The sequence below is a fragment of the Tenrec ecaudatus genome, chromosome 18, assembly GCF_050624435.1.
Source record: "Tenrec ecaudatus isolate mTenEca1 chromosome 18, mTenEca1.hap1, whole genome shotgun sequence".
Lineage (NCBI taxonomy): Eukaryota > Metazoa > Chordata > Mammalia > Afrosoricida > Tenrecidae > Tenrec > Tenrec ecaudatus.
Genome location: NC_134547.1, coordinates 58912361 through 58981537, shown reverse-complemented (window position 1 = coordinate 58981537; position 69177 = coordinate 58912361). Strand labels below are relative to the sequence as shown.

Sequence of the window (69177 nt, the reverse complement as noted above, 5' to 3'; positions counted from 1 at the left end):
TAAGAGTAAAGAAGGAATAACCAAAACCAAACTCACTGCCCTCGAGTTGATGCCCCTGTGAGATTCTGAGACTGAGTCTCCCCTAGAGTTTCCAGCTAGTGACCTTTGGGATCACAGCCCAATGCATAAACACTATACCACCAGGGCTCCACAAAGAATGAATACCTGTGTAAAGATGCAGCTGCCCATAGAGGTAGATGGGGGTGGGCACATACCTCAGAGAATCAAGCCCAGTTTCCTGGTCCTTAGCATCTGGCTGCAGCCTCCTTCCTGAGGCCACCATTATCTCCCATGAAACTTGACAGTGCTGCAGAGTAAGACTCAGTGAATGTAGCAGTCCAGGGAGAAGGGAAAGGAGGGCACCAGACCCCTTTCTGCTTTGTCTACCAGTGTCCTCCCGCCCCTCCAACCTTCAACACCACTTCCTGGTAGCTCTCCTGGACCTGAATACCTTCTTCTTCTGAGCCTCCATCCTGGCATGGCAGCCACCTGCTGACAGGCTGTCTAGGGCTGAATTGAGCTTCTGAAATCTCAGTTCTGCACCCCAGCACCTTACAGTGTGGCAACTGGCAGTGCTGTGAGGAGGGAGAAGACACAAAAAGTCCAGCCTGGCCCCCAACCCCATCACCCACTAATCTGATTCTTAGTCCTGGTGATCATGAACCCGACCTCCAATTAGAACAATGCTTTCCCCCAGAGCTAGTCCAGTGTTTTTTGTGCACCTGAGCCCAGCAACTGAACTGTGCCATCTTCAACATGGACAGCTGTGCTCCTAGGTGGAACAGTGTTGCAGGTGTGGACACTTGATGTCAGGGATGAAGCCCCACAGGTCATGGCTGCAGGTCGTACACACAGCTAGTCTGAAAGAACACCCCACCCGCATCCCCCTTCAATGTAACAGCGCTCTTTCCACTTCCGTCCTGGGTTTCTGGTTCCATTCGTCTCTTCCCCTGTTCCTGCCTGCCTTCTGCGTTTGGTTTTGGGGCAAACGATGCTCTTTGGGTCTTCTCTGGCTGGTACTTCTAAGGAGCCCTTCCTCTTGGGTATTATTCATTCCACTGCACTGTAAAGATCTGTCTAAAAGTACTGGTGGTTCTTGTCTGGTTCTAATCCACCCATCACTGTGGTCTAACTCACTGGCCAATTCCTGTATCTTGACAAATGTTACTTAGAGCCACCATATTGAATTAGAAGTCGAGTGTATCTGATTTACCCTGTAACACAGTTAGGGCCATTTCCTGGGATGTAGCAGAGGGCCTGATGGTCACTGAGCTGGTTCATAATTATCTCCTAAAATGGTAAAGCCCAAGCAGGTCAGAGCAACAAAGGCCTCCAGCTAACGGGGACACCTCGGCAGAGTGGGGTAGGACTTAACAAAAAGGCATGACTGCTGCTGGCACCTCCACAGAGCCCTTGCCCCTGTATATACCCCTGGTATATGGATTTCAGGGCAACCACTTCCAGAGGCACCTTGCCAATGGCAGAAAGTGGGACCCGGAGCCGCTGGCAGATTGAGAACCCTGGCTCTGTACTTAGACAGGCTTGAGTTTAAAATCCCAGCTCCTCCACTAACCAGCCCTGTGTTCTTGGGTGGAGCACTTTACTTCTGGGCCTTAGTTTCTTCCTCTGTAAATGGTACTGACATTTAAATGTAAATGGACAGATACAATGCCTGCCCTGCTGTGGTGCAGAGTGAGGAGGTGTGGGGAGAAGACTGGAGGACAATGGGGAGGAGGAGCTGGGTGCCAGGTCAAGTTAGCTGCAGCCCAGCTGGACCAGGAGCCAGAGAGCCAGGGTTTCCTGCCCCGCATGGTCATCACTGATACACCACATTCATAACAAGAGGCTCCTCTCAGGACTCAGTCACTAAAGCAGCTGTCAATGCCTGGCCATTTCCCAAGTCTTCCAATTAATAAGGACAAAGGGAGCTGGCAGTCCAGCTGACTGGGCTCCCAGTCATGCAAGTTATATGAGGATCAGTCAGATAGGGAATCTGACCACTAACTGCCCTAGTTCCCCCATCAACACCACCCACCCACACCCACCCCCAGTGCAATCAGCTGCTTCTGGGGGGTGTCTGGGCCTGGGGATTGCTTTTGTGTGGCTGTCCCCAAGATGGAATGAACTTAAGTTTTCTGGAGCCTGCAGGCCACAAGGTATCCCCTGTTTCCATCTGAGGCCTGTGGGACCAGGGACTGGCAAAGAAGCAGCAAAGTGGTGAAGTCCGGCCTGGTCTAAGTTCGATCCTGAGGTGACCCCTTGTCCCCCTTCCAGTTTGCCTCTTCCAGCACTTGAATGCCTGTCAGAGAGCCTTGAGCTGAGGGGGAGGCTCTCGGAGTCTAAAGAGCTAGCTAGAGGATTTGCTTTCTTTGTTCAGAGCCAACAACTATAAGCTCGGGTTTAAAAATGGTTGAATCAACAGAAGGACTGTTTATCAATATTTTTAAAAAGAAATGTAATTAGAGGTTGGCGAGTCCCCAGAGTTCCCAGCCGCAGCACAGTGGATGTCAAAGGCTCCCTTGACCTGGAGCTGGAAGCAGAACGGAAAGCAACCACAGCAGGCTCCACCATGCCCTGTGCTCAGCCACAAATCCCATCTGACAGGCGCGCCCCACGAAGCTCATCTGTGGCTAATGGAATGGCCGTTGCACACATGCCCACGTCTTCCCATCCCTAGGTGGCTTTCCTTTCTAAACTAGGGAATGTGGACTTCCTATTTTAAGAACATTCATTACTGCCCAATTTTTAACGCAGCTAATGCGACCCGACCCTCCCCCGCAAAAGGACTACTTTGAACTGAGGAAAGAAGACAAAAGCAATTTATGGGCTAATTCTGGTTTCACCTCCCTCAAGATTATCTGAGACCATTGGTCTAATGCATTTATTTCTGCTCAGGAGAAATTAATAACCAGCTTTCTGGTGGTTTCTGGAGAATGAGGTGAGGGCTGGTCACATCTGTCTCCGGCCCTGCACTTCCTGGAGATGCTGGCTAGGCCACCTCAGGCCAGGATCCCAACTCAGGCCTCCGAGAGGTCGTGTCAGGAAAGTAAAAATAGAGCAAAGGGCTCGGCAACAGCCTCAACACATGGTTTTCTCATCCCCGGGACTGCCACGTAGGGCCCTCCTTTTCCAGCTAAGTGAAAAAGAAGAGAGTAAGAATATCTGAGAACTAAATAAAACAGTGCGACATTTTAGCCACATTTTCTATGTTTTTCTTCTTTTTTCCCAAGTGCTCATTTTGGCTCCTCTTTCCTCAGCAAGCCAAAAATGGGACAAGTCCCATGCTTCTGTCCTTGACCCTCTTTCTTCCCTCTGCCTCCCTCCTGGAGGACAGACACTGCCACAGGGGGTCCACATGGCCACAGCCACCACAGCACAAACCCGACTCTTAGACAGGAGGCCCCAACATCCCAGAGCCAGATTCAGCATCTCCCTTTTGAAGGGGCACCTTTGGGGAACATTACTGCTCCCAGGTGTCATTCCCCATCATTTTGTCTGCATGCAGGTGGCCAGGGTTGTTGACATGTGACCTAGGGCCCAGCCCATCTAGCACCCAGTTGAGGACAGTCCTGGGAGCAACTGGTACTCACTGCTGGAGAACCTAACAGTAAATGAGGGGAGCTCTGGGAAGGCTTCCCTCAGAAAGAGACCTGAAAGGGAGGAGGTGCTAGCCAGGCAAGGTAGATGGAGGGGCCAACATTGAGAAAGGCTGGAGGGATAGAAGATGGGACGAGATTGGCAGAGCGGGATGACAGAGGTTGGTGGAGGCAGGGATTTCATCTCAGGGTCAATGGAAGTGTTTTAAGTTGGAAGGTACCCGGGTGTGCATCTGGGCCTGGAGGTTGCTTTTGTGTAGCTGTCCCTGAAATGGGAGGAACGGCATTTAAGTTTTCTGGAGCCTGCAGGCCATAAGGGGTCCCTTCCCATGGCATTCCCTTCCACCTCAGGTTACTCTGTTTCCATCTGAGGTCTATGGGACCAGGGACTGACAGAGATGAAGCAAAGTGGTATCTGAGGTGCAGTGGGACATCAGTCTGTGGGGGCACAGCCCAGACGTTCCCTTTTGGGGAAGGCAGGACCTTGCCGTGCAGCCCACCATCTCCTAGTCTGAGGTTGAGCCTGATTTTGGTGCATCTGTAGAAAGATCCCTCTGGCTCCTGCAGAGAGAATAGATGAAGGGGCCCAGATTGGAGGGACCAGGAAAGAAACACTGAGGCATGACCAGGGAGGACACCCACCCCACCCCACCCCCCACCCGTCCCCACGGCAATAGCTCTTGCCTGGACATATACCCTTCCAAGTTTCACCAGCTCTCTGGCTAGACAGCTGGCCAGGAAAACAGCTGATGGGCAGATTCACACTCAAGTATTAGGACTAATCAGGATAGCACCCAGGGCAGGAAAGAGGGTTAACAAGAGTTCCCAGGTACCTAGGGTGCTCCTCCCTTGCCTGTGGGTGCCTCCTATATATTCAGGAGCCCTGTGGGGCTGAAATCCCAACCATGGTGGATCCACAGACAATCTTACCACAAAGCTCAGGCTCTGCTACTCTCTAATGTGCGACTCTGGTCAAGTCAGTCTCCCTGAGCTTCAGTCCCCCTCCCTGAGTATGGACACAATAAGAGCTGACCTCCTAGGGCTGCTGTGGACTAAACAAAAGGTTATTGAGGCAACACTCTTCCTTAGAACAGTGCCAGGTACACAGTGGGTGCCCTAAGTGATGATGGTGATGATGATGAACCAGCACACTGCTCAGATGCTAACACCACACAATCGTCACACACAGCAGTCTTTCATCCATCAAGGCCTCAGTTGTTAACATCTTCCTTTATGAGAAAGCAGCCTGTTTGATGCACAAGTTCAAACAGTTGGGAGCAGTTTTCTAATAGCTCTTGCCACCTGGCGTGTTCTGAAAGAGCTCGAGCTCTTGGTGACTGATGCGCTGGCCTGGTCAGAAAGCATTTCAGTCATTCACTAATGTTCTCCAAGTGCCTCCTAAGGACTGGGCTCTATGCTGGGGGCTCGGGATACTAGGCTGCCAGTATGAAGCCTGGTGAGTGTGGGGCCGGGGTAGGGGGTTGAGGAGTGTTAAACTGTGCCTAGGAAGACAGGTGCCAGGCGGACTAGCTGGGGATGGTGTTCCTGGCATGGGGACAGCATGTGTGAAGGCATGGAGGCGTGAAAGAACATGCCATGTTCCAGGAAAGATGAAAACTGGGACGGGGGGCACTGCAAGAGCAAATCAGTAGAGGAAGGAAAGGCAGAAATGAGGCCAAGGGACCAGACCACCCACCAAGGCCCTTGGAGCGTTTACCTGTGGGTGGAGGAAGATCTCAGGAGGCTGGATGCACTCATAGCCACTAACTTGGGGACCACAGGCTGAGGCATGGAGGTCGATAACCAAAACCAGACCCACTGCCACCAGGTTGGTTCCAACTCATAGTATTCCTATTGGACAGAACAGAACAGTGTAGGGTTTCCGAGGCTATAAAGTTTTAGGGGAGCAGTTCATCCCTCTCCCATGGAGCAGCTCGTGGGTTTGAACTGCCAGCCTTGTGGTTAGCAGCCCAACGCTTAAAGAAGGAGCTGAATGGGGCCAAATGTTGGTGTGACAGTTGAACAGTGCCAGGAGGACACGAGGAAGCCTGAGCATGGGGCAGCACCCCTTGCCCGGGAGAACAGTGGGGAGCAGGGACTAAAAATGAATTCCTTAGTTGGGAGTGATGAGTCTTAACCGTGGATAGGACGGGGGGTGGGGGTGGGGTGTCTTTCTGGGATGTAGTTTCTGCTCTACCACCCGGGGGCCATGCCAGCAGACTGGGAACGGGGTCAGGTGGTGGGCTTCTTTGTGCATGCTCAACTACTCCAAGTAAACAATTTCACATTTTTCACATAAAAAAATTCTGCTTCCAGGGCCTGCTGGTATACATCTCTCCCCAACCTGGCAGGTCCTTCCAATAGAATCAAAGCCTTTTTTTTGGCCTTTTTTTCATATATAGACTCCCTGACAGGGATGGGGGTGTCCAATAGTCAACAGTTGCATGTGTTTTGTCACTGTATTTGATGTGGAATTCTTCACTAGGGATTTGTCAGTAAGCACAAGTTGGCCCCAGCTCACCTTCCTTGCCTGGTCCTCTGCCTCTTTGTGGAGCAGAGGTACTGGCACAGTGAGGGAGGGAGGGCTGAGAGTCACACCTAACCTGGTGCCTGCCTTGAACCATGTTCAGCCTCCCTCTCACTCTCTCCTTCACCTCCAACAATAAGGAACTAAATTCTTATCTAACATATGGCCTTGCTTTTAACCTATATACATATTTTAAAGTTCTAGAATGTTTTCTATTTCCTTTTCAGATAGAAAAGCATGGCAAAGTTACCTATTAAGTTACCTCTTGTGTGATTTATGTTTTGATTTTTCTTTTCCTTTGATATGTGACCCTCAGTTAAATCTTAATAAAATGTTCAGGCACCAGGATGAGGTTTGGAGACAGCCTCCGGTGCCGGTCTGTCCCCCAGCACCCCTCACGCCCATCCTGAGCCTCAAAACCCCTTGATCTGTGGGATCTGCAGCTCTTTCTTCAAAGCCAGAAGGCGTGTTCTAAAAACCAAGACGATGAGGTGTTGATAAAGTTTTCAGAAAAATGATTCTACTTTACAAGACAAACAGTTAATAAAATAGATTCTTTTTTGGTAACCACCCATACACCAATCAATCTGTCACTCGGAAAACTGCTCCCCGAGAAGTGTGAAATGAGGCCACTCTGGAAAGCTGTGGGAACAGAAAGCCCACGAAAAGTCTTCCTCGCACCCAGATTACATTTGCCAACCAAGGCAGAGAAAATATCTGAATTAGAGCACAGGAAAGACACAGTCAATTAGTTGCTCAATCAATACTTTGGGGAAGACAAGCAGGAGGCGACTGCTACACTGTTTACGGGCCGTCAGCCCACACGGTCACATGTGGCTATCTTGCCTCATTTTCTTTACCAACTCCATCCCAACTGGAAGCAAGCATTTCCCATCCAGTGGACAAACAGACTGAGTCACACCAGGGGTGGGCGAGCAGGGGGTGGTAGGGAGTTCTTTAGTAGGAAAGCCATTGTAATAAGAAATCAAAGCAGAGTCATGTCAACACAACCAACAAAAATCAGTAGGACCAGCCTCAATCATAAGACACATGTCCCCTTTGTCCACCTGAGGCTGCCAGCCACATAAAGAGGCTTGCCTCCTCTCTATGTTCACGCCTCCGCCTGGCTGCTGGGTATTTTTTTTTTACCTTACTTCCCCTGAACACTAGTTTCCTCATTGCTTTAAAAAAAAAAAAAAAGTCACCATTTCACTGTACCTAGAATATAGTTTAAGTCAACTTAAATCTTTTTTGGAACTCAAAGGAATAAATGAGTTTGTTAATCAGAACCTCCCCCCAAGTTAGCTCTAAGAGAAGCATTCTGTTGTACTAAACCTTTAGAAAGGACGTTGCTAGCTACAAGTCTAAATGCGGGTAGCAGGCTCTGCCCATATTAGGCACGTCATAAATAGTGATGGAATCTTCAAAACTTCAGGAACAAATAAAATGGGTGGGATAATAACTGCTCTGGATGAATTAAAAAGAAAGGGGGTGGGGAACTAGTAACAAGTAAGAAAAAAAAGGATGTTATTCTAGGGTAAAATTGATAGAAGAATTGAAAAACACCTGGAAGCAATAATTGGCTGAAACACTAGAACAGAGCAATCAGTGATGATGGTGATGATAAGGATAAGGTAAAACCAAAATATGCAGATAAAGAACACAAGTAGAGGCATAAGTAACTGATTTAGAACATGGCAAATGTGATCACAGTCCTGAAAGAGAAAGAAATGGGCGTAGGCACACAATGAGGGAAACATCAGGTCAAAAAATAATACAAGAAAAGTTTCCAGAAATGAAAGACAGAGCTCAGACTAGGGCTCAACAACACACATTGCACCTTTCAAGTTTAACTCTGAAGGAAAGAGCACTTATTAGTTAGATTTTTTTTTAATTCTAAAATATCTGGCAAGCTAAAGTGAAGGGAGATAGGTGATTCTGAAACAAGAATGGTAAGAGAACTGACCCCACAAATATTGATGGCAAGATGAGCCACAGGGGCAGATGTGCAATTCTAGTTTCACATGTGGATTCGAATCACAGATTAGTTATGCTCCTAAACAACCTTGCTGTTTACAAGTTGTAGAAAACATAGAGATTTTAAAATTTGGGGGAATTTGTGCACAACTACACTTTTTAAAAGCAAACAGGAATGTCTGACATTTTACATAAGCATGAGACAAAAGCTGATTTAACAAGAAGTTGCAATTAGAATGAACTGAGTGAAAGAGAAAGAAATAATAAAGTAACTTAGTGTAAGGTACAGCAACAACAACAACAAAATTCTTTCTGATAAAGAGAAGTTCTCACGTGTGACCAAATATATATATGTATATATATATATATATATATATATATATATATATATATATATATATATATATATATATATATATATATATATATATAATTATAAGGGTTCCTGGGGTAGGGTGGGGGAAATAGGGGATAGAGGGGAGCTGATATCAAAGAGTTCAAGAAAGAAAATGTTTTGAAACTGATGGTGGCAATTAGTTGAGCTAATTGAATTATGCATTACTATAATATCTGTAAGAGCTCCCAATTAAATGATTAACAAAAAAAATAAGAAATCTAATCTAAATATAGTAACCTCCAAGACATCATCTATTCTAAAATAATTGCCTAAGTCCAGCTTCAGCCTAGACCTCTCCCCAAGTTCAGGTCTGAATGTCCCACTGCCACCTGGACAGAGCCATATAAAAGTCCACAAATCCTGCCTTTACTCACCCCACCTGCTAACCAGTGAGCAAGGCACATAGGGTTGCCTAAACCAGCAACCTCTGAATTCACTCTGGGCCTTTGCTACCTCCTCCCCAGCCAGCCCTTGATCTCATCCATTCCAGATGTCACCCCAATATATGACCTTCCCCTCTATCACCGCTGCATTCGCCCCACCATCTACCCACTCTGGCTACTGCACTGTTTTCCCACCATCTCCTTGCTTGCCTGCTCCTTGTTCCCTTAAGAATTACTTTTCCAAAATTGACAACTGGTCACTGGGCACCAACTAGGTGCTTGTACCAATGTCCTCTCATCTCATTCTTCAACACACGCACAAAGTAGTAGGAACTTGAAGCTCAGAGAAAGAAGCCAAGTGACTCGCCCAGTGTTGCCCAGAGCTGGATTTGAGCACTGACAGGGCTCTTGAAGGTATGCTCCCTCCACGTGTGTCCCTTGCTTTACAGTCTATGCACCTCAAAGGACATCAGGTCCAGAAAATGAATGACAGTTACAGGCAAAATGAATGGACAAATTGAGTCAATGGACTGTAGATGTCATCAGAACTCCAATTCTTTCCTCAGGATTTATGGCAAAATTGATTCCCTTCTGGTTCCAACTACAGAGATCCAGGCCCCCTGTTTGGCTGAATCTCTGGCGGAAATAAGGCAATAACATTTTGTTAATCAAATTATAAAACACAGATGTTTTCTGATAAGGACGGGTCCTCACAGGTGACTTCAATTCTGAGTGATAGGAGACGTTTTTCACATGCGGATGATAAGTCAACCACTGCTTGGTCTTAATTCTCTATTAGATGATGCCCCACCTTTGTCCACAGGGGGGAGGGGCACAAATTGAACCAGGAGGGGAGACTCTCTTCCCTCTCCACAGCATTCCTCAGCCAGAGAAGTCTGGTGACAACTCCTGAGAACTTCGAGGTTTGAGGGGGTGGCTTCTCTCGCCTGCCATCCTAAAAATTACCCTGGGGTGCTTCTTCACCCCCCCAGAATATCCAAATGCACAGCCAGCCCACCCAAGCATGCCTGTCTAGCCTTGCCCCTACCCTTGTCCACTTGCCCTTTGTTCTCTTGCTTCAACTGTAGAATGAGCCAGGAGTGTCAGTATGAAGTCTGACCCAGACACTGCCAGAGGGCTGTGTGACATTGCTTACATTACCACACCACTCTGGGCTTGGGCTTCACTGAAGCTATGGCCCTGGCATCACCATGTGGATAAAGAAATCAACCTCCTGTGTGTCAGGCCCTTTGCAAACATTAGTTTTCAACCTACAAAATAGGTCTTCTTATCCCCATCTCAAGAACGTAGAAACTGAGGCTTGGAGCAGTGCCTTGGCAGAGACCCCACATGGCTCCCCACCGGGGAGCAGGTCCAACCAACCCTATTGCCTCTGCTGTGGGGCCTCAGGGGAGATAGAGGCATCCAGAAACCTGGACTGTATGCTCAGTGTGTCTCCTTGGGAGCGGCATGTCCATATGGGGTCATCCCAGGTGTTGATCTGCGGTCTGGGGCTTGTGGGCTCTGAGCCTCCTGGTAGAAAGGCCGGCAGGCGTGTGCTTGGGTTCCCAGCCTGGGTTGGGACCACTGCTGGCGCCAGGGACACCGCCTTGCTGTGCTGGGTGAATGGCCCCCTTTCCATGCCTGCTCTCCCCCCACCCCCACTGCCGTCCACCCTGCCCCACTCCACCACCTATTTAAACATGAGGCCCCAATGCAGCTCAGGCACAGCCAGCTTCCCGCAGGGCGAGAGGAGAGCAGCACTGCCAGCCCAGCCTGCTGGGGAATGAAAGGCTCCTCTGTCCAGCTGTTTCACACCGACCGGTGCGTTCATTCACAGCCACGCTGCTGAGCTGGGTTGTAGCAGCAGCCGAGGCTGTCCACCTGGGTGGGTGCGGGGGGTAGAGTAGGGGCGGTGGAGATATGGTGCCGGCAGAGGGAGAAGCTGATTGAATTGTTCCCATTTCTAATCCCTGCCTTGATGTGATTGTGGTTTCAAGGAGGGAGAGAGGCTGTAGTCTGTGGAAGGACAGGGGGCTACATATTTCTAAACACAGTCTGGCTCAGGGAATCAATGAGCTGACATGTGTTTCTTTTCCTTTTGAGAAAAGACAAGGTCCTGTCATTTCCAGGCTGTGGAAATTCCACTTCCCCCTCAGGAACCTTTCCCTAAATAGTTTCTGTCATTTCATTCTACTTTGAAAAAAAACATGCTGGGGGGTTTCACTGGGGATTGGTTTGAGGGAGAGACTAGCTGGAGGGGACAGTTTTGGGGGATGTCTGAGGCTCAGTTTGCCACATAGCCTCAGGGAGAGATGGGAGGGAGAGAGGGCAGTGGGGCTGTAGACCCCTCATGCCACTTCCAGACGCCTGCCCGTGTGCTGGGGTCAGGAGAGCGTCAGGTCAGCCCAGCAAGAGAGCGAAAGACAGAGGCAGAGACCAACAGCCATGGAGGGTGAGTCAGGTGTCCTGGATGCCGGGGACAGGGCATCCCCAGAGACCAAGGCAGCGGCAGGCCTTGCTGACCACCCCATCGGACAAGCCTCCCTAGGCTATGGTGGGAGAGGAAGTCCATTAGGTGCTTAACTCGGGGAGTATGAGCCGGAGGGACCACATGGAATCTAGGGATGTGGGGAGCCCAGGTCACCCATGGGGCCTGGGGGTCCCTAGCTCTCTTCCTTCCACACTGGTCAAGCAACACCAATACCCATACTCACCTGGTGCTTGCCACCACCTCCAGAGATACAGGGAAGGATCCCCGGGGCTCAGAGGTTAAAGGACTTTCTCAAGGCCACTCAGCTACTGGCTGGAACCTGTCTCCTTAGAGCCCCACTTTTCAGAAGGGAGCCCCCTATTGGCCTTCTGGCCTGGTGGAGAGAGGAAGCGGGAGTGGGTCGTAGCTCCCAGTCTTCTAAAACTCCCAGTTTGAGCACCAAATTGGTACACACACAAAAAAAAGGAGGGGACCTAGTGTGCAGAAGTCAGTGAAAGAGGCTTCTCTGCTGGGGTTATGGAGCGGCTAAAAGGGTTTTCTGCCTGGCAGTGGTTCAGTCAGTGCGGATGGGGGGCATACTGAGAAACAAGAGGGGTGTGGGGACCAGGAAACCTGCATGTCTGTTGGTGGAGAGGGGTGTTGAGGGCAGGCCTACAACTAGAAGGGGGGAGGGGGCAGGGTGGGGTGGTCAGATTCAAAAGCAAGGGGCTTGGGCATGGATCAGGGAGCAGGGCCATCCCCTGAATGTAGGAAGTTGACCTTGAACCCAGGCTGGGGTCTCAGTGTCAGGTGCAGAGTCTGAAGCTTGGGGTGAGCCCAGGACATAATGGTTTGATTTTCCAGCTAAGTCAACAAGGGGTGTGGGAGTTAAAGGATGCAGGGACCCAGTGGCATATGTCCAACGGCCTCCACCAACCACCACTCTGTTGGGTTCTCGTGGTATCCCTATTGAACAACCCCTCCACCAACCTGTCTTACCCTCCTCCCCTTATACTCTGCCAAACCCCACAGGTACTTCTTAAACACCTCCCCCCCCCAATCAGCAGCCACTGTCCCCCACCCCATGGCTAGACTCAGCTGCCCCACCCCAGGTATCTTGGAAGGTCCAGGGAGTGCTCCAATTGTTCTTGCTTTGCCAATCAGATCAAACCTAGGCTGCGGCTGGACTCGGAATTCTGCGCACCCCCTCTTCTCCCTTCTTCCCGCACACACTAGAGCATTGGGCCTTCCACCTAGCCCATCCCCCCTTGTCAGTCCTCTCCCCCCTGGTCTGCCCACAGAAACCGCCACCCCCACCTGCTCCAGCTGCACTTTGTCCTCAGTGACTGCCAGTCCACACCCTTGGTCTGGCGACGTGGAAGGTGTGGCAGTGCCTCAGGTACAGGCGGGGCCCCTACCTCTGCTGGGCCCTACAGCCTGCTGCTTGAGTGCAGGCCACTCAGATCCACTCATCTCCTTTCAGGGCCAAACCCGAGGTGGTGCTCCCTCTTCAGGGTAAGGAAAGAAGCAGGACTGGAGGGCATTAGCAACACCCGTTCAGGTAAATCCCAGATTTGGGGAATCAAGGAGGCTGGGAGGGCTTGGCAGCTCCTCCAGGGAAAACTGGCAATGTTCTTTATTTGTTTTTGGGTTTTTTTGCAATGTTCTTGTATAAAGGGGTGCTGTGAGAGATTGTGGGAGCTTGTTTCAGCTCTGGGGTAAGCAATCTGGGGCTACACTCTCCTCTCCTAGAGGGCCGCACTCTGAGGGGGTGTGTCCAGTACACTCAAGTCTGTGGAACAGATCCGAACTCCTCGTTCAATACCTAGAGAAAGGACTAAAGCAGCACTTCGCAAAAGTGAAGCCATGCAAGTGGCTGCTGATATCCTGGAAAATGCCACCAGATATGTGGGCCCATAGAGCCCCACACGCAGGCCCGCCCCTCTTTTCTTTCAAAGGGTGGCACTTCCAAGGCTTGCTGATGCTTCTCTCACTCTTTTGTTTCTAGCCTGGTAGAGCTGATCACGTGTAAAGGCCAGGTTGCCTTTCTGATATGCAGGCTGTAAATGTGTACAATAAATGCCTAAAAACAACCAGCTCTCAAGATATCAAAGGCCCCCTAGTTATGCTGGGGCCATAGGTCTGAGGGCTGACTGAGGTTTGGTAAAGAGACCACCACTATGACTCCCTGACCCCACCTCCAACTCTTTCTCTGCTGAGGCCACATCCCTTTGCACAGAGGAGGTGAGGGTTAGGAGGCAGCACTCCAGCAAAGTGGTGGAGAAGTGGAAGGGCATGGCATGGCAGGGCACTGTGTAAGCCAAGGGTACTGAGGTTTCAGAAATAGGAGAGGATGGAGATCTGTCAGACTGCTGTGCAGAGCCTGCCCTGCCCTGTTTGGCCCATTTCCTGGAGACAGTGGGAGCCTTGGGAACACTGAACAAGGAAGTAGTATGGAATTTAGAAAGATCCCACCAGTTGCCTTGTGGTCCAAGGAGAGGATGCCAAATTCAGGAAGATTAAGTGGATGCTGCTGGGGAGAAGGCAGGTTGAAGTGGGGCATGGCCATGGAGCTACATACAGGGTTTAGGAAAGAAGAGCCCGCAGACCTTGGTACAAGAGCAGGCTGAATTGGGGGAATGGAAAAGGGTCGAGCCCAGGGATACTCAGGAGACAGCTGGTTTGGGGAGAGTGCATGAACCCTGAGGAGAGGCTAGAGTGCTGTCAGTCAATTATATGGGATCAGCTGTCAGGACACACACCTGGATTGTATGTCTCCAGGGAACAGATTAACTATGAGCAATCAATTGAGAGAGGACAGAAGGGGCAGGGGAAGGTCCAACTCTCAGAGATGGACAAGGAAGGAGGAGACAACAAGGACTCTGAGAAAGAGTGGTGCAAAGGGCAGGAGCGGTGTAAGGGGGATGATGAGCCAGCACCCAGGGGCAGGGAGTCACGGAAGAGCTCGAGCCTCTGCCAGCCTATTTCTTGGTGCAAATCTAGTTGAACTGCAATGGACCGTTTCCTCATAAGTGTGAACCTCAGTTCTGGAAATTACCTTTTCCAAAACTTTACCAGAAAGTCTGGTGGACAGATGACATGGCAAGAGTGTCCTCTAACTTCAAGAAGGGAAGAGAGTCCCCCTGCTCATCAGTCCAAGGCGGATTCCTGGGACGGAGACATCAGGTGTGCCTCTGCCCTTCAACCTTCTAACACCAGCTATGCCTCCCACAGTCCTCTCTGCTTCCCTGCTGGGTGGCATCTTTGTGCACTACTACGTAGAACTCACAGTTATGGGGCTTATTAGGGAGGTAACAGATTACAAGTCAGAACCAGGAAAGCTTCAGAGCATAGCTCTTGAGTCTGGACAGCTTCCTTTCAATTATGCAGACAGTTCTTTTAGCCCTTGGCCCCCAGTACTTCATGCCTCTTGGGTCAGGCTGGTGACTTCTGCCCTCCCTGGGCAAGCGATATAAAGCTCTGTTTCACTGAGAAGTGTTATCTATAATACTCAATATGCATTCCAATCACACATTTAGATACAACAGTAGTTAGGAGAAACATCAACCTCTTTCATACATTCAGATAAACACATAGCCCTTTTCATTTCCTCTCCTCTGTGTACATATGGCCTGGTGCCACAGGCTGGGTAGAACCTGGAGACCCTGGCCCCCTACCTCGTTTAATAGACCTGGATTTTGTCCCAAGCATTCCAAATGGGCTCTCTAGTCCCCATTTACCTGTCTGTTGTTTCTGTGTAAGGCGTCTGTCCTTTCACCAAACAAAGTCACCATTAGAATCACATGTTTCACATCCTACTTCACCATGTTTATAGCTGGCTTCAGGAGTGGGATTTATCACCATGATTCCAGGCTCATGGAAGCATGGCACCTCATAAGAGAAAGAACTCAGGGGTATGGGAAGTAAAACTTGTGGTTCTTAGATAGCTACTTTGCCTGCTGTTATCTGTAATGATTGAAAGGAGAGCGTGTTATCCCACCTTCAGCTGATACTTGATTGGATATGCTTCAAGTGCCTCGCTATCACCCAGAAGAGATGAGAGCGGAGTGTGTCCTTTGGACCCAGGATGCAGATGACAGAATACTGTGACACCCAGAGACAGTAAAAGAAAGCTAGAAGCAGCAGCAGAGCGTTGGTGACAGTGGAGCCAGGAGACCAGCAGGAGCCAGTACGGTTGGCTCTTTAACCCACAAACTGAGAATGCTGAACACCTTCTTCAGCACATACTAGGGTTGCTAAGGAGTTCTGTAACACTTACCCAAGCAGGGCAGAGGCTGTGAGCCTGGTCCAGGGGGTCCAAGTGGATGAGGGGCCAAGGGTCACGAGAACTGCCTGAGGGCACAGCTGAGAAGGTGTCCTGACTGAAAAACTGTAACCAGTTCCTTCCCTCATGAGCCTCCTGATAGAGAATTCTCAAACCCAGCAGAGAAGGCAAGCACGCTGTCGGGTAGGAAGGTCGGAGAGAGGATGCCTCTGCCTCGTGGAGGTCAGCCTTGGGCTGATGCAGCTGATGGTGATTCTCTCGCCTCTCACAGTTAGAGACCAGACTTCCCAGCATGCCACTGTTACACCTCCCCAGTCTGCCCATGGCCTAGAGGTTGGGACAGGCTCCAGCCAGCCAGAGTCATGGACGCTCCGGGAGGGCAGGACACAAGACACTGGTAGCACAGCTGGCTTCGCACCACTCTGAGCACAAGAAAGGGTCACCACTCCCCAGGGCTGCGCAGCGTGGCTGGGATGCTCAGCATTTAAGGGAAAAGAGCCCAACCCAGGACGCTCTCTAAGTAAATGTGTCCGTCTTCCACTCTGGCCCTGCCATTGTCTGCTGGGACCCCTTCCACAGCTGCTCTCCCCCAGCCCCAGGTGTCTCCTTTCCTGCAGTCAGGAGTTTAGTGGGCCTGTGGTCATGGGGGCGTGGCTCTGGCAGGTCAGACTTCTGGAATGGTTCCACCTCTTTCTCAGCTCTCACTTCACCTGCCAGGGCTCACAGCCCCTCCCTTGCTTACTGCTTGCTCCCCCACCACTTCCCCGCTTTCATGCCCACTCACAAGAGGTCACCCCACAAAATCATACACATCTAGAAAGCAAAGTCCCTGTCTCCAGCAATGTCTGGGCCCTTGCCGTGAAGTACTCTGAGCTGTCATCCAGCCAGCAGCAGCCACTCACCCAGGCTGACCGTGGAGAAACACCCCCACCTACACACATACCTTGCTGAGCTGTGTTGGCCAGCACTACCCACAGTGTCTGGCCACACTTAGCCTCTCAGCCAGATCATCGAGCAGAGACTGTTGACTTCACCCTTGACATTGCCTCCTGCTTGTCCCTTGGGAGTACCCCTGATTTCCCTGCAACACCCCAGCAGCTGCCTCTCCCTGTACAGTTTCTACTGAAAATTCAAAGTTTAAGGCCCAGCTCTCCTCCTGTCTCTGGAAGTGACATGTGGGCCCTTAAGATCTACTTTCTGGTGCACATGTTGAGGAGGCGGGAGGAGTGAGCTTCCCACCTGGTCGAGGTTCAGGGCAGAGGAACATCACTGTTGCTATTTAAGACGCAGACTCTTCTTGGAGAGGGTTGGATCTGGGGTAGAGCTGGCTAAGTTCCTTGGGAAGCAGGGCTGTTTGCAAAAATGGGGTGTGTGTGTGTGTGTGTGTGTGTGCGTGCGTGCGTGTGTGTGTGTGTGTGTGTGAAGTAACTTGGGTAGGCACACTGAATCAGAAGGCTTCTATTTGTCAGGATGGATTGGCTACAGCTTGTCAACCTAAATATTTTAAATATTTCCTCACACTCACCCTACACATGAGTTAGCTACATGTTGCCTCACTCAGGAACCCAGGCTGATGGGGCCGCTCACCAGCTTTGATGGAGGGAGGCGACAGTGTGATCCAGGTCTTCTTTACTCCCAACTCATTGGTCAGAACTAGTCACATGATACCACCTGATAGCAAGGGGGCCAATCCCACCTTAGGCCAGGAAAGCAGGCTCCAGCAAGTATGGGGCCAGACTGAAAAACTGTAACCAGTTCCTTCCCTCATGAGCCTCCTAATGGTGAATTCTCAAACCCAGCAGAGAAGGAGAGCATGCTGTCAGGTAAGAGAGAGGATGCCTGTCTTAGGCTTGGAGGAAGATTTTTTTGTGTCACCATCTACACCATCTCTCTGGGTACACATAGCCTGCCACAGCCAAAGTCAAGCGCTCTCACCTTCTCTTTAGAAGTGTGGGTTCAACAACCCCCAGCAGACGGAGGTGGGGCTACCACCACTGAGGGGCCAGGCTTCCTTGGAATCCAAAGCCCCAGAAGACCCTTGGCACTGAGGAAGGGGCTTTCAATGGCAGCCTTAGCTGGAGTTTGGAAGGCTGTAGACCACCCCACTCCCCATGATCTCCTCACTAGTCTTTGATGTGGACAAATAACTAAGTCACAGTTTCAGGCAGAGCAATCCTTAAATCTTATTCCCACAAGCTGCCGACTCCAGCAGCCCCTCCCACTTAGCCACACAGGAGCAGGCACCCGGCAGCCTGCAGCAGGGCCTTCTTCAACAAGGTATCCTTTATCCCAGAGAGGGCTTCTCGGCGGGTCTCTGGTCTCGGAGGGTCAAAGACTCCTGGGATGCCATATACAGGGACTGGGCCTGAGTATATAGGGGCTTAGAAAAGTCCTTGAATGAAAAGATACTGGCATTCTCCCACAAACTGTGTGAAGCCCCCTCATAGCAGTAGCCTGGAATATGAGGCTCTGAAAGGACCCAGGACGGGGGCCTTAGCTCAGTCTGAAGTGAGTGAGACCCGCCTGGGCCCAGGCCAGCTGCCCAGGGCTGCAGGAAAGTTAGTGAGATGCTGACATTTGCTTGTATCCCTCCTCCGCCTTCTTTTTCGCTTGTTAATCTCTACACAAATTCTCCTCTAGGACTCAGTTTGTTAAACGATCTCCGAATTGAAGACTGTACGCTGAATGTGAAATGATTCCCTTCGGGAGAATTTTAGCAGGGTCTGTTCTGTTTCAGGAAGGCTTGCTGTCTTAAACTGTTCTCTGGTACCGTAAAGTGCCTGCAAACCATTCAGTAGGCCAGTCTCGCCAAGCCTTGTTCGTACAGCATTGAAACGCTGTTCAATGCTTCTGGGTCTGCATAAATCCTAGCTTTTGTGGGGACTTTCAGTTAAATCTCTACTCCCACAGAAAGTATGCTGTCATTTCTTCTTAAGCAAAGTGTGTTTCAAGCCTTGTTCAGCTCACGAGCCATTAACATCAGCCCTTGTGCCAAGGAAGCAGGGACTTTGCACAGACCGAGGGTGACTTGAGATCTGGAGAACCAGAGAGAAGGGGGCTCCTCCTAGCCTTTACCCCTCCATGGGAACAGTCTGTCCCAAGGGTGGAGATGGTGACGGCTGGCTGGGAACAGTGTCACTCCAGACTTCCCTTGTCACTCAGACAGGTGGACAGCTCCACTCACATTGTGGACAGCAAAAACCTCACCTGAGGCAGGTGGCCTGGCCTGCTGTAGTCCCAGGACCTCTTTGAGAGGCAGCTCAGACACAGGCCTCAGCACTAATGCAGATGGGAGAGGGAGGAGGGGTTGTCTAGATGTTCAGCTGTTGGCACCTAACCTGCTGAGTCAGTCCTGGTGTGCAGCCTCCTCTCATAGCCACAGTGCTGCCCTGGGGCTGCCCATAGAAGGTCCTGTGAATAGGGCAGAGTTCTCAGACCTCCCACAGCCCAGCCCTGCCACCACAGGATCAACCTTCTTGAAAGCAACAGAAGTTTCTGGAACCCTGTGGGGTTTTGACTCCAGGAGACTCGAGGCGGACCAATCTTGGTTGCAGGCAGACTCTTGTGGGAGTGAGGGCAGCTGCTACCCAGGACAGCTCAGGAGTGGGTTTGGGTAACACCGACCCACCAGCCTTCTCCCTGATGGTTTGTTTGAAAGTGGCAGGCAGGGCACCAAAAGACAGTTTGAGAGTGGCAGGCTGTGTTGGGCAGGGCAGCCAGCCCTTCAAATTCAGCCCCTGCTGTGCATCCCCACAGCCAGGATGTGGACGCCGGAGGTTGCTGTAAGAAGCACGAGGTTGGTGTGTGTACCCTGGCACACACACCACCCACCTGGCTGCAGATTTGCTTTCCAGTCACGAAAGACACGGCTTCATCTGCATGTTCTGAGCTCTGCCACAAAGATGCCAAGGCTGTGATTGAAGGAGTGTCACAGAGCACTGCACAGCCAGTTCCTATTCTCGGAAAACATACGCTGCATTAATAACTCCCAGGGAACATTGCATATGGAAACACTATGGCCGCTTTGCCTGCACCTGGTTGCTGGGAAGCTGCTCTGTTGTTGGACTTGCACACGTGGCCCGTGGCAGACAGCTCTGAATGAAGCCTTGGGGCCCCCGTAGCACCTTCACCCCTGATTTGGGATCACAGGACCCTTCTTTGGTCAGGTATAAACTGTCCCAACCATCCAAAGAACCACTTTCAAAGGCTCCAGTTGTATCCAGACCGACCTGGACCAACAAGAGTCAAGAGGCTTGTCTAAGAGCCAGCAGGAAGTCCTGGTGCCACAGGACTTGGGATGGGAACAGCCCCTGCAGGACACTTACCAGAGGTCATCAGGTTTCACAGAGCTCAGCAGGGAGGCTCCGCCCAGAAGAGTACTGGAAAGATCATAAAGCTGGTATATATTAAACAGGATTTTGTTGGTGGCAAGTGCCAGAAAGCTGACTCAAAGTGACCAGAGCTAAGCAGAATAATTCGCTGGCTCTTGAATTAGAAAGGCTTGCAGTGGCTGTAGGCACAAGGAGCTCCAGAGCTCAGCTGTCGCCAGGGCTTGGCATCCCTTCTTCCTGGCTTTGGGTCTGTTTCCCTCGAGATTGGCTTCCTTCCCCAGGCTGGCCGGGAACCTGCTTCCTTCATACTTACTCCTCAGGAGATGTGCAGGTCGCTTTCCAGCGCCTTCCAGTGGGAGGCCCAAGAGAGCTTGGCTTGGTCCATCCAATGACCCAAATCCGGGGCTGTGCTTCTCTGCTTGACCTGTCCTGTTATGCTGCCCTCCCCTGGGAGTGGACTGGGCAGACAAAGAACATCTGCCACAGCCAAAGAGGTAGGCAGAGTGGGCCCCTGGCTGGTGGTGGTGCCCACGAGGTGTTCTGTCAGGGTCCATCAGGCTGGGTGGGGCTGGGGGGTGTGATAATTGTGGGGCAGACAGGGCAGAGAGGATATAGGCAGGGTCAGGCAACCCAGCAGCTTCCAGGAGGAGGAGGAGACAGATCTAGGATGAAGATGTGCTTCCCGGGCACACCTCTGCCCACAAGGAGCCACTGCTACAGCACACTGGCTCACGTGCGAGCCCAGCCCCCACGTCTTCTTGGGATTCACCTAGCTGCACATGCAGAAAGACATCCTCTTCAGTCTTCCTCCCATCCTCCCACCACAACTTGACTTCAAGTTGCAGCAGCACAGAGCTCTCGTTGCCATGCCAACGCCTCCCGATGATGAGGAGCATCCAGGCAGAAACAGGCTGGGCTGATCTCGGGCGCCGCTGGTAGATGCAGGCCCATTGGGCTAATTGGATTGGAGCAATCCGTATGGCCTTTCGTGCAGAAACCTGGGGCTCGGTCCAACTCCCCTTTACATGGTAGCTGGGGACACAAAGGGGATCAGGAGGAGGTCCATTTACTCCACAACTTCCAGCCCCCATGCTGGGAAGAGAGGGCTCAGCAGGCCTTAGAACCCAAGGAAAGGGCAGGAAGGAGGGAGGGGCCCCCTGCTGGACCCCAGTGGGGGCAACTCACAACCCTTATCAGAGTCATAGAAGCTCCTCAAGCCTCGAGTTCCGTGGGAACTGGAGGCCTCTTGAGAAAGGCCAGCACTTGCCTCAGCTCTACAGAATCATCTGATTTGTTTCTCAACGCCAGCATCCACCTCTGATGCCAGGGACTCTGTGCAGTCAGGTCCAGTCCCTCAGCTGGTTCACCACCCCTTGGAACCGGACACCAAAAACTGAGGAGCTAGGAGGTGGGGTGGCTGTCTTGATGCCAGCAGCAGGTCTCCACAGAGGGTTCAGGCCTGGCTAGGCCCTATGACTGGAGACGCCCTCCTCTGAGCTCAGCCCAACAGTAGACGGCAGGGAGGAGCTTCATCTCTGTTCTGGCCTCTCAGACACACAGCCCACCCCTTCCCATGCTGTGGTGGCCGGTTCACCAACCTCCTGGCTCCTGCAGACGGGCAACCTCAGAGCAGCAGGAGCCCAGAGCCGGCCATCCTGAAGCTGTTTGCTACCACACCCCGCCCTGCCCATCAGCCCCTGAACCACCAACGGGTCTGTGAGCCCTTGAAGGGCTGCTGTTGGAGGCTGGAGGAGCCCAAAGTCTGGGCAGTGATGGTCAGTGGGCAGACCCCCTACCCAAGGTGGCATGGTAGCCACAATGGGCCCAGGGCCAGCAAATGAGGCACACAGAGGCTGACCCCAAGGAAGGTGCCTGCACTGTTACAGGCTTGGTGGCCTTTAATCCTGTCATTGCTGCCCCCATTTCATAGATGGGATGCAGAGGTATGACCCCGGTGCCCAGCTCTCACTTGGGTCAGCCAAGCTGAATGAAGGGTAGGAGCACTGGGGTGAGGGAGCCAGTCTGGGGTCTCTACACCTGGGACAGCAAAGATGACTTCCACAAGCCCTCCCTTGGACACTATGTACCTCCCCACACTGGCCTCCGGGCTCAGGAGTGACCTTGGGGCCTGTCAGGAGCACCCAGAGACTGTGGCACTCTGAGCAGTCTTGCAGCCACACACACAGGGGTCTGGTGAGCAATGCTCTCTGGGAGGCTGAGCTGCAAGAGCTCAGTGCACATGACCTTTAGGGACCTTTCAGTGGTGGCCGGTGGACTTGGCTTGGCAAAGGGGCTAGCCCCAGACCTAAAAGAAGAGAAGTGGATTGAGGGAAAGTGAAGAGGGAGTCTCGCACAGTTGACCAAGCCCAGCTCTGCCAGGTGAGGAAGGCACCCAGGCCAGGAAGGAAGCAGTATGGCTGGGCGCAGGGGTACCCCTGTGAGGCCTGGTGCCTCTGAGGAGGTTCCAGCCTCTCCGTGGGGGCCTAGCTTCCCCATTTGCTGGGAAAGTGTAGATCAGACTAATTAGTGTGTTGTTGTTTATTTACCCTCCTTTCAGTTCACTGAGACAAAATAATTAACCACAGAGCCCTAGAAAGCAGCCTAGTGGGGGCAGTCCTTTTGTGGCTCTGGTGGCAGCAGCAAGGGCTGTGCATGAGTGCAGGGATCACACAGGAGCAGGGCAGGACAGCATCCCACCCCCCATCCTGCCAGGCAGCTCCTGCCCCTGGCATCAGCAGAGAGAGAGGCGGGTGAGGGCCTCTGAGAGATGGCCCCAGGCCTGGGCTAGCTAGCAGGAGTGGCCAGCACGGGGACCCCATGCCAAAGATCTGCCACATCTTAGAGGATCACCTCAAGCCCCACTGATGCCTGAATGGGGGACAAAAGCATTCTCGGGTGGCCCACTCATGCACGGCCCCTGCAGGCCAGGTTGGAGAGGTGAGACCAGGGTTCCTGGGATCACAGCAGGAATGAAGGGGGCGCAGGGCAGCTGAAAGAGGGAGCTTTCTTCTTACACAGTCCAAGGGGGACAATGACCAGGTCCTAACTGACCTCAGTCCTGGGTTTGGGAGCTTCCTTGAAGAACCCTTTTTGAAGGGGCCGAATCCAGCCCCAAAGGCAGCAGGGTCCCCACACCGAGTTGGTCCCTCCTTGGTCATCTACCCCAACAAACAGTGGACAGCTCCAGGTTCTGGCAGGGTAGCAGTACCGTGTGAAGAGGACGTGGAGGGTCACAGGTAGCCTTAGTGGGGTCAAGGAAGACCCCTTGAGGAGGTGACATCTCAGCCCAGCCCTGAAGGTTGAAGAATTGCCAGATGAGGGGGAAGGAAGGGTGCTCTAGGCTGAGAGCAAGGCAGATACCCTGGCCTGTGGGGGGGCCGGGGGGTGGGGTTGGGGCCCATGGGTGGTAGAGGGAGGAAGAGTTGAACCAAGGTGTGTCTGCACTAGGGAAGCCAGGCTGGGTGGGGTGGATGCAGAGAGGGTCTCTAGATGGAGATTAGGAGACGGGACTTTGTCCTCTTAGACAGTGGGGCTGTGCTCAGGAAGGCCATGATGGTGCAGCCCTGGGCATGGGGCCTGCGAGCTGTGACTGGGCAGTTCAGGTGACAGTGGTGCTGACTGCACTGGTGGCCTCAGGCCACAGAGAGGGGGCATGGGTCTGTTCTGTGATGCAGCAGCAATGTCCAGGCAACCCCAGAAGCCTGGCCTTGGTATTGACTTCAGGGACTGCGGGGAGCCGGGGAGGCTGAGGGGGGGACAGACTCTGCAGTTGGGCCAGCAGAGACAAGAGCCTGAAGCCGACTTGCTCCCCACAGTTAGTTGGTGGGAGTTTGCCCACCCAGCTGAGTTAAGGAGTGCACCCTCGTAAGAGATGAGAAATGCCTCCAGCAGACCATGCGCCCTGACCTGCAATGAGCGAGAACTTTTAAGGAAGAGTGAGTGAGTGCGCCCTGCTGTCTACAGGTTGCAGTGTGCTGTGGGAAGCCAGGGGACACAGCTCCTCTGAGCACTGGCCCTAGATGGGAGGACATGGGCACTGAGGGGGCAGCTGCCTGCCACAAGGACTCTCACAAAATGGGCCTCCTAGTGGCTGCCCCATAGCCTGGTCTGGATTCACAGGATCCTAGAAGTAACAAGCAGGTTAGCCCTGTCAGGCAAGAACCAGCCCCACAGGGACTCTCAGAGGTCAGAACTGGGCCCTGGGCATGAGCAGGGGTGGATGCCACTGACTGGGTCTAGGGGAGGCAGGCCACAGGCGTCTCCTCAGAGTTCCTCTCTGGGCTGGCTCCCCAGGCCCTGCCAGGAGAAGTGAGGGTGAGGGTGCTGGCAGGGGCAGCCCTGCTCACACCTGTGTAGTAGGAGCAGTTCACAGCCCAGGCCCTTAGGGGTGTGCACACCCCAGGCTGCCCTGAGGCAGAGCCCCAGGCAGAGGCGGCAGTTCCTGGAATCACCTGAATCCCACCCTCCCAACCCCTGGGTACCTCCTGCCTTGTGGGACAGCCTCCTGCTGGGTGCCCTCCTGCTGCTGTGAGTTGTAACTTCCAGGGCCTGATTCACAGTCCTTTCCCCTGAAGAAAGTAAAACACGGTGAAACTCATTCCCCAAAGTGGACACAGCACTGGTGCCGGGTGTAGGCTCATCTTAAGCCTGGGAAGAGCAGTCCACCTGTCAGTGCAGGAGAAGGTCACTTAGGGAACCACATTACAGAGCTCCCTGCTCCCCACACCAGACCCAAGGCTGTCTGTCTCCACCCGCTCCTTTCCTCTTCTCGGCACCCGCAGTGTGGGCCACAGACAGCTGCAAGAGGCGGTGTGGGCCCTGCCTCCAGAAGCTCCAGGCCTGCTGGGCAGGTGGGCATGCCATCAGCATTTGGCAGCTGTACCTATGGAGACTAGTCAGGAGGGCACCAGGACTGGGAGCCTCCTAAGCCGGCAACGAAGAGAGGCTGGAGGTCTTCTCTAAGGAGATGAGCTTGGCTGGAAAGAGGGTGAGAACAGGCAGGTGAGCAGGACACCAGCATCGCAGGGCTAAGCAGCAGAGATGGGCAGGCCTGGCGGAGGGACCAGGAGTTGCAACTAAGGCTCTGAAAGGGTCCGATTCAGGCAGAGAAAGTTTCTGTGGCCCTCGGTCAAGGACAACCTGATGGGAGGACGCTGCCAACACGGTGGAGTCCTGGAGGAGTGCAGAGGAGGGGGTGGGGACAGAAGGGAATAACAGTTGATGGGAGAAGAGAGGACACCAAGGTCTCTGGCACGGGTGAGCAGGGAGGCAGGGTTGGGGTCGGGCTGGGTGTAACATGGGCACAACCCACAGTGGAGCTCAGGATTATGCTCAGTCAAGCTTTGCCACAGAGCCATCGCCCACCGGTCCCCGAGGTCAGGAAACCCACCAGACGCTGCATTCCTTGATTTTCCATTCAGCACACCTCTTACCAGGTGGGACCCCAAGGCCTGCTCTGAGGCCCACTCCTGGTCCCTCCCGTGTGCCAGGGGGAGGACCCAGCTTTGGGGACCCAGCAGCTGGGTGCCTCAACTGGTCCCTGGGACTGCATCTTGGAGGGCAGGGGCAGAGAGCAGCTGAAGCTTGGTCCAGACCCAACAGCCCCCAGGGAGTGTCTCTCAGAAGGAACAGGGACTAATTCTAGGCGTTGGTGAGACAGGCTGTGCCTGGAACTTTCAGCGAGATGGATTTCTGCTGGGAGTTGGGGGTGGGGGCAGGGAGCCCGTCAGCCTTGGCCTGATGGTGTAGGCCCAGCTCCCTAATCCCAAGGTTGGCCAGCCACACTGTCCTCCACACTATAAGTTGGCTCCCCGCTGTTCAGGTCTGGGTGGCGCTCAGTGACAGGGGACGGGCTTTGCAGCACCTCTGACCCAGAGTCACCCTCCATCTGCTGCTAGAGGCCAATCAGGCCCAGCCACTCCCCTGGGATCCCTACCTGCCTCCAGAACACCCCCAGAGCTCCAGAACCCAGAGGCCATTTTTCAAGCAATTACATTAAAAGGTCAAAGTAGGCCACTAGGAGCAGACATGTCAACACGCTTTATTCCAAGGACAAAACCCACGCGTCAATAGTGTGATGAGGCAGCTGGCTGGCCCCTTGGGAGTGGGCCGAATGGGCACCAGGCACAAGAGCTGTCCTCCCCCTAAGATCCCTAACAGCCCACCCGCCTTTTGTTGTTGCAGGTTCTCTGTTACCAGTGCCTGAGATGGCCCACTGAGCTACCCATGACCGGCCGGCCGACACGTGCCACTGACTGCCCAGCGTGCCATCTCTGCAGGAGCTGACACTTCCTCCAGCTGCCCTCCCAGCCCCACCCCCAGACGTGCCCAGGCTGCCACAGACACCATGTAGAAGGCCCGGCCGTGCGCCACGCCCAGTGAGCTGCAATGGTTTTATACACAGCACCCTTTCCCAATAGCTGTCTGTCCGCCCTGCACGCTGTGTCCTGGGCCCTCATCTCCCCATGCTACTGCATGGTGGACCGACTCCTGGCATCCTTCACCTCCCTCCACATCTGCACCTGCCCCTGGAAGGACTGCCGCTGCTGGTTCCAGCTGCTCTGCACCCTGCTCTTCACTCCTGTCTACTTGGCCCTCCTGGTGGCCACTCTGCCCTTGGCCTTTCTTGGGTTCCTCCTCTGGTCACCTCTGCAGTCTTACCGCTGTCCCTACGTCTATTCGCGGCTGGAGGACAAGGGCCCGGCCGAGAACGCAGCCCTGCTTGGTGAATGGAGGGGTACGGGCACCGGCAAAAGCTTCTGCTTCGGCTCTGCCAACCTCTGCCTCCTTCCGGAATCGCTGGCCAGGCTCAACAACCTTTTCCACGTGCACGCCCGGGCCAAAGAGATCGGGCAGAGGATCCGCAATGGGGCCAGCCGGCCGCAGATCAAGATCTACATCGACTCTCCCACCAATACTTCCATCAGCGCGGCCAGCTTCAGCAGCCTGGTGTCCCCGCAGGGCAGCGATGGCGTGGCCCGCACCGTCCCCGGCAGCATTAAGAGGACGGCCTCTGTGGAGTACAAAGGCGATGGCGCGCGCCGGCCCAGCGAAGAGGCTGTGAACTGCCCAGCCTCCGGGGACCCGGCCAATGGGGGCGGCCTGGAGGACGCCTGCATCGTGCGCATTGGTGGCGAGGAGGGGGGCCGGCCCCCTGAAACGGAAGACCCTGCCCCGGGGAGCCAGGCCAGGAACGGGACCGGCGGGGGCCAGCGGGGCCAGACCCCCAACCACAGTCATCGGGACGGGGATTCGGGCAGCCTGGGCAGCCGCTCGGCCTCCCGGGAGTCCCTGGTGAAGGCGCGCGCTGCGGCCGACGGCGGCGGGGAACCGGGGGCCGCCAACAACAAGCTGCTGTACAAGGCCTCGGTGGTGAAGAAGGCCGCCGCGCGCAAGAGGCGGCATCCCGACGAGGCCTTCGACCATGAGATCTCCGCCTTCTTCCCTGCCAACCTGGACTTCCTGTGCCTGCAGGAGGTGTTTGACAAGCGGGCCGCCACCAAGTTGAAAGACCAACTGCACGGCTACTTCGAGTACATCCTTTACGACGTTGGGGTCTACGGCTGCCGCGGCTGCTGCAGCTTCAAGGTCCTCAATAGTGGCCTCTTCTTCGCCAGCCGCTACCCCATCTTGGACGTGGCCTATCACTGTTACCCCAACGGGCGGTTCGAGGATTCCCTGGCCTCCAAAGGAGCGCTGTTCCTCAAGGTAGGAGGCCTCTGGGAGGCAAGGCTGCTACTGGGGGGGGGGGGGTCCCCTGGCAGTGGAGACATTGCGGGGAGGGCTCCACAAAACCTTCTTGAAGCTGAGCCAAAGGCCCTGCTCGAGGAGGAGCAGCAGCAGCATAGGGAGGGCCGCGAGCCAAGGCGATGGGGCCCATCTGACCCAGCACACCCACCAGCTTCCCATCGGCCATCGGCCACGTGGGGACAGTACGTACTTACACACAGGGTGGGATGTGGCGGGAAAAGCCTGGGACTCCCAGCTTCAGCTCTGGTAGTGATGGCAGTCATGGGGCCATGGTGATGATGATGGGGGGGGGGGGAGGGACAGAAGAGACAGAGACCCCTTTAGCAGGAGGTGGGAGAGAACAGCCCAGATCATTCTCAGCACCTCCAGGCCTGTTCTCCCTGTCATGAGCTACCTGACCTGGGCCCCTCCCTCCTGCTGTCACTCAGCTGCCCTGCCAGGCACCTTGCCCACTAGCGCAACACTCTGCTTGCACAGTCATTAATTAAAGGGAATCATCATTATTTGTGCTAATTTGAATGCAATTGGAAGAGTTTTTAGACTGTGGTAATTTGGTCATTATGCATTCTCTTCTACTGAGCCTGAGACGCTTGTAGTGTCGACTTTTTGTTCTCCATCCAAAAGCTGCCCTTAGTGCTTCCAGAGTTTTCTGAAGAGTTGTTTGGCCATCGAATGCAGAACAGAGCTTTCTGTGCCCAGAGGCAGCAACTGTTGGGGGCGTGGGGGCCCCCTTTCCCCATGAAGCGTGAGACTGTAGAAGTTTCGGCAGGGGCTGTGGGAACAGGCCTGCCCGGGATGGGACTCATTTTCCTCTAGATGTCTCAGGTCCTCGCTAGAGGCCCAGCATGAGACTACAGTTCAAGCATGGGGAGGTTCAGCTCAGCCGTCTGTTTGCCCAGAACACTGGCGTGTCCACTTGGCCAGGACCTGTTGCTGCCGCAGATCGGGCCGGAGCCAGGGAGGCCCGGGGGCCCTGTCACTGTGGCAAGCAAGTGGGCTCCCGCTCTCGGTTCTCAGTGTGAGATGCCAAAGTGGTCTGGACTACCCCTCTGAGTAGATACACCTCCCTGTGGGGCACGCAACTCCTCAGTGTGCTCTGCCAGATAGCTTCTGGCCTCAGCAGCCCGAGTGATTTGCTGGGGAAGAAAGGGCCATCTTCTCAGGTTCTCATTCCCAGCTGACTACAGATGGCTCAGAGGCCACTCTAGGCAGGCCTGTCTCCATGTCCTCTCTTTACCTCGCTCCCCTGACTACTGGCCCCACCACAGTCAACATCGGTCTCCTGTGACTGGCCCCTGCTCTTGAACTTTCCCTGCTACCAGAACCTGGGGCACACAACCGAACCCTGCCAGCCCCCACTGGACCTCAACCCTCAGACCCCTGCCCCCTGACTCCCTACCCCACACTTTGGGTCACATGGGAATGAGCTAATTCTGGAAATCTCTGCTACTGCTGTCTCTGCCCCCAGGCCTCTCAGTGGGACTGTTTGTTTTGCTAGAAAAATACAAGGTTCTGCACACTGACCACACCAGACCGCAGTTGATGAGGCTCTGCAGATAATGAAGCGGTCCTACTCGGTCACACAACTCATTACAAGGGAAGCAGGGGTGAGGCGCTGAGATGCTCAGCAGCCAGGGAGAGAAGGAGACGTAGCCACAGCCTGGCGACACCTCACTTCGCACTGTGTCCACTCCACTTAGCTCAGAGTAGAGGCCGCCAGCATAGTGTGAAGGTGAGACCCTTAGCTTGAGGCAGTAAACACCCAATTGAACCTGCCTCCCCATTTGGAGCTTTGTGACCCTGGCCGATTACTAAAGGTCTCGGCCTCAGTGCATTAAAATGGTTTCCCCGGGGTAATCCTATGAGACCCAACAATGGAGTGCACGGGGATCATAGACACTGTTGCTTTCCCAGGCTTATTGCCTGAGAAGTAGAGCGACAGCACCACCTCGTGTCTTTTTGGGGCACTGCAGTTCTATAAATGTGCTCTTGCAACAGGAGGCCTGGGTGAGATGTGGTTTTCACCAGGCATTCCAGGGATGGGAGGTGGTGCCATTAGGCCGAGGGTTAGTCTGGGAAATTGAGCAAGAAGTGAATGGTCAACACGTCAGTTTACAACCAGCCCCCAGTCCGGGCTATGTCACCCATCATCACCCTGTCGCCCACTGAGATGGGGAGATGGCGTCTGGGCTGGGAAAGGGGCCCAGCAGATGATGCAGAAAGCGGAGAACAGCACTGGCCAACGACTGTGGTGGCCTGTGGCATGACTGCGACAAGTCCAGGGACTGGGGCCGCTCATGCCATTGCGGGGCAGGTATTGCACGACCTCGGCCTGGGACCAAGCACAGCCAGTGCTCCCTGGGGCTGCCACCGGGTACGGGGCCTCATGGTCTGGCATGAACTGGCAATGTGTGAGGAAGGCGGCTGAATCCCAGAGAGGCCTAGACCTCTTAGGAGGGAGCTCTGGGGAGCATACCAGCTGAAGAACCTTCCTGGCACAGCTTCTGTCAGTGACCAATGGTCAGGGGGCCTGGGGGCCCCTCAGCCTGGCCCTCACAGCTCTTACGATCCTTCAGCTCCAACCACAACATAAGGCCCTGTGAGAGGAAGAAAGAGGGAGAGAGAAGCCCTCACAGCAGGACGCAGAGACTGGTGCCAGGGTGGCATCTATGTGGAGATAAGCCATCTACCCAGGTGGTTATCGGTGCCCACTGTCCCCTCAGCTGATAGTATCTCTCCTGTCTGCCTCCAGCCTGGGCCTGGCCCTTATGTGGGAGGGCAGGGCTCGTGTGGGGACCCAGTGGGCCGGTGGGCATCCCCCATTGCAGACCAGATTTTAACACTGGTAAAGCAGGACACCATTGATAAAACTCATATCCTGGTGAAATAGCCACATGGCAGCCAAAAACTGTATACCCTAGCTTGTCATGCATTCTTTCCAAAAATCGGAACTATTTTTAAAACGCCGCAGTACGCGGGAAAAACTGTTAAAAAGTGGGACATCTGGTCACCTTACCGGGCCATGCACCTTGTCCAGAACCAGGTGTGGAGGCTGACACTGGTCCCGCTCCCACACAGGTGCAGGTGGGATGCACACCTCAGGACCAAAGAATCGTCGGGTACATTTCCTGCACACACCTGCAGGCCCCAGCAGGTAGGCCGGCTGTGAGGTCCTTGGGGTGGGGTCGCCGCTCTGCAAGGGGGGCCAGGCCTGAGCCCAGCCTCACCGCCATCTCTGGTGCTGCCTGCAGAGCACAGCGCCATCCGCTGTGAGCAGCTGGACCTGCTGCTGGCCTGGCTGGCAGATTTCCGAAAGTCTACCTCCTCGCCCAGCACTGCCAACCCCGAGGAGCTGGTGGCCTTTGATGTCATCTGTGGAGATTTCAACTTTGACAACTGCTCATCTGGTGAGACCACGCCCTCCCCCCACCCCCCACCCCCGAGACTCAGCCAACTCAGAGTGCTCTGCCTCCGCCCGCCCTTCCCAGGATCCCCAGCGCCCCTCCTCACCCCAGAGCTAGGCTGGGAAGGCCCAGAGAGGAGCAGCAGCTCCTCAAGGTCACAGTCAGTAAGTGGTTCGGCTGTGACCCACACACTGGGAAGCAGGTGCCACAGTCCAAGCATGGAGTCTGAAAGCTCAGCATTAGCTAGGTTTTGTTTGCTCTGTGATTACATGGTCACACTGCTGGGGCCTGGGGATGGGGATGGGGATGGGAGGAGTCCTGTGCTAGGAGCTCCTAGGACCCCAGGCTCCTGGGCATTGAGGGTGGTCGGGCAGGTGACCAGCTCCATCAGCACTCTGTCCTCCCACCCAGGGGCTCTTAGGACAAGTTTTCTGACTCTGTGGGGTGGCAGGACAAATAGCACAGGAGAGGTCACTCCCTGTTGGAGGCATGTGGGTCCATTGTCCAAGAAGTGGGGATGCTGAGACCAAGGGCCCGGGGACACAGACCAGTGCCGACGCCCACCCCCCACCCCCACCCCCAGCTGTGAAAGTCTACTGAGTCAGCCTTGGGGAAGAGCTCAGCAGGCTGCCCTGACTGGGAAAGCTGACCCCAGACCCCTACAGCCACTGGAGGGCAGACTTGACTCTCCCTTCCCACAGATGACAAGCTGGAGCAGCAACACTCCCTGTTTACACGCTACAAGGACCCGTGCCGCCTGGGACCCGGGGAGGAGAAGTCATGGGCCATTGGTGAGCCGGGGCGGGCTGGGAGGGACTGGGGGTCCACGGGGCCCTGAGGCCGCACCTCATGGGCCCAGGCCAACACAGTGGTCAAGAGGCTGGTTGGTCCTGCCTGTGACGCTCTGCCCTTACTGCAGGCACCCTGCTGGACAATGCCAACCTTCACGACGAGGACGTGTGCACCCCCGACAACCTGCAGAAGTAGGTGCCTTAGCTCGCGGCTGCCAGCGCGGTGGGAGCCAGCTCCTGGGTCCAGGATGGGGGGACTCTGGAGGCCCCCACAGTCTGGTCCGGGTTCACAGTGCCAGAGCTTGACTTTCCCTGGCCAGCCGGCAGGCAAGGGGCCCTTGCTGCCAGGACCCTGCAAAGTTGGTCACGATGGTCACTGATTAGATGATTAAAGAAAACTGGCACCTGCCAGGCCTTCTCAGAGTCAGCAGTCCCTCCCAGCCAAATCTCTTTCCGGATCTGGAAGAGATTCCAAAAAGGATCCAGGGTGGAGAGGCACCCCCAGCAGAACTGCTTTATAACACACAGCCTGAGATGGCGCTTCGAAGCCAATCTGTGCTCAATTAGATTAGAGGCTAAATTGGAAATATCCTATGCCGAGAAAACTGTTTTTATGATAATTAAAAAATGACCTTTAATGACTGTCTGATCATTGGTACTAGAATTAATTATCAAAGGCAAAGGAGTCATGAGCTACATACATTAGGGCTACGGCAGTGTCCTGTCAACACCTGAGGTGACAAAAAGCTCCTTGCAGATGTCCATGTTTACTGGAAGGGCCTCTCCAAGCACCCCACTCAGCGGGGGTTCCTATGACAGCACTGCCACAGAGGCAGTGAGGGGAAGGGGACTCAGTTTCCCCTTTGGGGGCCTTACAGGGGAGATATGTCTTAGGCCCAAAAGTTTGGTTCTTCCCCCTTTGGGGTGGCGGGCTCCCCACTGGGGGCTCCGCTCACCTCCTGTGTTGCGTGATCAGGGTCCTGGAGAGCGAGGAAGGCCGCCGGGAGTTCCTGGCCTTCCCCCCGAGCAAGAGCCCTGGCCAGAAGGGGCGCAAGGACCTGCTGAAGGGCAACGGTCGGCGCATCGACTACATCCTGCATGGGGACGAGGGGCTGGGCCCTGACTTGAAGGCTGTGAGTGGGGGGGGGGGACTGCCCACTGCCCTGCCCTCCCCTGAGGGGTAGCTCTGCGTCTAACCAGGTTGCTCCTCTCCCCCCACAGGAAGTGGAGGAATTCAGTTTCATCTCCCAGCTAGCGGGACTGACAGACCACCTCCCAGTGGCCATGCGGCTGACGGTGTCCACCGGCGAGGACGAGGCAGCCTAGACCAGCCTCTCGCCGCCCGCAGTGCACAGAGGGCGGTACCAGTTACTGGAGCTGCAGCCTGTGCCCGTGGCTGGGCCACGTCCCCTCCAGAGCTGGGGTCCCCAGCCAGGCGTAGCTACCCTGCCTGCCCTCAGAGCTCCCAGGGATGGTGAGGCGGGCCAGCCACTGCCATCTAACCAGTGCCATTCTTTCCAAACGGGATTTTCTCCGGATCTACAGCACAACCCAGTGTGAAGGCCGTGGGTCAGGCCAGGGAGCGGTCCGCGCTCTGTATAGCTCTTCTCCAGCTCCGTCCAGGGGTCCTGTTTGTATCTGCTGCCATGTGTCTGCATGCCTGCTCCCTCGCACGCACACCGCCTGCATGCCCGCACCCGCCGTGCCACAGACCCTTATCCGGCCTCACCCAAGGCCACACTCCAAACAGTCAGAACCAGCCAAAGAAGCACCCCGGGGCCTGAGGACTGTCCTCCACAGCAGGGCTCTGCTCCGGGGTTTTGCGTTCAAGGGCGATTACATTTTAAAAGTAAACAAAGAAACAAAAAACACCACAAAGCCCTTCACTGTGAAGGGTCTATAAGTCACTGCTCTTCCTGAGACAAGGTCCCTCCCCCGCCCCCAGGACCTCTCTGCTCAAGCCTGGGAGGCGGTGCCACAACACAGATGGGGGCAGGGCTCCCACTTTTTTATAGGCGGGAACTCAACGTCAGCATGGAGGGGCCTCTGACTTTGACAACGCTGATTTGTAGCTGCTTCTCTTCTAGCTGAACCAACCCACTGCCCTCCTCAGCCTGATGCTTGGCCCCCTCTGGTCTGTGACCAAACCCTCCTGGGGGCTACCCGAGCTCAGGAACCTCAGCCTCGGGAGGGGCTGCAGCTGCCCCCTGCCCCCCACAGCCACTCCACTCATCGGGTGCAGACTTGGGGTGAGGAGCCAAGCCAAAGGCTGCTTGCTGGCCAGAGCAGGCGAGGACACAGAAGCCAGGTCTACTGCCCATGTGACCAGGGCGAGCCTGAGCTTGTCAACAACCCAACCACCCTCGTCAGCCACGGGCCACTGCCCTTTGGAAAGGAGTCACAAAGGGGGCGCTTTTGCATCGTCCTGAAGTGGGAAGCTCCTCTGACCTGGGATCTTTGCGTGTCCCTACCATCACCCCATCCCAACGCTTGCAGCGCCCTGACCATGTGTCCAGCCTGGCTTTGAGCCAGCTCTGCCCAGCAAGGCTGGGGAAGGAGCACCAGGGGCCCCACTTGGGAGCCTCCTGGTGCTGGTGTGCTGATGCTGTGCCTTGTCACCCACTGAGCTGCAAGAGGGACCAAGAGGGGACCAAGCAGACAGCCTGATGCCAGGTCTGTAGGAGGGGCAAACAAGCAAACAGAGGCTGGGAGGTAGGGCACAGAGCACCATGACACAGGTTTGTCTGCCTTATCTGGTCTGGGGGACAGCTGCCAAGGACACTTACCCTTGCCCAGTCCTGCTCCGAGTCCAAGCCAGGAGGCAGTCCGACCCTCTCTAGGTCCTCTGCTTAGCTACCACAATGGACTCACTAGGACAACTCCAGGGCTATGTCCATGCCCCTCAGCTGCGAGCTGTGTCCCCAGAGGCAGCCAGGCCCAACCCCCCAAACTGCAGCAGCACAGGTCCTGTCCAGTCCAGAGCGGGCTGGGGCCTCCTCCATCCCTCCCCATCACAGGGCGGCCTTAGGCAAGTCATACCTCCCTGTGCCTGGCCACCTCGTGGTAATAGGTCGCCTCTGCCAAGCCAGCCCTCGGCATCCAGGGCAGGCCGCCCTGCCGCCAGCTCTCCTCACAGTCCCTTAGCACAGTGGCCATGGCCATGGTTCATCACCCCGGACCCTGGGTACAGCCAGGCTTTTCCAGTTCTGATTTAAAAAAACAAAAACATTTCCAAGATCTTGAAGTCTGTGCCATCTCAGCCTGGAGGCAGGCTCCGCCCCAGACCATCCCCTCCCCTCAGGCCCTGCGTCTGACCCAGAAGCCTGGGGGTGCAGGGTCAGCTGAGGAAGGAGAACCATCCATTTCATCTGTCCGAAACACCTTGGGTTTTGAGTATGACTATTAATCTTGATGCTTTTTAACTATTGTACTAACTTGCTGAGATTTAGAGATACTGTTTTAAAAAAATGAGAAAAAAAAAACCACACTTTTTTAATTTCCGTATTTTTTTCTGTATTGTATCCACACGGGATCTAAGGGGTTTTATAGGGCAAGCACACTTAAGGTTTTGGTAAACACACTAGCAAATACATATCCAGACGATTCTTCCCTTGAAGAAAACATTCTTTACACCTGCTATAATCTTTTGAAAGGAGGGGTTTTTCCTTTATTGGTGCTGAAAGGATGGATGGATACAAGGAGAAAATAAAACTGTGAGGCTTGAAGCTGCCGTCTCCGCCATTTGTGACAAGCTGGGGCTGGGTGGTGTGGAGTATGGGGGGCTGTGGTGTCCGTCTGCACCAGGAAGCTGGCAGCCCGAGTGGGCCCTCAACATGCTGGGAGCCTGGGTTGCTTGGGGGAACCGTGAGGCAGCCAGCCAGAGCTTCGAGATGAGGACCAGAGCTGTGGCCTCGGACCCTCTGGTCTTCCTCGGCTGGCCTTGGGCTGCCCCCAGTAGCCCTTGGGTTCTTTTATGAGCCACAGAGGCAGTGAGGGGAAGGGGAACTTACTTCCAGTGGTCGGCTTCCTTGGCTGCTCTCAGCAAAGGCACCCAGACAACTTCTGAGCAGCAGCCTTCGCAGCACCCACCCGGCGTCCAAGACAGGTTTGGAGAAGTCAGCTGGAAGTGGGAGGCGCCGACACCTGTACCTTCACTCGAATTCTGCAGGCTCCTCTGGCCTTAGCCCGTCTGCCTCACCTGGCCCACCCTCCAGCTGCAGTCAGGAAGGCAATGACCTGGAAGGCATTCCTCCGTCCACACCACACTTGCCTCGGCACTGCCCAAAGGGACAGCAAGCCAACACCCCTCCTCCCCACCCCACTCCCAACATCGGCCCTTCAGGAGTGGCAGCGCTGCCTGCCAGGCTTTCAGAGCACCCCTGACCCAGAAGCTGGGGCTCTGTCGTCCCCTGCCTCCTCGGTGGGCTTCCAGCCCTTGAGCCACATGCACCTGGAGGCAGGAACAGCCTGTCTCGCAGAAAGAAGCACGCCAGCCAAGGCTCAAAGACCCTCAGCCACTTTATTCCCAACAACTGCGGATGAGGGCACAGCGCCAGGGTCATCCGAGAGTCTGAAATCCATGGTGATGTCTCCACTGTGAGGCAGGAACTCCACAGAGTAGGTGACGGTCTGTAGGCTGCCTAGAGGTTCTCGGGGGTCCAGGATGGGACTGAAGAAGTACACAGCCTGCTTGCAATGGGGGTTCCAGCAACAATGTCCCTATGAGAAGAGCAGTCACAAGGTAGCAAGGGCCTCTTCCCGAGCAGCCTCCAGCCCAGGTGGCAAGAAGGTGCTTGGGCAATTGGAGTCACTGCGGGTCTTAAGAACCCCTGCCAGGAGCACCCACAGCCCAGGGTCAGAACTTTCTCCCAGCAGTACCTCGTCTCCTATGGGCCTCAGGAGGCCAGTGCTGACTGTGCTGTCTGGAGTCAGGTGGTAGTCCATCCACAGCACTGCCCCGTGGCTCCTGCCAGGCCTGGAGGGAAAGGGGAGCCCAGTCACAAGAGATGGGAGCAGGACCATGGCACCTCAACTTGGCCAAGCCCTGGTCTTCCCCACTTGCAGCCAGCAGCCAACAGCCACCTGGCAACAGACCCCTCAGAAAAAGCTGGGCAAAAGCTGGGGGTGAAAAGGGGGATGCAGGCCAGCCTGAGGGCCCGCTGAGGCCAAGGAAAGAGAATGGTCCTTTCCCAAAACAAACTGCAGGGAGTCAAATTCACCCCATGCAGCCCCCACTACTTCCCAGCAGCATTCCTTCCCAGAAGAGGGCAGTGCAGGACCACTAGGTAACCATGGTAACCACATAGGTCTCTGCAGCTGTGATCCAGGTGCTTTGAGACTCACTGGCCTATGAGTGAGGAGATGATAACCAACCCCCTCCCTTCCCCCTCGGGGTGCTCCCTCCTTCCTTCCCCTAAAGCCCACTAGACTATGCAGAGCAGGGCTGGAACACGGGCCGCCTGCCCTGGCAGGCCCCCCCGCCCTGGCAGGCCACCCCCTACCCCGCCCACACTCACCGCCTCAGCTTGAGGGAGCCCACAGCCTGGACAGGCTGCTGGGGCACTGACTGCTGAAAGTCAAAGGTCAGGATGCACTGGGGCTCCGAGAGGCCTCGGCAGGGGTACTCCCAGAGGGGGTGGGGCTCAGCCTCCCGGCTCTCCCTGAAGTCCAGGGCACGCTGAAGAGAGGGAAGGGACAGTAGACTTATATTCCCTCCCCTCCACCAGCCACAAGCAGACCTGGTTCTCCTGCCCTGCAGCCAAGCACTGGCTATGACCTCTGGGAATCACCTCGTCTCTGGCAGCCTCAGCTGCCTTTTAAAATGGGGTGTTAGCAAGGCCTCTATCTTGAGCTATTTTGAGGACCAAATGTCTGCCTGGTAGAAAGTCGTGGCTCCCACCCTCATTCAGCACCGCTGCTCACCACTGGCAGCCGAGAGGTCTCCAGCCTCTGAGCAGCCCAGATGGAGGCCCTACCTCAACAGCCACCAGGAGCCTTAGTAGCAGAGGGTGGGGCTTCTAGCTGAGCAATCAGCTATTAAGTGGCACTAGGATGAAGGCAGGGAGCACCGAAGGGGCATTAAAGGGCCTAGGGGCATTCCCCTGGTGAGTCCGCTGCTCTGAGCTCTGTGGTCAGCGCTCCAGGTAGAAGCAGACAGAGGCCAGAAGGGCAAAACCAGGCCGCTAGCGAGGGAAGGCTTAAAGAGAAGCCTGCAAGGCAGCAGCAGGCTCACCAAAGGGCAGCAGCCTTCTAGGAATGAGCAGCCAGCCATTCCTGCCAGGAGCAGCTAAGACATTGGATTTACTTCCTTGAACGTGTTTCCGGAAGCTGAAAGGCGGACAGAAAGACAGGCAAAAGGAAGCCCTCACACAGGGAGCCACTTGCAGCATCCTGGGCACCGACTCTGCTGCACACCTTTCTCTGCACACGTCTTGCTCTCCCTGCGCGAAGACAGCCAAACACCACTGCAGACACGAGACTGCCCCGGCCCTGGGGACACTCAGGTCCTCGTGGCTGGTCCCCCCCTGCTGTTGACACTGAGGGTGCTGCCAAGACCGACTGCACACATGACACCGTGGTGACCCTCCCGGTCCTCCCCACTCAGTGCTTCTGCCTCGGATCAGATTGGACTCCATGAGGGCCAGGTGCTTGGGTGGCCCCACTGCACAAAGGATGCCCCTGCACGAGGCCCGCGTGCCTGCCCGGAGGGCAGGAGGCTGTCCCTGTCAGAGATCTGTGACCACGTGGGATGGGAGGGGCATTTTGCTGAATGGCAGCCTGCCTACCTTGATCATGTCATCCATGATATGCACATCGAAGCCTTCACAGTCCCCACAGGGGCTCCGGATCCGCCAGAGGTCCTGAGAGAAGGACACAGTGTCACCTTTACCCACTACAGGGTCTGTGGGACAGCAAGCAGACTCTATCCACCCAGGACACAGGGCTACATCACAAGAGTCCGGGGCTCACTTCTGAGAGCCCGAGGTGAAATGACTCAGAAGTGCCCATGATCAGATTCAAGGAGGGAGCCTGTACAACTGGCGCCAGCCAGGCCCTTCCCTGCAAGGCCTTCTGCCAGAACCCACAGGAGAAAAGGGCTAAGCCAATCCCCAAGTTCAGTGCAGTAGCAGAGGGGCGAGGGGTGAGGAGTCAGAGGTGGCTTCTTTCAGAGGGAACCTGAGCTAGGAATGGTCAGGCTGCCCACCCATAGGGAACCAGGCCCAATCAGGCAAATGACAAGCACAGAGAGCCCAGAGATGACACCACGGAGCCGCAAACGACAGACTGACAAAGCCTTGCATCAAAAAGCAAGTGAGACTCGCTCTATACTTCAGGTTAAAATCTTCCAAAGATCCTTTCATAAAAGGCCTTTCTCAAAATGGCTTTGTGACTGCGGTTCTGCTTTGATCAGAAAATTAAAATGAAGCTTTTCACCTATTTTTTTTTAATTTTTGCATAAAGCAGCCAACTCTCCCGTCTCGGAATGTTTTCAACAATGGGCGCCCAGGCTGTTAATAAGCGCAGAGCCGGCGGCACAGCCCGGCCCCGGCAAGGCTTAATGTGCCGAGCTTTCATTATCCTGATAAGCCACAGCTGTGCAAGGACAACACACAGCCGCTCACATTGCCGATGTCAGGTGAGGGCACTGTGAATCCCGCAGGAGGGTACTGACAGGCACGCCAGTGTGCTGGCGTGGGAAAGCAAAGGCCCAGCGGCCCACGGCCAAGACAACATGGTCCCTGGTGGCGACCTACCCTGAACTCCACGACCATGGCATGCAGGGAGGCGCCCTGAGGCATCACCACTGCGCCCGGGGCCAGGTGCTGGTCCATGGCGGCCCGGACGTACCAGAAGTAGAGGTTGTGCCAGGGCAGCAGGCTGGTGGTGAAGAAGGGCTCACCCAGCAGGAGGGAGACCTGGGGTGGAGTGAGAAGCAGCACAGGTGTCAGAGTTCAGCGAAGGAGAGCGGGGACAGAGTGCCACAAGACACCCTCATGCCCAGGCACCAGCCTTTGAAGAGGAGATGGAGACCCGGGCCTGCAGAGGTAGGAAGGGCTGTGCGGATGGCAGCCAGGCAGGAGCGCACGGCTGGCGCCCTGGAGAGCCCATCCAAGCTATGCCATGACAGTGTCTCCTCACTCCGCCCCAGCACCAAGAAGATGGTCAGGGAGCACCTGAGCATACGGGTGAATGGGGGATGGGCAGGGGGGGTTGTCTTTGCAACAAAGGGAGCTGAAGACTGGGCAGCAATGTCCACTCCCCCACCCCCGCCCCAGACCACCCACACCAGTGAACACAAAAGGGACTCTAAACCTGGCAGGTGGATGGGGCAGGTCCCAGTGTCCCAGGGCTGTGTCTCAGCTGGGCAAACCACGCCATCCCAGAAAGAGTGGCTGGGGCTTCAAACCAACAACCTCTTGGTTAGCAGCCAAGTGCTCAACCACAAGAAAATGTAGGCGAGAACGTGGCTTTTGGGTTAGATAGGACGCCAATGACTTAAGCCATAAAACTTCAAAATAGTAAACTGGATTCCATTAAAAGCATTTCTGCTTCAAAAAAACCTAAACTGCTGGGGGGAGGAGACAATCTACAGGTTTTATATGGCCTCGTAGTCAGAATATATAAAGAACTGGCAACTAAGTAAGAAAATCAATGATCCTATCAATAGCCGGCAGTATTTAAGTATCTTAAAATATTTTTAAAAACCTCATCCGTTGGGTAGGAGAGAGGGCTACTTGTAGGTGCATGTCCATAGCAGCATGCAAATAGCTAGCATCCGTGAACTACGAAATAAACAAAATGGGCACAGTCTCACTGATTACTCAGCCAAAAAACCCCAAAGACACACCCCAAACACACTCTACAACTTGGGTGAACATCACCAACGGTGTGCTGGGTAAAAGAAGCCAGACCAGGAGGGCCAGGGGCCGGGGGACTAGGGGCTTGGTAAAGGCCTCGATTTGGTGCCCGACCCCAGCAGACTGCAGGGGAGTGTTCTAACGTTAGACAAGGTGCCAGTGGAGACGGGCTCCGTTCTTAGTACATCAATCATCCCTCCAGACTCGGTTTGGGGCAAGTCCAGCTTGGTGGGCAGTGGACTAGTCAGAGAGTCGACTGGGCTCCAAGAAGGTAGCAAGGCCTCTTCCAGGAAGACGCGGGTTTGGGGGTACCAAAGCAGGTGTGGGACTGGACAGAGGGCAGCTGTCAACAAAGCACCAGGACACAGGCAGGCCATTGACGGGACAAGAGGCAAGAAAAAGCCACCAAGGAGACCGAGCAGCAGCCTCCAGAAAACGAGGAAACCACCTGGAACAGGTTGTCTTATCTGAAAGCCTCAAAAGAAAGGGGTGTTGACAGGTGTCCTGCATCCCCTGGGTCTCTAGGCAGGTGGCATGAGGCCTGCGGAGGGGCACGTGCTGGAGCGGGAGACGAAGAGGGGAGAGGAAGACAAGCCGCCCACCGCCGACCTGGAGGCCAGAGCCGCGTCGACTGGAGCGCAGCCCGGGACACCAGCACTGCACCTGCTGCTCACCTTCCTGCCCCCCAGGTCTGCAGACGTTAGCCATTCAGGCCGCTTCTCTATGACGGTGATCTTCTCTTCCAGATGGTTAGCCTCGAAGATCTCGAAGGAAACAAACAGTCAAATGAATGCCTCTCCCAATAGCACTGTTTCCCTCTGAAAGCGTCTTCATGGGTGCGCAGGCTCCCGGCCAATCATATGGGGGAGGCTTTCCTATGCTCCAAGAGATCTTCACCCAGAAGGAATCGGGGGGCACACATACACACATAAGCAACACACCATCCCACCCCACCCTCACCCAGACGCTGCACCAGAAGACATTTCTCCGGTGAGTGCACCTGCCTGGCTTCCTGCCTGGCCTGCAGCTCTGAGAGCAGAGCATGCCCATCACTGCTCCAGGGTGGGGTGGGGCAGAGAGCTGCCTGCTCCGATTCCTGGCATACTGGGTCCCCCAGACCAACCCCTGACATCACTCTGTCACAGGGAAGGCTCAGTTTTCCTGTCTGGTCACAAAAACATTTGCATCTACTGTGATGACAGCCGAGGATCCCCAACCAGCTCTCATGTCCTGGCAGCTGCTGCTCTAGTGACCCGCCCCAAACCCAGGAGCAGCCGCCAGGTCCCCTTTACCTTCCTCATTAGCCGGTGAGACGCTGCTGAACTTTCTATAGTGAACACCTGAGGACGACACCGGGCCAGGCATGTGAGAGTACGCTCCGCAGGAGACACCCCTGCTCTAGGCAGGCAGGTTGTTCCAAGTGGGGTTCAGCTGGAACCTGTGCTTGGCACCTCCCCCAACAACTACAGCCTGGGCTCCTGCTAGCACCAGAAGCCCCAGGTGCCCAGGCCCCACGAGGGTAGGGTAGTGCATGGAGCACTGGTCCCAGGCCACACGATGTCCCCACCCCAGGGGCTGGCACCGTACCTGCTCTGCCCCCAGGTGCCGGGCCAGCACAGGGAGCAGGCTGCCATCGCTGACAGAGACACAGACGCTGTCTGGCTTCAGTACCTGCAGGATGAACATCAGCTTTTCTCACACAGGGTGGTCACAGCGCAGGAAATGGCCAGCAGCCGACAGAACACTCCCTTCTCCCGGCCCCACCAACCCTAACCTCCGTCTCCCAGCCGCCCCTGCAGCCCAGCAAAATCTACATTGCTCCCCACACAGTCCCCAACCCTTAAACCCACCTATCTCCTCCCCTCCCTGCCCCAACCCCAGCGTTAGGGAAGACCCCTCCCCTTCAACCCATCTCAAGGCCTGGCCATCCAGACAGCGACTCCCAGTCCACAGTGGAGACATTTCTTCCCTGCCTGACCGCCCAGACATCAGGGAACAGACATGTGGGGACCTGACAGCCAAGCCTCACAGTCTCTGGCCTCCCCAAGGTAGAGAGCCTGGCCCAGATCAGTCCCTATGGACTACAATAGCTTGGCTCCTCCTGAAAAATGCATGCCTGTGCACATATGCACGGCTCCTGAGACTTCAGAGGACAACTGTGTCCCAGGTTAAGAGAGGCCTGCTCAGGGGACTGACCCTGCAGACGCCACAGGACGGAGGTCTGTATCTGCTCAAGTGCCCACTCCAGGAGTTGGTAGAGCCCCACAGACAGACAAGAGGCCAGGGAGAACTGGCCAATCATGAGTAGGGGCTCCTGGGACAGTCTCCCGCAGCCCCGTGGCGCTGGCCACTTACCGTCCGGAGGGCCTGGACGTACTGATCTGTCCTGCCTTGATCGTTGAGCTCCCCAAACCGAGGCCGGGTCCAGAGCAGGTGAGCCTGGCAGTCACAGATGGGGCGCACCTGGTGGAAGCTGGCGCCCTCCTTTTCAGGGCTAGGCCAGGAAAAGAAGTCACAGGGCACCCTACCAGCCACGGGACCCACTTGGGCTCTGGGGGACATGAGTGCAGGGACTAACTCTCAACCCTAGGTGGGGGTTAGCAGGCCCCCGGCCAGATGTCTGTGGGAGCTAGCAAGTGCAGGCAGCTCTTCAGGGTCACACACAGATGGGCATCAGCCTGGCCAGTGCCAGTCCTCTGTCCTTATTTGATTCTATGCAAACAAAAAGCCACCCACCTGCTCCCCCCCCCCACTCCCCGAGCCTGCACACGGGGGCCCGATAGTCTCAAAGCTCCCGCCCCTCGCCCTGTCCCCCCAGCACTCGGCGCACCTGGGCCTCCGCAGGCTGAACCACACACAGTAGTCATCATGGTGGGCCACCAGGCAGAGGGGCGAGCCCTGCACCACAGGCTCATCTCGTGACAGGAAGTACACACACTGCATCCAGTGGTCCCGCCACTGAAACAGCAGGATCAGCAGTGAGAGCAGGGCTCCCGCCCAGGAACCCAAAGGTCAACGCTGCACCTTCATCTGCAGGGGCTGCTGAGGCCGATGAGATGGACGCTGACTCGGGTGCTCAGAGCAGCAGTCCTCCCGAGGTGCCCGGGGAGGGGCCTGTGCAGGGGCTGCCAAGCCTACCCTGCCGAGAGCAGCCCATCTCTGTGCCCCTGCTAGGGCTCGGCTTACTGCTGCCTCCGAAGAGGTGAGCCTGGCCGCCAACAGCCTTCACCCGGTGGTCCAGGGAGACCCTGCTCTGAGCAGTGCCCATGGTACGTCTGTCTGCCCATGACCAGCACTCAGGACCTACAGCGGCCCACTCTGTGATTTCCTAGCCCAGGAAGGACACCTGGCTGAAGACATCAGCAGCTAATGTGAAGGCCTGTAGATTAGATGTCACAGAGCCTGTTCACTTTCTTCCAACGACAACAGTGGTGCGATGACGTTGGAGCTGGAGCGGGTGTTCATTCTCAGGGGATGGCCTCGAGGTCTTTACAAACGGCAGTCAGGGTCTCTGCACCTTCCTTCCAAAGGGTGTGTGCATGTGCACACACTTGCGGGAGTGAACATTAGTGGTGAGCTGAAGGCAAGACTACATCTGTGCGCTCTGTGGATTGACCACTTTTCCAAATAAAATGTTAAGACCAGCTGTGTTTATGTGTTTGAATAAGTGGCAAGTTTAAGGCACAGAAACAGTCTACAACGTGAGAAGCGCCCTTTACTATGTTTGTTGATCCTTTTTGATACTATATGCAGGCTTCTTTTTGAGAGGAAATAAAAAGCCACCTTAAAAAGCAACATTTGCATAAAGATGCAGATCACAGAATTGTGTATTTATAGTCAACAAGCCTGGCAGCAACCCAACTGTCTTTTAACAGTGCAGACACAGCCTTCCGGACCCCGACACACAACCCTCCCACGCAGCTGCTTCTAGAGTCAACAAGACCCGGTGGGACAGCTGCCTTGGGCCGCCTCTGGGGCTCCCTGCAGACAACGCAGGCAGCAGGCACACTCTCTGGGAAGCTGGAGAGGCCAGCAGGAAGCAGCTGGCTCCTACTGATCTGACCACGTGTGGCTGTTTGTCTGCATTTGTATCCTGAGGTCACGTTTCTTTTAGAGCCTGGCTGTGGGCTCCTGAAGAAATGCTCCAGGGAGGGGCCGAGCTGCCCAAGAGCTGGATGCCAACCCCACTTCTTAGAGCGACACTCCACCCCACCTGTCCTGGACCTTCACTGCAAAGCAGGTACACACACGACACGCAACTGTGACCATCAGACCAACAAAGGTCCTCCACCTCCGCATCCGGACAGCACCCTCACCCGCCCCTGGGCAAGTTGGTTTGAAGACCCACCCAAGTTCGTGGCCTCGGGTTCAGCCATCCAGAGCACTGACTTGTAGCAGCAGTGTCACTTCCAGCCCATTGCTCCAGGAGCTGCATCCTCCACACCCCGTGGGCCGAGCTTGTACAGCGGTATTTGCTCTCTAATGCGGCCCCAGGCACTTGAAACCTGCCTGGATCTTTACCGCAGCCAGTGTCCCGTGCTGCTGTTTGCACACGGCCCATCTTCCACCCAGTTCTGAGAGATGCTCCAAGTGGGTTTTGAACTCACAGCCAAAGAGGCTGCATGCAGGTGGCCGGTGGTGGCCTGGGGGAGTGTGCTCGGGAAAGCTGAGGGAGGAGCTGGACCAGGAGGGGCAAGCGGCCACCCCGAAATCATGCACCCATGCAGAGGTCCCCTCATGACAGCTGGCCTCTGCTTTGTGTTGTACCTGTTGCCTGGGGTTCTGACAGTCAGTCCCTTCCTCTGTCTGTCAATCCATCCATCCATCCATCCAACATTCAGCATACTACGTTCTCATGGCCAAAGGCAGATTCCCGGTCTCCTGACTCCCAGAAAGTGTTTCTCAGCTCCGGCCACTTACCTGGAGTCCCTCTGGATCCGAGTTTGCCCAGAAGGGGGCCATGGTGCACTTGATCTGCCCCTCAGGGTCCATCTCAATGTCCCACCAGGAGAGGACCACCTGGGCATGGCCAGACAGCAGGGGGTGAAACTGCTGGCTATGACAGGCTGCCGAGCTACTGACCGGCCGGCTGAAGTCCACGCTGTGGAAGGACAGTCAGGAATTAAGCACAGCCTCACGCATGCTCTATTTTTAAGCTTTTGCAACACCAAAAATGAAACCTGATTGCAACTGGTGGCTGCCTTCAGGGGATCCCTCTACCCCCGCAAAAATGTAAGGGTCCGCAGAACCATACTCCTCCACCAATGTCTCCCAGCACCCTCCCCCAGGGTGGCTCCCTGGCACCTGAACATGGGCAGCACTTTGCTGAGGGCGGTGAAGTCTGTAGGCGACACCTGGTTCAGCTGAATGTCATAGACAGAGGGGGCGCCCGGGCACCTCTCCAGCTCTGCGGGGGGCACAATGACCCGCTCCCCAAAGTCGGTCTGCACACGGATGGGAAACAGCTTGTTCCACGACCACATCTTCCTGGACTCCACCAGCTGAGCATAGACGGTTGCTCGGTGAGGTACTGCTTCACAGTTCTCCTAAAAGCAGACGGGTGCCAAGTAAGCCACCGCAGGCCTGCAGACCCACGGACTTCTCATCAGCCAGACGTGGGTTATGCCTCAGCACTGCTTGTGCCGATAGCACCGTGCCGCCACGGGGTCACTTCCTGCCCTACACTCCAGGGAAAGAACAAAATGGAACTACAACTTTCAGACTAACTAAGGGCCCTTGGAACTTTTAAAATAAAATCACTCTTTCTGCTCAAAACTTCAAAACAAAAAACGGAGCTAGATTTCAAAAGGACACACTTTATACCTGAGACACCCCCAATGAAAGAGGGGCATCTAGCTACTGACAACAAGGAAAGAAAGCTTCGCAAAGAAACCTTACCGTCTCACTCGGCCTCACTCCCCATGGACTGGGAAGCAAGAGATCCAGCCTCACTGTGAAGCTGCCATTCTGGCCCCAGCCTCCAGTGGCCCTTCAGCAACTGCTGTTCAGATCCCACCACCTTGTATAGATAGCAAAGCCCACAGACAACTAACTGCCTGTGCTAAGCCCGTTTGCCTCCCGAGTCACCCAGAGACCACTGACCATGCGTCTCACTCCGCTCAAGGCAAGTTCCCACCGAGCTGCCGCCCTATTACGCCCTTCCCCTCTGTGCTGGGTCTGGGCACTCCTGACACACTGCGTGCGTGGGTGGAGGGCTGCCTGTGTCAGCGTCCTCTCCAAGTATGTGCAAGGCTTCTCAGCCAGAGGAGCCCCACCTGCCAGCCCACCCTCCCCTTCTAAACAGGGCGAGTTAGAGACAAAGACACTGGACCCCAGCACCACGATCCAAACACACGTGCTTCCTCTGCAGGGCACCCGCCCAGTCAGGGGTTCAAACAGAGAAACCTTCGCCTGGATTCTGGTCCCATCTCACCCACTGGGCGGGGAGCAACCATGTCACCTACTGCCAGAGGTGGGCTCGAGGACGGGGCGAAGATCCTGGCTGGTGGGCCAGCCCCAGGGCGCCCAGAGGGTGGTCAGCGGGCAATGTCAGCAGACAAGGCAGGGCTCTGCTGAGGTCATGACCACAAAAACGCTAGGCTGCACACTCTGGGAGAACATTTTCAGTCCTCAGGAGTCTGCAGAGCCCACCTTTGCTCTGAAACCTTCGCCTGCACCGGCCTGGCATGCGAGGCTTTCCCCCCGCCATCCTGTTCCCCATCAGTGCCAGGACCTCCAGGCAGTGCTCACTGGCCTCTTAGATACCACCCCCCGCACCCCCTCCTCTCCCTTGCCTCATCCCGTCAGATTCTACGCCGTCCTCACCCAGGCGCTCAGGCCCACATGCTCTCTCCTCCTGACCCTGACCTTTCCCTGCTGCCTGGTGCTTTCATCTGCTGTCCGTCAGCCCTCGGGCCTCACCTCCCTGCTGACTGGGCGGCTGAGTAGCAAGAGGTGTGTCCTAGAAGAGGGGCTTCAGAAAGCTCAGGGAGAAATAGAAGCAAAAGTCACTGGCATTTCCCGATCTTGTCCTTTCTGCTGACTTGCACATGGAGAAGGCTTCGTACCTTTCAACCCTGACCTCCCAAGACTTGGCATTCAAGGGACACAGCAGTCACTACCGAGAGGGGGGTGTCTTGCTAGACACGGAGGGATCTCAGGGTGGAAGGCCAGGCCCGGGGGCTGTGTGTTCAGTGGAAATGAATGGCACTGTGGAACTGGGGGGCTCACAGCAGTACACCCAAGGAGGCTCCGTCATTCCCCACCTGCACGAGGTGCCTATGTGCGTGCTCATAGGAGGGCAAGGCCCCTTCCCCGATCAGCTCCGTGTCGAACAGCTCTGTGACCAGGATGTTGGCGCGGCACGGCATGTCACCCTCTGAGAAGCACAAGGAACCACAGTCAGGAGCAAGCGGCAGACCAGAGAACGTGCACAGCAAAAGCAGCTTGGTGGCACAGTGCCTGGTGAGCTCGGCCGCTAACCACAAAGGTCAGCTGTTTGAACTCCCACGCCAGCCACTCCACAGGAGATAAGGCCCGATGACCTGCTCTCGTGAAGATTGCAGCCTGGGGATCCTGTGGGATCCTTCTACCTGGTCCCAGAGGGTCAGACTCGACAGCCCACAATAAGTACAAGGCAGAAAGTTAATAGGTCCTGAAATTAAAAATTATGCTGAGGACTTAGAGGTATTGTTCATGATGCCTGCAACTCCCTTTCCAATTAACGGCTCAGCAAATATCTCAGGTTATATATATAAAATCATTTACTTATACTCCTGTGAGGAAATGCTAACAACTGGCAACTCTACATTAAAGGAAGAGGGTGGATGTTTGCATTATTAGTAGACAGGGGTGGGGAGGACTGAACCACTTGTGAAAACAGGTAAGAAAAACAGGTAAGAAGTGCCCAAAAGAAAACCAAGCAAAAACACAAACAGAGAATTCAAAATAGCAAACCCTCACTTGCCCACGGAAGGCCCTCGTTCGCATGTGGAGAGATACAGATGAACCACCACTGGTTGCCACTGACTCACAGGAGCCCCCGCCCTAAGGGAGTGGGTGGTCCCTGGTTGTTAAATTACTCAGCACTGCAGCCGAAGGGGACTTGCCAAGCAAACACTGAATGCAGGCGCTTCGGATGGGGCTGGGCTGAAAGAGAGAGGCTGCCTGAAGGAATCCCGGTCCCTGAGCCTGAGTGGAGCCCCCACAATGAGAGCCAGGACCCCACTATCAAATCCTCCACACGGGAACTCCTTGCCTCCAAACAATCCCTCCAGGAGCCAAGATGACAGTGGGCCTTTTGGTTCCTTCCGATTTCTACCCCATCCACCACGCCGTCCGTCATGTTACATCTGCAATCAATCACTCTGTCACTGAGCCGGAACATACAGCAGGCAGTGGACAGGACGCTTGATGATGGAGAACCAACTGTGAGCCCCCGGATGACAGAAGGAGGGATGCAGGGGAGTGGCTGGGAGAAGGTGGTGCCGAGAGCGCATCTTCACACGGTGTCTTTTCCAGAGACCAATGCTGTCCTTAGGTTGATGGCTTTCGGTTTTCACTGCGGTGGCACTGAACTCGAGTCTTCCCGGGTGTCAAAGCTGGCACGTGACACGTGGAGTTGGTTTCAAACGCAATCTGGAAACCTCCAGCAACGTGCTAGGCCAGAAAGCGCTCCTGCTGCCTGCCTGCCCGCAAAGGCAGTGTGCCAGAGCTAGGGCCCCCCTCTTCTGCTGCTGTGGAACTAACATCACCTCATTCCGACCGACACACAACTGCACAAGGCCCTCCTGTGCCCAGCTGTTGATCTCGATGAGCTGGCCCACAGGGAGCCCACCCGACAGGCTGTCGGCATGTGCCTGCGCACCAGTACACCTTGTAGCCCCGGGCCTGTTGCTCTCACCTGGCCCCACCGTGACCTCAGTAGAGTGCTTGTTGATAATCTGAATCTTATCACGGAAGCCATTTCTCGCCACAATCTTCACAGCAGCATCAGCCATAGGCTTGAAAACCTAGAAATCAGAGCAAACATGCAACTAACACAGAGCAACAAAGGGAGAAACGCCCCAACTGCCAGGGCTCAAGGGACATTCTCAGGACCAGGTCCTGAGAGTTAAAAAACTAGAAGGCTCCCTCTTGACTATACAAAGGGCGCTTCTAAAAGCCTGTTGGGAAAATCTCTTCCCTTGGATTCCATCTGTCCATGAAGTTTCTGTAGGGCTAGGTGGAGGATGGAGGGAAAGTAGTCCTTGGGTGCTAAGAGGCCATCTGGGTGGTATGCAGACGAATCCTGGAGCTGAAGGCCAAGGGGAACAGGCTAGCTTGTGCTATGAACTCCCACCCCAAGCCCAGCAGAGTGGGGTGCTGGGGGGGCCCAGGTGAGGAGGGCAAGGGTCAGTGCCACACCAGGGGGTCCCGTTGTAGCTGGGATGTCTGGGGGCCTGAGACCAGTTCTGTGCTCAACAGAGAACTGTGTCTGGTGGCAGGAGCACCCCTGCTCAGAACCACCTGGAAACCCTGCTGCTGTCCCCACCCTGCACGGGTCCTGACACCATTCAAGGCCCTCCACACCACGGCTCAGCTCCAGGGCTCGGCCTTGCTGCCCCCATGGCTGGTGTTCAAGTCCTGCAAACGCCCACAGTGTCAGCAGCACGCTGGAGCCGTCCCAGTCCACCTGCCAAGCAAAAAGGGTCCCAAGGCCACAGCCACTGAGTACACTCTGACTCACGACAGCTCTGTAAGGCAGCAAAATGCCGTGCTGGGTTTCCAAGACTAATGCCATGTCTTTCTCGAGTAGAACAGCTGGCGGTTTCGAACTGCCAACCTTTCAGTCACAGCCACGCACTGAACCACCAGTGCGCCACCAGGGCTCCTGTCACCCTCTCCAAAACCTTTTCTGAACACCAAGATCCACACAGTGCACAAAGACAATCTTCTACATCCTATTTTTGGTAACAACTGGGGTCTTAAAAGCCTGTGAGCCGCCATCTAAGGTATAACTATTGTCTCTCACCATCCAGAGAGAAGAGGAGTGAGCCTGCAAAGACAGGTGCAAACAATTTGTTCAATGGGCTGACGGACCATGCGCATATCAGTCTCTACAACCCGAACAAGATTACGGTCAGGTAGGGATTGGTAGGGTCACCAGGACTATGAGCGGTTTGACTCTAGAACGTAATTCACCTCCCTAAAAGGACAACCCACTGCTTTAGAAGCAAAGGCCAGCATGTGCCCAGGGACAAAGCTCAGAGGCTCGGGAGAGGAGGAGAATGGAAAGAAAAGACAGGGAGGAAGCGGGACCAGTGAAGGTACCATCAGGGGCTTGCAAAGGATGAGCTGCTGACTACGGAACGATGAGCCTTCGCCTGGTTCACAATGACAGGCGAGGCACTGCTCGCTTGGACCTGGTCATTTGTAGTTCCCCAGAACGCCAACCCAATTTTGTAGGAGACTGAACCAAGCTCTCAAAGGACCCAGAGGGAAATGGGCCAAGTTCCACCAACGGTTCTGGTTTAGCAGGCTACTTTTCATACTGAATTTACCAAATTTACCATAGAGATAGGCATCATTTACATTAACAGTAAATAGCAGGTTTCATGTTTAAGGTGGTGGGGGGAAGAGGGGAAAGGGTGATAGCTGCCCAATGTTTACATGTCCGAAAACAACCTGGTTAAGAATGTTCTATTAAGAAAAAAAGAAAACGACAGACTGAAATGCTAAGTGCAAGAGGGGAGCTGGCTCTGGAAGAACATTTAAGACAGTGGTGTGTGTGTCCCCGTCCCGTCCCGTCCCCCCCCACCACCACCCCGGCAGCACACATGAAACCCAGCGTCCCGCCCCCCTCTCCCCCACCAATAACCCGAGTCCCTGTGAGTGGGCCCAAGACAGAGGCATTTGGGGAAGCTCCCTGGGTGACTCTGATGTGCAGTCCAGGCTGGAACGCACTGTCTTTGGAAGACGGGCCTTGTGTCCGAGTCCCCACAGCCCTCAGCAACAGGATGTGCCTGGGCTAGGATTGCTAAGCAAATGGAAGGGGACACGCAAGCAGTGCACCAGCCTTGCTGCTGTGGGAACAGTACACACACCTGGCCCGTGTGGCTCACCTCGATGGCGTAGCAGAAGTCAGCACCGGCTGTGACGGCCATCATCGACAAGAGTCCTGTGCCGGTGCCAATGTCAAGAACGATGGCCTTCTGTCCCCTCTCCTTCACCCTGCCCACAGCAGCCCGGATACCCTGGTAATATTTTATATTCTAGGAGAAAGGGAGAAGTCTTGGTCACTTCATGCATTAGTACAGCAAGCCCCCTGGGGAAGAGAGCTTTGCACAGTCTAGACTCATGGCTGACAGGGATTGGCCCTCCCGCCCTCTACACCACTTGGTGGAGCCTGGCAAACCAGGCCCCTCTCCTGGGGGGTTGGGCGTGGCCAGTATGCGGAGCCAGAGGGCAGCTGGAAGAGAGGTGCCCCAAAGGTAGCAAGCACTTAGAGCACTGGCCCCGGGGGGCCTGGCCTTTGCCAGGCTTCTGGGTCTGGAACCGCCAGTTCTTTCCCTAGGTTCCCAGGCCTAACAAGGGACCTGCTTCTTCCCCTGACTATGGTTAGCTGACCTCAGCGGACCATTTGTTTTCAAGAACTCACCCAAAGGCTTAACTTTTTCCCAAAAGAAAATGCCCTGAGATATCCTGACGGCCTCCTTGTCTACAAAATTGTTTCCTTCCCCAGCATATCACATCTCTGCATCTTAAAGGCCTCCACCCAAGTTCAGCAGCACCACCTTCCATCTGCAACAGTGTGAGGAAACAGGTCTGCACAGATCCTTGGGTTCCACCTTCATGACTCTACTGGGACAGTGACACCCAGGAGGTCCCTGTCTCTGAGAACAATCCCCTCCCCTCCCAGAGCCGGAGGCAGGCAGCGGGGGCAGTGGAACAGAGAATAAAGCTCAGAAGGCAGGAGGGAGAGGACAGAAGTGCACGTGGAAACTGCACACAGGGAGGTGGACGTGGGCTGTGAACGTGTCTGAAAAATCAATTTGCTCTGTACACTCTCACCCCATTCTCACGGAAGCCAGACTTTTTGGAGCCACTGAAGCTGGATGAATCCCTGAGCTCCTCTTTAAGCCTTACCCCAAAATAGCCCCTGAAGTCTTTACACAACAGTTCTTTGGACCAATTCCTTAGGAAGGTCTACTACGGTGCTCTTTTAGGAACTACCACTGGCAACAGCACGCTGAGGGATAAGACTGGAAGCTTAGAGGGCAGAGTTGCCATCAGCGGGAGAGACGAGCTTCCATGGCTCAAGGAATGCCACCAATGCTGCTGACTGCGCGGAGGACTGACGAGGTGCACGCGGTGCCGTGGAGGCTCAACCACCACCAGCTTTCCCCTTTCTCTTCCCTCTCGAGTGCTCTTTAGACAGGGGAACAGAAACGTTCCCAGTGTGGCCTCTGAGGCAGAAGACACTGAAGCGTAGGGGTGACCATCACGCCACGACCGTAATGGCTTGGCAGATGTCAAAAAATGTAGCAAAAATCGCATTCACAACTAAGATAGCGTGTAAGTCAGAAGGGGTGGAGGGCAACTAAATTCATACCATTCGTTTATTTCCAAATGATGCAGGCTAAGTAGTAACCTATTTAAGGAAGGAAAAAGGAAAAGGCTAATCCCGAATGCTGGACCATGGAAACGTCTGGGAGGGAGAGGCACGGCCACAAAGGAGCTCACAGCATCAATCCCCAGCTTGCGGCGAGGGAGCATTCTCTGTGGTGCTGCTTATTCTAATGAACGCCCGTCTTCTTGACACTAGACAGATACTTTACACGCTCCTGTGTACGACCACGTCATATGTCAGAAGAACGGTACCAGCTCTCAACATATCAGCAGTGAACTAACTCGATGAAAAAAAATGGAATGGTGACTTCAGAGTTCTGAGGAGAAGTTAAGCCCACACGACTCTATATGCAGCCTAACTCTTCAGTTAAACAGTCACACAGCTTTAGCCAAGCACAGCCTGAGAGACGTCCCCTCCCGTGGCCCTCCTACGACACTAAGGAAGGATGTGCCTTGCGACAAAGAGGGAGCTAGGTGACAGAGAGGCCGGCAAGGGATCCAGGATGCCCCAGCATGCAGAGGTGAGGGAAACCCACAGGAGGCTGGCTTCACTGCAGGAAAAAGAAGCCTGGCCCGGCCTCCAGCAGGGCACGGGGACCCTGGACACCTTCTTGGAAGAAACAGAACGGACACAATAGCTGACTCTTCCAACCACCTGAAAGGAAATTCAGATAACTGGGCAAGAATTCGGGTATAAAAGAATGATGTGTACACAGAAAACAAAGGGAAAAGTAATGATTAACCAAGAGCTGTGTGAGACAGGAAATTTAAATGGAGCACATCACACTGCTCAACTGAGAAAACTGTTTAGTAGACTTAATTAGGTTAATTTTACTACGGCAACACAAACCTACACACTCGCTTTGCAAATATTAACTCCTAAGTCTCGTTACTAAAATACCACGAACTCTCAAAAGAACCAAGAAATTGGGCTCAAGTAGAAAGCAAATGTTTTGAGAATGAAGAGGGAAAATATACAAAAGTGCTTCACACAATGGATGTATGTGTGGATTGTGATGAGTTGTACGAGCCCCCAATTAAATGATTAAAAAAAACAAGAACCAAATCTGTCTCAGGAGTGCCCCCAGAACGCTCTTGCGAAGGGAGGGTGGTGACACTAGCTCTCGTCTACTGTGGGCATGTGATCTATGGGCGAGGCGAGTGCCGGGGAAAGGACATCATGCTTGGTGAAGGAGGTCTGCCACACGGGCTGGAGTACTGAAGTCACACTCAACCATCATCCACGTGTGCAAAACTGGGCCAGGCTTCATTCTGCTGCCCATAGGGTCCCTGAGTCAGGACCAATTCGACCTCAGCCACAGAAAGGAATGAAATGTCGATACAGCCTGCCACATGGACGCTAAGTGGAAGCAGCCAGACCCCGAGGTCACATGCTGGAGGAACATTCAGTGTGGCAGGCAGACAGAAAGAATACAGGATAGTAGGCATGTGAACAGAGAAGGGGCAGGGGGAGAAACTGCTTACTGGCTAGAGACTCTTCCTTGGGAACGATGGGAAGCCTGGAGCGAGGTAGAGGCAGGCGCACATGCTGTGAATGCCCCACGGCCGGTGTGTTGTGGTGAACCCTATCGCAGGATGTTACTGTACAGCTCTGGCTGTGGGGCGGAGGGAAGCCAACTGCAGATGCTGCACATAATGTGCATGGAGAAGCGCTAGTTCCGGGTCTCCTCTGTGCTTTGATCTGTCTGCCCCTGGTGGTGCTCCTGAGTAAGTGTTGGGACTCCTAACCATAACATGGGCAGTTCAAACCTACCAGCTGCTCTTGGGGAAGCTGAAGCTATCTGCTCCCACAGATTTAGAAATCCCCAGAAACCCTATACAGGTTCCCTAAGTTGGTGTCAACCTGCTAGCAGTGGGTTTGGTTGTGACCTCGAATACGATCTTATACTGCATCTATCAAAGCATGGTGTCCACAGGGTACTGCTGCCACGTCCTTGACTATCATGAGAAGACATCTGAGGCATTATGAATAGTTCTGGGACACATGGCACATTTTAAGCCAACGACATGTTAGAACCAGGGGAGAACCTGATTACACATGCCTGATGAGGTCAGAAGTACACTGTTCCTTAACCAACCAGGAAGACAGCCTAGCAAACTGCAAATGGGATGGAGGAAAGCAAAACTGGGTCTCTGCCCTGGAGGCCAACTGTGCTGTTCCCCCCCAAAAAGGTGGGGGGACTTCCAAGACCTTTAGAGTTCTGTTCTTAAAAAGACAAACTGACCAGGCGAGAAGAAACAGCACATTAACGAGAGAGGGTTTTTCCCTAAGCGAGGACCTTAGAGATCCTCTAGCTGCTCGTTTGAGATCCCAACCACTGGGGGGCGGAGGAAGGCCTGTTTCCTCCAGCCCCTGGCTGATTCCCACACCACATCACCCCCTCTCAGCATCCTGCTAACACTGAGGGGGGGTTATTACCACCCAACAGAGATCCTGGTTCCCCTTGACACTTACTCTGTCCTTGTCGTGCAGCATATCTGCATACGATGACCTAACAAGAAAATAGTAAGAATCAAAAACTTCTGTTCATGATAGACACCAACTCCCCACAGGCATTCCTAATCAGATGGAACAGACAAGCCATCCATGGCTGCAACCAAGTTATTTTAATAGGTGTAGAAGCTGTCATTCTCTGGGGCTCAAAACCAGTCATGCAGGGACCCAATACGTGCAGGGACCAAACGCTGTTTAGCAAACCAGAGAGAGCTGAAGGAGAGCCCTACCACTACTGTTTCAGACAGAAATCTTCAACTGTGAGGACCCCCTAGCAGGGTCAGAATGGGCCCCACTGAGCATTGCTAGCCCAGCCCAAAGAGAGGGTTTGTTTTGGGGAAAGGAGGGCAGTGCAGCTGGGAGAACATTGCAGGTGAGAACAATCAGGGAAACTGCATTTAAAATAATCACCCGCTAACCCTGGTGGTGTAGTAGTCAAATATTGGGCTGCTAACTGTGAGGTTAGCAGTTCAAAACCATCAGCCACTCTGCAGGAAAAAGATGAGGCTTTCTATTCCTGTAAAGGGGGACAGTCTTGGAAACTCACATGGCAAGTTCTACCTGGTCCTATAGGATCACTATGAATCTGAACAGACTTGATGGCCGTGAGGGAGAACTCACAGTAAGAGAAACACTCCCTGATAAGCATCACCGAATTCATAATGAAAAGTTTACAAGTATGTAGCATGTTTCCCCGAAAATAACACAGTCTTATATTTATTTTTCCTCAAGAACACACACTATGGCTTATTTTCAGAGTATGTCTTGTTTTTATGAACTATGGTGCAACAATCTACATTTATTCAAATATGGGTAAGTGGTCTTCCACTGGAACGTCGGCCCACAGTGCCGAGTCAAACGGCAGCCGCAGTTATTCTTCCCCCTGAGAACACACAATATCTAAAGCAGAGCGTCCTGCTCCTCACTTCACTGAGGAGACTGACTCTCACTGTCTCTGTCTCCCTCTCTGCCTCAGCTTGCAGCGCGCACAGAACGACCGGGACCTGACAGGGGAGCCGACCTTGTTCATGGGGCTGCCGCACCTGTCCCGTCACCTTTGAGATAGCAGCTGTCACGATAGGGCGGATGAGATGGGCTGCCCATCTTCGTGACCGCTCCATGATGGTACACTGCAGAGGCATGCCTGTCACTGTGTCTTATTTTTTTGGGGGGGGGATGGCTTATATTGCGCATATGCTTAGAAATCCTGCTACGGCTTATTTTATGGGTATGTCTTATTTTCGGGGAAACACAGTATAAACCAGCATAAGAGATCTGTGGATCAAACTAGCAAAAAAACTTAGTGAAAAATAAAATAAGCACCCCAGAGACACTGATAGGGACGCCAAGTGTCCTCTCTGGTCACTCCCTTCCTCCTTCCCCGGGCGTCCTCGTGGGGAGCCCCTCGTCACCTGGCGATCTCCTGGTGGTAGTCGTACTGCGCGTCCTCCTCCAGCCACTCCACAGAACCCGTGGTCGGGTTGGCCCGCCCACAGAAGACCTTCATGGTGTCACAGGGCGTCTCAGCTCACCGCGGTCCTCAGAGACTTACTCGTGCCCTGTGGGAAAGTAACACTGAGGGAAATATGACAGGGCTATATTCCCTAACTTAGTACCGAGGGAATCTGGAAAGCTGGCATTCCACAGTAGGAAAGCCTCCTAAGGTCCAGGTACATTACCCTTTTAAAAAGAATTCTCCCCTTAACAGCTATGCTACCTTAATGTAATCACATGGTTGATTCTATCCCCTCTAGAAGCAGATATTGACCTTCTGTTCTCTCTTCCCACCGTGACACCCAACCCCCTTAGGCCTTCACCCAATGCAGGCATTAGGTTTCCTCACCTGTGAGCTCAGGGACCCTTAATGTAGAGAAGCCCACCTTGTGCCATCTGTAGCTACTGAATATGCATGTCTTAAGGCTACCAATAAATGTCCCAAGATAGCAAAGGCTCGCTCTCACTTCTCCCAGTTCTCCAACATGCTCAGTTCTGCGTGATTCCTGGAGAAGCTGAGGTGAACATGAGTCCACAGTGTGTCTGACTCCTCTACGACTTTACTATCATCTTTCTATATCATTGCCATCCATTTGTGCCTTCTGGCCCTCGGTTGTTGGAGGCTGGTTCCCCGACAATATCCTGACACCCAAAAGTGCAGGGAGGGCAGACCAGACGATGGTCTGCAATAGTCCTTGGGTTTTCTATTCGGTGTGTAACCTCAAAACCTATAATGCCCAAGTTGCCAAGGCTCCCTGGGAGCCTGACGCTCCTCCGCGGTTCCTAAAGGATCAAATGGGCCTCACAGGTGTGCTGGGTGCAGCCCTCAGGTAATGGCAGGTGAGGGGGGAAGGAGGGAGAGAAGGAGGCGGGGGAGGGGTGCCAGAAGGAAAAGAACAAACACAGTTCAAGGGGATGATAAAGGAGGGCTCAGGGCGTGTCTCAGCAAGTCTAGTGCTCCCCCAGTACCTGCCCGCAGTCAGAGGCAGCAGGTGCTCACAGCCCCCTTCATTTCTCCCTAACCATGTGCGTGGTCAGGACACACCCACAGAGAAGGGCTACTCCCAACATTCCGAAGGCAGTGAACTGACCCCCAACAGTTGACGTTCTTTGGAAATTCTTTAGTCACAAATAGAAAGGACGTCGTAAACATGGAATTTATACCAGTCAGTGGGAAATAATCTTTTCGGAAAAACCCCTGGCAAGTCACTGGCTTGGTTCACGGCAGTCCATTTGTCCTTTAGTAAACTTCCACTTGGAACACCACGCATGTTTCAGTCCTTTGGTAAAATTCCGCTGCTGAAATTCTAGCCTGTCTATCCTTGAATCTAATGGCTCTGGGACTTTTTGACAACTCTAATGAGAAACCGACTTGACACTGAGACTCAATACAGATATATGCACACACACAGCTGAGCAACCTTAAGAACAAACTTAACCAGATACGTTGCTTTTTACTTGATATATTTTATATTTTCTTTTTTTTATATTTGTGTAATTTATTCAATGCTTGCATGAGCTCTTACTCTTTTCCTTAAACACCTTTACTTTAAAAAGAAATTTCATTTTATAATCTTAAATCTTTTTTTAAAATAATTTTATTGGGGGCTCATACAACTCTTATCACAATCCATACATCCATCCATTGTGTCAAGCACATTTGTACATATGTTGCCATCATTGTTTCAATGGCTGGATGTGACCCACTAAATTGATTCAATCACTCAACAAGGAAAATGAACTGATCTGAGATTTCACCAATGGGATGCAGTTTGCAGCCACTGGAAAACACTGCTATGCTCAGCTCTGTGTCTTATATACTACTTGTTATTAAAAATGTCAGCATACCGAGACACTACCAGAATCTACGGTGTGCTTTGGAAAACTTTGTCTAACAAACGCTGTCCTGCCAGAGTGGGATGACCACATCTGACTGGCCAGGGAAGGCTTAAAAGACTGATAGGATTTGGGGACATAGCAGGGGCGATATTTTACCAGGCTAGCAAACCCGAGAGTCATGCACGGTGAATAAATCAATTTGGCTGAAGTGGAATTGGACCGAGGGTCAAACTTGTTTGAGGGGTCCATATTGTGGGGAGTCTTGAGACCCTCATCCTTTGGTGCCTGCAGAGCCAACAGAAGGATTCTGAAGAACTTTTAATCAATGGACTTCTGGTCTACTCTGTTAATGAGGGGCAGCTAAGACGAGAGTGGTCTCTGCAGATCCGTTGAGAGATCGCTCCTCCACATCTGTACTACTAACCATTTTATGATTCCTAGGACTTCTTCTGGGCGCACCCGCACCGTCTCCACCTCTGGCAGATTAATCCCCCCATGACTTGTCCTCTCCCAGGAGGCCACCTTCCGGGTCCAAAAGATTTCCCTCTGAACTGCTTCTTCCACATGGTCTCTTACCAGGAACATGGAAACCACTATCCCACTAGTTGAGCTTGTATGCAGATGTTTGGATTCATTCATTCCCATTCTGGGCCAGGCATGACGTTTGATAAAGAGACAACCACCACGAAGGAGCGAAACAGCCCAGACCCCGATGGGCTTAGCGTCCACTGCGGGAAGGAGTGAATGTAAACACGGTCTGTGTACGGGGAATGGCACAGAGAAGGCGAGCTTATTGGAGGAGCCGCTACGACCCGCGGGGTTTGAAACGCGATCAGCCAGATTAAAAGCCGAAGACGAGCGAGGCGAGTGTAAGGGTTTCCTTGCCCCAATTTTTCAAGGAAAGGGCTCTCAAATTAAAGTGTAAAGACCTCGGGGCACAAGCCGCAACTCCCAAAAGCTGAGGCGCTTGGCGGGGGAGAAGAAAGGCAAAGTTAGGGGTGAGCCACGGCAAATCAAGCAAGGGGTGGCCGGTTTCGGAAAAAGGGGTGCAGGAGAAGCCAGCCACCGGTTTAACACACAAACAGGTCTACGTCGGGAGCAATCGTTCCCAGGGCCGCGCTCGCCGGCAAGGGGTGCCGTCCGGTTTCCAACGACCTAGTCGGAAATGGTAAGTCTGGGAGAGGCGAGGCCGGCGGCAGGTGCCTGAACCAGCGAGACCTGCCCCGTGAGGGGTGCGCTTCAAACGACAGCGGCCCCGGTCCTGGCGACGGAGGCGCCACACACAGGCACTGGGTGCAGGTGTCCGCAGACCCGCGGGGCCGTGGCCCCGGGGAGTCGTCTCCCTGCCGCAGGGCAGCACAACAGGGCCTCCAAGGTGCCCCACGCGGACTCGGGGAAGGTCCTCGAGTCCCGAGGAGATGCGTGCCCGAGTGACCAGGGACGCCCGTTCGGGGCCCTCCGCCAGAGCCCTGGGGTGGCGGACAGGGTACCAGGGGCTCCCGAAACCCCACCGCCCCAACCTCCCCGGCGCCTCACCCGCCGCTCATCCCGTTCCTCTCAGTTCCGCCACGGCCGCCATCTTGCCGCGGCCGGCGTGCGGAGGCGGGGCGTCACGGCGCCCTCCGTGGGGGTCGGGGGCGGGGCCCGGAAGCGGAACTTGACGGACGCTCCCGGCTCACCCCGCGCGCTCCCACAGTGCTCTGCGGCTGCCGCTATGGAAGCCGGCAGGACGGCTGTGCTCCGGGTGAAGCGGAAGCGCTGTGAGGAACCCGCTGGGGCGCTTGTCGTCGCCTGTAAGCGGCTCCGGAGGGCCACAGTCGAAGCGGCGCCTCAGGAGACGCCTCCCGAGGGTCTGCCGAGAGAGGCGGAGAATAATGTCTTCCAGCTCGTGGCCACCGTGCGCACCCAGGTATGGGGCAGGGGAGGTAGCAGGCGGGGGAGAGGATCTCGGGGCGCAGGCGGGATGAAACTGGGTCCCTGACCCCTCCACCAACTCCTCCGTGTCGCGTCTCCCTCCCCAGGAGGAGCCGGTCCAGCCGTTCTTGCGAGCCCCCCTGCGCCGGCCCCAAGGCAGCCACGAGCGCATCCGCCGCGATCTCCGCGCGTCGCTTCGGGAGAGCCGGCAAGAAGGCCGCTACCGGGTGGTCTCCTGCCACCGATCTTCAGGGACCCCCCTGGGTTGCCCAGAGCCCCAGGACGCGTCGAAGAACCCAGAAGCTGCCAGTGACGCGGGTTTCCAGCTCTTGGACCTCGTCCATGAGGGGGAAGAGCCAGCGGCCGGCGCCGGGTCTCACCAAGTACGTAGGCGCCTGGGGAGGGCGCCGGGCTGCTCGGAAGGGCGCCTGTGCGAGAGCATGGGACTTCCCCGAAGGATGGAGGAGCCTCTCGGTGTGGTGGTCTCTTTTTATAATTTGATTATTCATCCAACAAGCATTCGTTGAGGGCCCCTTGTGTGCCAGGCACTGCGCTGCGGGCTGATGTTGGGTTTCGTGCCTTGCCTGAGGACCTAGCGCCCAGGAAGAGGAGAAAGAGGAAAGGGATAAATTGCGTTTCCGAGGTGACAAGGGAGATGGGGAGATAGACCGAACAAAGGTGATGCCATTTCAAATAGTACGGTCCGATAGATGTCGCTGAGCAAATGGCCATTTGCGCAAAGGCTTGGAGAGCGTGAGTGGCAGGGCATTGTGTGTCTGGGAGACAGCTAGCCACACACAATGGCCTGCAAGCGTTAGCCTGGTCCCCTGGCCCGTTTGCAGAGGATGGCAACTCAACAGGGACTTGTAAGGATATTGCCCTCCACCTCCCACCCCCCCACCCCCACTAAGCTGGGGAGTCACTGAAGAGTTTTAAGCTAAGGATCACAAATGAGAAAACTGAGCAAGGAAGGCTCCAGAACTAGTTTGAGGCAGCTTTAGGGTGCAAGTCTCCTAACGTTTAATGCAGTGTGTTCTTAACTGATACATTTGAATAGACTCGGTTTTGTACCGCACTTCCAAATAACAAGGTCCACTTAGGACACCTACCCAAAGCACAGGGTTGCAAGGATGAGTTACACTTTTGCAATGCTAACTGCAAGGTCAGCAGTTTGAAACCACCAGCCGGGGTTGGGGGAGAAGATGAGACTTTCTACTCTCAGACTGTAGGGTCGCAATCTACTGGATGACAGTGAACTTGTTTTTTTCTCGTGATCATAGACAGAAAATTTTGGGGGGACAAATAAATAACAGAAATGGGGGGGAAGGGAGACAACAGACAGTGTAAGACATGAAATAATATATAATTAATCAAGGATTCACAAGGGTGGGAGAGTTGGGGCAGGGGAAGAAGAACTGATACCAAGGGCTCAAGTAGAAAGAACATTTTTTGGAAATGTTGATGGCTACATATGTCCAAGTGTGCTTAATGCAATTGAATGATGGATTGTTATAAGATTTGCAAGAGCACCCCCCCAATTAAAAAAATATTTAACAGAAATAGAAAATGCTCATCCTCTAAGGCAGTGATTCTCAACCTTTCTAATGTCACAACCCTTTAATACAGTTCCTCAAGTTGAGGTGACCCCCAACCATAAAATTTTCGTTGCTACTTCAAAACTAATTTTGCTACTGTTATAAATCGTAATGTAAATATCTGATATGCAGGATGTATTTCCATTGTTATAAGTTGCAAAGCATAGTAATTAACCACAAAAACAATATGTAACTATATATTGTGAAATATTTATTTCTAATTACAAATAAATGAAATTTTGTCATGTACCATAGGTAACAGTCTTCACACCGAGCACTTATGTGATCGTATCTGCATGTGGTGGGACCCACCTAGAGACATAGAAGAGTGGTCTCTCTATTCCTAAGACCACCGGAAATGTGTTTTCCGATAGTCTTGGGCTATCCCTGTGAAAGGGTCCTTTGACCCCAAAGAGATTGCAACCCACAGATTGAGAACCACTGCTCTGCAGTAAGCCCTGTTTAGAATATATTTAGGTTGGGGGTCCTGATAGTGGGGGGGGGCATTAAAGAACTAGGGAAATGTAAGTTTTGTTGGCTGGCTTGTCCCTTGTGACCCTCCTGTGAGAGGATGTACAGTTGCCTACAGAATGGCTTTGGGTCTCTACTCTGCCATCCTGTGTCATCATGTCCTGTCTCCACCCACCCCACCCACCCCCCTTTCAAATTGATATGATTGTTCTGGGTCTTCTGATCCCAGATCCCATTGACACCTCATGATCACACAGACTGGTGTGTTTCTACCATGGTGGGATTTGTTGCTTCCCAGCTAGATGGCCACTTGTTTATCTTCAAGACCCCAGATGCTATATTGCTGTATCTTTTGATAGCCGGGGACCATCAGCTGTCTTCACATTTGCTTATGTACCCATTTTGTCTTCAGTGTTCATGTCAGGAAGGTGTGCAACACAGAATGGCAGGTTATTAGAACAAAGTGTTCTTGCAAGGGAGTACTTGAGTAGATGCCCAATGTCCATCTGCTACCTTAATATGTACATAGATTTATGTACCTATTGTTATATATAAATATATTTACATGTATACATGCCTGTATTTATAGCCCTGTTAATTTTTTTAAATAACACACACCCAAAAAAAAGCACCTAACAACTTCAAAGTTTAAAACTTGAACATTTAATTCATAATAAACCAGAGCAAGCATATGTCTTCACAGTGCTTAAGGTGCTTGGCTAGCACTTTGGGCATGACTTCCATGGCCACATCTTTGACCAGAATGATTCCAGACTGATTCAGAAGTTACACATTTTTCAAAGAAACCACTGCTCATTGAAATCAAATTAAAATGCATTAAATAGCTTATTTAATTGTATTAGGAAAACCAGTAAGTAAACTGATAAAGGAGATGAACAGCTTTTTTCCACTGTAGCGGTATAAACTAAAGACAAAAGTATCTGCACAGATTACTGCACATTGCCATCTAGACTAGTAGGGAAACGGCAGTGATGCTGTTGGCCAGGCTGTGATTAAAATGATGTGTGACTGCAGCATTTAAATAGAGGCAAGCCTTTTGTTAAACCTTTACACCGGTATTAAGGTGTAAAGGCCCTAAAAATAGCTTGGGACCTATATAAAACTAAACATTCTCTAAAGCTATTGAAAACTTAACATCTGTGCCACATTACAGTGGATTTCTCCTTTGATGGTCATGGTTTAGGTTTTAAGGAAAGAAAGTACCATATAACAGGAGATGGGCAAATTTCAAAGTTTCAGTCCTTTTATCTAGTACTCTCACCCACAAGATTTATCCAAGGAATACAATTCAACAGAAAAACAAGTGTAAACAAAAGCTATTGTTAGTTTATTAAGTACTTATTGTTGAGCACTTTGCTAAATCTTTTCTTTTATTACTTTACTCCTCATCAAAACCCTATGAGGTATATACTGCAATCATTTGTCAAATGCAATAAAGGGCGCATTTTTGTAACATTGTTTATAGAGGTTAAAGAATGTATCTAATAAACAGCAACTTTGATCAAAGGCAATGCATTGCATTGCCTTGGGGAAATCTGCTACACGGATTAAAAGTAGTGAAAAGCAAGGATGTTACTTGAGAACTAAGGTGGGTTTCACTCAAGCCATGAATTGCCTCAGGCATGGGAAACTTGGACACTGATTGGGAAGGCTGAGGAAGAATCAATCGGTACATGTGACTTGGGGTGCTGGTGAAGCTCATTGAAAGGACCATGGACCCAAAAGAACAAACAAATCTAAGCTGGAGGAAGTACTGCCAGAACGCCCCTCAGAGGCAAGGATGATGAGACTTCGTCTCAAGTACTTTTGGACAAGGTGTCAGGAGAGACTAGTCCTTGGAGGAGGACCTCAAGCTTAGTAAAGTAGCAGGGAAGCGAAAAGAGGCGGTCCCTTCCACAAGGTGGATTAACACAGTGGCTACATTGATGGGCTCAGACTTAAGAACAATTGTGAGGATGAAGAGACAGAGCACTATCTTCATTCTGTTGTGCCCAGGAGCGCTAGGAGTTGGAACTAACTGGACAGCACTTAGCAAAAATACTACTACCTTGGCTATTAAATTGATAACCATGAAAACTGACAATATGAAAAAATACATATTAACAGTATGAAATGCTAGGTGGAGCATAATTGAAAATATGGGGAAACAGCATAAACAAATGATTTTTCTTTTATGGAAGTTATATGGTCATAGAAAATTTAGGCAGGAAATATAGCAAAGTGGAAAGTAAAGGAAAAAAACATTTTATCCCAACCTAAAGGGTAAAAAGAAAAACTAGTTTCTTTCCTTCTGAGTGTATGATTCAATGACTGGCATATTGCTGGTCTTTGAAAATATTTTATTGGCTGCCTGATTTCCAGGATGGAAAGCAGGTGGGCTTGTGAGATGGAGCTGGGACGTTCTTTAAAGTGTTGACATTGGTCAGAAGCCTTCACCAAAACTGCCTCTTGCTTGTGACTTCAGTGATTGGACAGCCCCCATCTCGCTTTGTCCACGGACACACCCACATCCCTCTGCAGAGTCTGGTTGAAACAGTGGTTTCCTGTGATGAATGTGTTTAGAAGTATCATCTGCAGCATGCCCTGTCGTCCAACCTGGGCCCATGCTATTTGGAAGCAACCCATTGCCAGTGATCCGCTCCCAGTTTGCGAGTGAACGCAATGTCAGTGTAGGCAAGCCCAATGACGTGATGGCAGGCTGTGGTCACCGGCATCCGGAATCTCTCATGGGCCCCCTTGTACAGAGCCTTTGGAGGATCGGTCATGCAGGCTCTGCTGTAGGTTTAGGAGCCCCCACGGGGAAAACACTGGGACAAAGGAGCTCGGAGAAGGCCTGTTGCTGCATGAGGCTCAACCAAGGTGTGATCCAGGCTAGGCCTCTGAGAGCCCATGTCAGCCAAGCACAAACGAGCAGGAGACTGCCTTACATGATTCCTAGTTTCTACTATTGTTTGGTTTTTAAAGTTTAGCTTTTCAAACAAACCCCAGGGCCCCTCCCCCAATTCTACTTTTGAGATGGTGTTGCTGTGTTTTCTCAGCAGGCGGATGACCCAGATGTGCTCCTCTGTAACTCCACAAAGTTAATCCGTGAGCGGTTGACCATCTCTGAGACGGGAGCAGGCATTGGGCCCCGGAGGGAAGAGAAGGATGGCGACTACGTGTACGACATTTACTGCCTAGAGATGGCCACTCCAGGGTGGATTGAGAACATCCTCTCTGTGCAGCCCTACAGCCAGGAGTTGGAGCTGGTAAGGGGCCTCTGCCTCCCTGAGCTACACTTGGAATGGCTGTGGTTCACATTGCATGTGAACACCCTGAGTAACGAAAGCTACAGTGACGGGTGACAAAGCAACCTGCCATGCCTGTGAAAGACATGTAGGCACCCATCTGCAGGGCCCTGCACTCCTCGGCTTTGGGATGGGGCTCTAACCTTGGCGTCACCCATAATCATAATACATAGACCCTCACCCACCTGGCTGCCCAGCAGGCGTTTCCGATAACCACCATTACACCTGCTCAGAGCTGTTGCTGCTCCCCACCTGGTGAGTTCCCTCCAAGAATGCAGGGCTGTCGCCTTCTCTGCAATGGCCAGGTCACTCCCAGTCGACTGCTTTTTCCTGGAGTATCTTTAAATGACATCCCCTAAGCCTGTTACTAGCTACCTCCGAAGAGCAGAGCCTCAGGTGTTCTAACTTAGACTCCTGTTGGGGTTGAGATGTGCAGGTGAGTGATGAGCAGCACCCCGAGGACGTGTACGACGACGAGGACGACGAGAACAGTGAGGGCAATTGGCGCAATGAGTACCCGGAGGAGGAGAGCAGTGGTGAAGAGGAGGATTCAGGAGGTACAGGGTGGCGCCGGGTGGGAAGGGCTGGAGGGGTGCAGGGCAGAAATGAGGGCCCAGTCAGGTATACCTGGCCTCACTCCTGCTGTGAAGACCCTGGAGCTTTAGGACCGCCCCGCCCCAGTATCCAGGGGCCATGCTGGGGTGGGAGTCTACTGCTATTCAGGCCTGGGCTCAAGGCCTGTGTCCTGCTGCTGCCTGGCTGAGTGTTAGATTAATTCCCTTAGCCTGACTCCTCCACAGCCTGGGGGTCCTAGAGAAGGTTGCTGAGAGTTGGAATCCACTAGAGGGCATGTGTTGAGACTTTAAATTGTTACTATTTTCTAAGCTTTCTTTCTTGAGCAAGTGTTTTCTAATGGAACAAATCCCAGAAGGGGCTCTCCTTGTACGTAGAAGACAGGTCTAGTGAGAGCTCATGCCTGGTGTCCGTTCTAGGCTCTGATGAAGATGACAGTCTCAGTGAGGAGGGACGAGGCGTCTGCAGGCCCCAGACCTGGAGAAAGTACCCTCTAGATGTGCAGAAGGAGTTCGGCTATGACAGCTCCCTGGACTCAGACTGATGGCCTGTGACAGCCTCTTGCCTGGTGATGGATGTCCTCTTGGGTTTTCTGCTTAGCCGGGAAGTGTGTCCAACAGCACCATCCCTCCACAGCAAAGACTGGGCTACGGGAGGGAAGCTCTCCCACTAACTGTACGCAGAGCCCTTCACTTCAGCCACACCCCACTCTGCTCGTCGAGGTTCCTGTGTCCGCAGCAGTGAGGTCCAGCTTTCCCACACTAGCCGGATTGCAGGCCGCTTGTTCCTTTGGAAACAGGGAGCTGTGAAAGGGCTGCAGCAGCAGCACGGACAAAAGAGGAATCCCCCTGAGAGCAGAAGGCGGCGCATGCCTGAGCTGAGGACTGTAGTTACGGCCTGCCTCTTGCCGCTGCTGCTGGCCGACTGCAGGAACGTGTGCGCATCAGTGTGGTCATCTGTCTTTAGTAAACACTGATATTAAGCATGAAAGCTAGTCATCCTTTTTAAAGCCTCAACCTCATCCCCCCAGTGTGCAAAAGAAAAGAGTGGGGGTGGGGTGGTAAGAGGTTTCTGGCGTGACCTTTGACACTACGGCAGTGAGGCAAAGGAAAGCCTCCTGGACCTGACTGCATGGAGAAAGGCCCCTCTTCAGCACTCGCGAGCTCTGCCACGAAGAGCAGTCTGTTACCAGCAGGCACTCACATGGGAGAAATGTATGGATTGTGATTAGAGATTTAAGAGCCCCCAATAAAAGTATTTAAAAAAAGCAGTCACTGTCCCTTATTCCTTTTCACATTTGCCTTAACTCTGAATGACTGTGCGGTCTTTGTAGTCCAGAACTTTCTCCCGCTGTGAAAATGCTGTTTCGGCAGTGTGCAATGGCAGCCACCAGCCACAGGTGGGTGTCTCAGACCCTCGCACGCGGGAGGGTGGACAAGTGAGATGGATTCACAGTCATTTCTTCCCACCTCCACCCGTGCTTTCCTGGATGGCCGTTGTGTGCATCTTTAGTTCCTATTCTTACCACCGACCACAGGGAACAACACAGGAACAGCACCCTAGATGTCTAAGACCATTTATCTCCTGAGTCTCCTGCAGTCATCGAAAGGAGCCAGAGGGCCAGAAACCACGCTGCCTCTGTGTTCACTGCTGTGTATGTGCTCGTTGAGTTTTGCTAATATGCAAGAGCTGACAGCCCCATACACACACACATACACAGTGCAAGAAGAATTAGTACCCCAGAAGAATTTCAGAAGCCAACAAAGACCGAGTGGAAATGAATTCCGCCACGGAGCCTGTGTGCGGAGGGGCCAGGCTTCCCTTCATGGAGGGTTCCTGGGAGACACTGGAGAGGAGGCTCTACACCCAGGAGTGAGGGCAGCCTGGCCCACTGTGCATATGGCGGGTCTTGTTCAAACCTCCAACCCCACAGCCATTTAGTCAGTTCTGACTCCTAGTGACCCTATATGGGGTTTCCGAGGCTACGTCTTTACAGGAGTAGATCGCCTCATCTTTCTGCTGCAGAGCCACTGGTGGGTTTGAACCATTGACCTTGCAGTGAGCAGCCCAACACTTACCTGATGAATT

General features: G+C 53.9%; 3 protein-coding genes across 4 annotated transcripts; 2 read left to right on the top strand and 1 right to left on the bottom strand.

Annotated features, from left to right (window-relative positions):
• The first annotated feature begins 26356 nt into the window (after window positions 1-26356).
• Window positions 26357-35626, top strand: SMPD3 (sphingomyelin phosphodiesterase 3). Its single transcript, XM_075537554.1, has 7 exons — window positions 26357-27676; window positions 30797-30872; window positions 30970-31125; window positions 31824-31913; window positions 32042-32105; window positions 32890-33046; window positions 33135-35626. The coding sequence occupies exons 1-7, from the start codon at window positions 26357-26359 to the stop codon at window positions 33237-33239; spliced, it is 1968 nt and encodes a 655-aa protein (XP_075393669.1). The 3' UTR covers window positions 33240-35626.
• Window positions 35627-36260: 634 nt separating this feature from the next.
• Window positions 36261-60892, bottom strand: PRMT7 (protein arginine methyltransferase 7). 2 transcript variants are annotated; one of them, XM_075537551.1, is made up of 19 exons: window positions 60765-60892; window positions 57308-57454; window positions 55857-55893; window positions 51874-52023; window positions 49674-49782; window positions 48037-48149; window positions 46076-46317; window positions 45692-45872; window positions 43602-43729; window positions 43127-43265; window positions 42359-42442; window positions 42064-42111; window positions 41446-41535; window positions 39668-39829; window positions 38699-38773; window positions 38282-38353; window positions 37430-37590; window positions 36792-36888; window positions 36261-36632 (listed from the first exon to the last, which is right to left on the bottom strand). In XM_075537551.1, the coding sequence occupies exons 2-19, from the start codon at window positions 57400-57402 to the stop codon at window positions 36414-36416; spliced, it is 2202 nt and encodes a 733-aa protein (XP_075393666.1). In that variant the 5' UTR covers window positions 57403-57454; window positions 60765-60892; the 3' UTR covers window positions 36261-36413. The 2 variants fall into 2 exon arrangements, with proteins under 2 accessions (XP_075393666.1, XP_075393667.1); XM_075537552.1 differs by lacking the exon at window positions 38282-38353 and having other exon boundaries at window positions 36264-36632.
• A 31-nt stretch (window positions 60893-60923) lies between these two features.
• Window positions 60924-68353, top strand: SLC7A6OS (solute carrier family 7 member 6 opposite strand). The gene is made up of 5 exons (XM_075537557.1): window positions 60924-61137; window positions 61250-61525; window positions 66268-66477; window positions 66953-67073; window positions 67509-68353. Exons 1-5 carry the CDS (start codon window positions 60943-60945, stop codon window positions 67631-67633), a joined length of 927 nt encoding a protein of 308 aa, XP_075393672.1. The 5' UTR covers window positions 60924-60942; the 3' UTR covers window positions 67634-68353.
• Window positions 68354-69177: the final 824 nt, after the last annotated feature.

Excerpts from the sequence above, each read along its gene's own strand:
- PRMT7 (XM_075537551.1), bottom strand. The coding sequence starts at position 57,402 with ATGAAGGTCTTCTGTGGGCGGGCCAACCCGACCACGGGTTCTGTGGAG. Across the intron at positions 42,112-42,358 it reads GGCACCTGGGGGCAGAGCAG|GTGTTCACTATAGAAAGTTC; the intron begins GTACGGTGCCAG and ends TGTCGTCCTCAG. Across the intron at positions 36,633-36,791 it reads TGAGGCCCATAGGAGACGAG|GGACATTGTTGCTGGAACCC; the intron begins GTACTGCTGGGA and ends CTCTTCTCATAG.
- SLC7A6OS (XM_075537557.1), top strand. The coding sequence starts at position 60,943 with ATGGAAGCCGGCAGGACGGCTGTGCTCCGGGTGAAGCGGAAGCGCTGT. Across the intron at positions 61,138-61,249 it reads TGGCCACCGTGCGCACCCAG|GAGGAGCCGGTCCAGCCGTT; the intron begins GTATGGGGCAGG and ends CTCCCTCCCCAG. Across the intron at positions 67,074-67,508 it reads TGAAGAGGAGGATTCAGGAG|GCTCTGATGAAGATGACAGT; the intron begins GTACAGGGTGGC and ends TGTCCGTTCTAG.
- SMPD3 (XM_075537554.1), top strand. The coding sequence starts at position 26,357 with ATGGTTTTATACACAGCACCCTTTCCCAATAGCTGTCTGTCCGCCCTG. Across the intron at positions 31,914-32,041 it reads GGAGAAGTCATGGGCCATTG|GCACCCTGCTGGACAATGCC; the intron begins GTGAGCCGGGGC and ends CCCTTACTGCAG. Across the intron at positions 33,047-33,134 it reads TGGGCCCTGACTTGAAGGCT|GAAGTGGAGGAATTCAGTTT; the intron begins GTGAGTGGGGGG and ends CTCCCCCCACAG.